The 71678-nt window shown below is 45.5% G+C and overlaps 1 protein-coding gene and 2 non-coding genes across 3 annotated transcripts; 1 reads left to right on the top strand and 2 right to left on the bottom strand.

The window, feature by feature from the left end:
- Positions 1-29369: 29369 nt before the first annotated feature.
- On the top strand, positions 29370-48021 carry USPL1 (ubiquitin specific peptidase like 1). The gene is made up of 8 exons (XM_065408464.1): positions 29370-29533; positions 30070-30198; positions 31263-31914; positions 40220-40306; positions 41904-42033; positions 42946-43071; positions 43773-43933; positions 45909-48021. Exons 1-8 carry the CDS (start codon positions 29435-29437, stop codon positions 47870-47872), a joined length of 3348 nt encoding a protein of 1115 aa, XP_065264536.1. The 5' UTR covers positions 29370-29434; the 3' UTR covers positions 47873-48021.
- A 9600-nt stretch (positions 48022-57621) lies between these two features.
- Positions 57622-57694, bottom strand: TRNAV-AAC (transfer RNA valine (anticodon AAC)). The gene has a single exon. It is a non-coding gene; the product is annotated as a tRNA-Val (tRNA).
- A 666-nt stretch (positions 57695-58360) lies between these two features.
- Positions 58361-58434, bottom strand: TRNAN-GUU (transfer RNA asparagine (anticodon GUU)). The gene has a single exon. It is a non-coding gene; the product is annotated as a tRNA-Asn (tRNA).
- Positions 58435-71678: the final 13244 nt, after the last annotated feature.

Raw genomic sequence — 71678 nt, 5'->3', positions numbered from 1 at the left:
TTTTTCCTTGTTTTAAGATCCAAGGGGGTTGGAACTGTATTCACCAGGAGTTGGTGGAAAAAAGGAGGGGGGATGGTTAATTTCTCCTTGTTTTAAGATCCAAGGGGGTTGGAACTGTATTCACCAGGAGTTGGTGGAAAAAAGGAGGGGGGATGGTTAATTTCTCCTTGTTTTAAGATCCAAGGGGTTTGGATCTGTATTCACCAGGGAATTGGTGAAGGTCTCTCAAGGCTACCCAGGGAAGGGAATTAGCTTTGGGATGGTGGCAGCGGACCAGATCTAAGCTGGTAGTTAAGCTTAGAAGTTTTCATGCAGGCCCCCACATTTGTACCCTAAAGTTCAAAGTGGGGAAGCAGCCTTGACATATGTACTTATTTGAAAATGGCTGACATCTTACAGCCAATAATTTGTGGCTTTTTTCTCCTTTCAACTGTTAGTTAAAAGGAATAATTATCACTAGTAATATTAACAGAAAACAATTAAACATATATAGAAGGTATATATTCTCATCCAAATAGGGGAAGGAAATGCACAGAAATCTCTTACACACCTCGACAAGTATGGCCACACCATTGTTGCAGAAAATTTATCTTTAAAGGAATATTTTAAAATGTTTATTCATTTTCATATTCATTTGTTCATTAATCTGATCTGGTTGTGACAACATGTATGTGTACGCAGCCCATAAAGTGTAGTGTTCTAGAGATCTTATTTAACAGAAATTCTCTCTCCTGCACCCTGCGGTATTGTTTTGGGAAGTCTTTCTGGCTTCCTGTGTAAGTAACATTTTCCATTTTTCAAGCCATTCAGGAGTCTAAACTTGGGTTTTCTGATAAACCCCGGTAATTATGGTGCTCAGTCTATTGTTGACATCATCCAGGATTATCTCATTTAATAACTGAAATGTTCATCAAGGCAGAAAAGAGTTCTGGGATGGAAGAATACCAAGGACCGTCTAAATAACAGTACCATATGGTTAGTATTTCAAAGTATTCAACAGAATTAAAAACAGCTGATCTGTACAAGAAAAGTAAACATTTAAATTAGATTAAATTGAAGAAGGATTCTTTTGCATCTTCTTTATTTACTTTACCATACTGGGGATCACTAGAGTCACTACGCCTTAGAGTCAGGCACAAGCATATTACAAGGGTCTCTTAACTTTGCTCTATATATTTGCTTCATTGAGAAATATGTGACAAGGTCATAGCCTCGGATTTGGGGGGAGATTTTCCAATTTGATAACTGGTTCAGATATATCTAAATTTAGTAAAAAATAAGAAGTTTAGTCACATGACAGGCACATAGTTTTCTCTCATAACTAAAACGAGGCATTCATGTTTTTAAACAAAATTCTCTCACAGAGAAAAAGAGTCCTTGTAACTGGACAGTGGGTTAACTGAACACAAAGGCCACAGAAGGCAGCTGAAATTCTCAGTTTTAGTGCCTAAACCAGGGGTGGGCAAACTACGGCACGCAGGCTGGATCCAGCCCGTCAGGGCTTTGGATCCGGTCCGTGTGATTGCCAAACCCTGTGCTCCAAACATAAAGAGGGTCACACCGCAATAGGGTTGCCAACTTTCTACTCGCACAAAACCAAACATCATTGCCCCGCCCCTGCCCCTTGTCCTCCTGAGAACCCGCCCATGCCCCACCCCTTCTCCAAGGCCCCGCCCCCCACTCACTCCATCCCCTCTTCCCTCTGACGCTCGCTCTCCCCACCCTCACTCACTCATTTTCACTGGGCTGACTCAGGGGGTTAGGGTGCAGGAGGGGATGCAGGCTCTGGCTGGGGATGCAGGCTCTGGAGTGGGGCCAGAAATGAGGTGTTCAGAGTGCAGGAGGGGGCTCTGGACTGGGGCTGAGGGGTTAGGAATGCGGGAGGGAGCTCTGGGCTGGGGCATGGGAGTGTTTGAGGGCTGTGGCTTGGAGTGCTGGCTCCATAGGGCAGAAGCACCCACAGAGAAAAATTAGCAGGTGCTTAGCACCCACCGGCAGCCAAGCTCCCCTCTCCTACCTCCGCCCCCTAGTGTCTCTCACCTGCCGGCGGCCTCGCTGACCAACTCCTCCCCCTCCCTCCCAGTGCCTCCCACCCGCCACGAACAGCTGTTTGGCGGCATGTAGGAAGCTCCAGGAGGGAGTGGGAGGAGCGGGGACAGGGCGCACTCAGGGGAGGAGGCAGGAAAGAGGGGGGACGGGGGCAGATTGGGGGCGGGAAGAGGTAGGGTGGAGACTTGTGGGAAGGGGTGGAGTGGGGGCAGGGCCTGGGGCAGAGGGGATGGTCAAGCACCTCCCAGCTAGACAGGAAGTCGGCACCTATGGCAAGCTCTGATGTGGGGCCGGGGATGAGGGATTTGGGGCACAGGAGGGGGCTCCGGGCTGGGGCTGAGGAGTTTGGAGTGCAGGAGGGGGCTCTGGGCTGGGGCAGGAAGTTGGGGCCCTGGGGAGGAGGGCCTCCATCTGGGGGTGCAGGCTCTGGGCTGGGGATGAGGGGCTTGGGGTGTAGGAGGGTGCTCCGGGCTGGGACTGAGGGGTTCAGAGGGTGGGAGGGTGGTCAGGGCTGGGGCAGGGTGGGGAAGTGAGGGCTCCAGCTAGGGGTGCAGGCTCTGAGGTGGGGCTGGGGATGAGGGGTTTGGGGTGTAGGAGGGTGCTCCGGGCTAGGATCGAGGGGCTCAGAGGGCATTTGTTACCAGCTTTGCCCGTTACTTTGGAGCGTGCTCATTTATTAGGGTTACTCTTCGGGAGGGTGGGGGTTTCTGTACTTCTATCAATGTACTGCTTGTGTCACTTGTATTCTCATATGGAGCTCTACTTCTCCCTTCTGCAAGTTCCCTCCCAATGGAGCTATCTTGCAGGACCTAGGTTCCCCACAGCTGGGTTCTTCCAGCCCCAGAATCAGACAAACATGGGTTCAGTCACAGAGACCCCCTTGGGACTGTCACCTGATGTGCTGAAATTACCTCTGAGCCTGTTTTCCCTGCCAACTTGGGACTCCAGAACCCTGCCTTGTTGAGCCAGACACACTAGCGTGCTGCAACACAGACCCAGGTCTGGTCCATGCCCCCAGAGCTGCAGACTTTAACCAAAAACTGCTCAGCAGGTCACCTCTCTCCAGCATCCAGACACCCAGCTACCAATGGGATCCAAACCCCAAATAAATCTGTTTTACTCTGTATAAAGCTTATACAGGGTAAACTCATAAATTGTTCGCTGACTGGGAAAAACCTGAAATACTCCTGTGCACATTATATCTGTATGTAACTGAAAAATAAACTTGGAACTTCAAAATAACATTTTTAGTCACTTAAGATGTCATTTTTAACATACAGTTTGGGTTACTGCAAAATAATGTATTTCATTTACTATCATGTTTTCTAAATAACTAATTTTGCTAAATCTTTCTAGAGTTCTCCACAGCCCCCTACTGTTGACTAATCTAACATTTTTGTATGCCATTGATCACATCTTCCAGTTCATTAAAACACCAAACACACTGACCAGCACTAGTCTTAGTGCCAATTTCAGAAGTATCCCATTATTAGTCTGTTCCAACAGTGAGATTAGCCAGTTATTCCACTCTGTTTCCTATCTCTGAGCCAGTTTTATTCTACAGGACATGAATGAACTCAATTTAGTATTATAAAAGCTAAATATTTCCCAGTCATTTCTCTGTTTCTCTTATAGGGGGCATGCAGATTTAAACAATAAGTCTGAGCATCTCCATACTACAAAATGATACAACAGGTTACAAAGTTACAAGTTATGTCAAAAATATCGAAGAGCTCCAGTGCTACGACAGGATACTAAACTAATATGTATTTTCAAAACTCTCTAATTATCTACTTGTATGACAGAATAGTATGCAATTAGCAGACAATTATTAATGCTTGAATGCTCAGTAATGATACAGACCATGAAACTAAACCTGCAAACCAATATTTACATGTAATCCTTACTCGAACAAGAAGTTCAATTGACCTCAATGGACTACTCATGTGAGTAAGGGTTTGTGAGATCATGCCTCTGATGACTTCAAAGAAATTCTTAGATCCAGATCCTTCAAAAGCTTAGTCAGGGGACTACTCACATGTGTAAAGATAAGCATGTGCCCAAGGGTTTACAGGATTAGGGCGTTACTTTGCTTTTTCAACTCTGTTTCCACAAGGGGGTTTTGTATTTTGGATCTTCAAAGAACTTCCTCCCTTCTTTTTAAACATAAGAAAAGTCCATTTTAACATAATATAGCATTACTAGAAGAAAAATCATTGTAACATAAAAATATAGAAAAGGAAGAAAAAAATGTGAAAGTCTGTTGTAAGGCTCTGATTTAACCCAATAATACAAACACAATTATAAATTAAACTCTGTCCTTAATTCTCTCAGTAATGGCTATATATTATGTGGCACAGAGTGGAGCAAATGATTACATATCCCAGGATCAGTTAAGGAAATCAACTGGAAAAATCACATTTCCATCCAAACATTTTATATGTATTATTGTTACAAGTCACTTCAAATGTTAATGTAATTGAAAGATTAAAGAAAAGCATTTAGCGTGCTTAGTGCATTTGGCAGCAGCACTTTGTTTATACCCCATAACTGTTTTGCTGGGCTTGCCCAGGCTCTGGAAAAGGTTGTTTAACAATAACAGTAGCAGCAAAACTGAAACAGCAACAAACTAGAGTGTGCACAGAAAGAAAAGGGAGATCTGAGCATGTTTGATGGAGTTGCTCTTTTGAGCCTATCCAAAAGACACTTTTAAACAACAGATTTTTTAAGATTAGAAGACATTCTACTTTACAGGGTGTCTTCTCAGAAAATTGATTTAAAAGAAAGGTACATTGAACTTAATTATTTACAGTGCCTCTTCAATAGCAAAATTTCAAGCTTAAACCTAGATTTCTTTCTTTTATAATTGCATCAGTTTTCTCTACCTGATTTCTGATGACCAAAACTGGATGGACTCTCCTACTAAATATTTTAGTTACTTTTTAATATCCAACTGGATTGTTCTATCATTTTAGAAACTGATAATCTACTAAATCGTATCTACGGGAGCTCCTGTTTACAGCACAGCTAGAAAGTGACAGGCCCTATCCAGGATTACCCACAGGCTTCAAAATTTCTCGCACACTGAAATGCATGCTAGTTGAAAATGAAGGCCAATAAATGAAACCAGAGCAAGAATCACAGAAATCAGTTACTGCCCTTTCACGCAAAAAAACAATAGTTCTGAGTAACAAAATATACAGCACTGTATACAGAGGATAGGACAGTAGTGCACTTCAGTACATTTTCCTTAAAACACTGCAGGTTATATAGAACTATGGAAAAATTACTGACTTAAGAGGACAATTATAGCTGTTCCCTTCTGTTATAAAGACAAAGGTAGAAATTTATATTTAATGTAGCACAATTACTAGAAATAATCACAGCTTCAGAACATATTGTTTCCAGTTTTAAATTACAGAGAAAGATTGAGATTGACAGTGAAGAGGACAGACAATTAGAGGCAGTGAACAGGCCAAAATATTGCAATAGCCAGGGAGAGAATAATGGCTAGTCTACATAAAACGTGCGACAGAGGCGCAGCTGCGCCACCGTAGCGCATTTGGTGAGGACACTCTATGCTGACGGGAGACATTGGCATAATAAAACCAGCTCCACGAGAGCGGTTGCTATGTTGGTGGGAGTGCTTCAGCGCTTAGGTCGGTGTAACTTACATCGCTCAGGGGGGTGGCTTGTTCACACCCCTGAGTGACAAAAGTTATACAGATATAACCAGTAGTATGTACAAGTCCTTAGATGTGTGACCAGTTTATGTTAGCAACTGGGATAGGGGATAAAAAAGGGAGTTGAAATTTTGCTGCAATTAAAAGCTGAACAATTGATACTATGGGCTCCAAGATCTTATATCTTAAAATGGTAAAAATATTTCTCTGTCTCCAAATGGAGACATAAATTTTTTTCCCCAATCTTTATCTAAAAAATTCCTTGGTTCTATTCAATCTATATTGAGACCCCAGACATACCATTAGATTTTTTTTAAGTGTGGGAATTCTTGGTAAAATACCGGTAAATAAATGGGTAAACCCAGAAGTAACCCTGAAAAAGTTATGCCATCTTTTACATTGAAAGAGAAATCAAACAGCCCAATAGCTAAACGAAGGTTAATGTGCCAAACTATAAGTAAGTGGCCAACTATGAAATCTTATTATGGGAAAAATCTGGAGAAGCAGCTCAGTTTACCAAATGAATAAAAATTATGAATGAGATGTTAACATGAAAACCACGCATTTGTTTTTGCTCAGTTCAAGCCAGAACAAGGAGTAATGGTCTCAAGTGGCAGTGGGGGAGGTTTAGGTTGGATATTAGGAAAAACATTTTCACTAGGAGGGTGGTGAAGCACTGGAATGGGTTACCTAGGGAGGTGGTGGAATCTCCTTCCTTAGAGGTTTTTAAGGTCAGGCTTGACAAAGCCCTGGCTGGGATGATTTAGTTGGGGATTGGTCCTGCTTTGAGCAGGGGGTTGGACTAGATGACCTCCTGAGGTCCCTTCCACCCTGATATTCTATGATTCAGTTGAACAGTTATAAATAAAAAGTTAGCAACTGTCCAGTCAATATATGAATGATTAGAATTAAACAAGATACTTCTGATTTGTACCATTAAACATACTAACACAAGCTCTAAAACATAATTCCATAATATTTTGATACTCTAAATTTATCATTTGTATGTAATATTACCATAAGTGACCTTCATATAGCTCTTTATAAATAGAGTATAACTTAGCACTTAATTATTTACCTTCTTTAAAATCTGTAAGATTTTCAGCAATTGCACATGCATTCACAAGTCAAGTTCACTGGCCAGAAAAAGCACTGTATATTGAAATTAAAGCATTTTATTTTACAATAATTAAACATTCAAATAAATTAAAGAGATAATAGTATGTGAATGTTGCACACAAGTTACGGTACAGTTCTGCTAAAAAAAAAGAAAATGTTTCTCATCAAATTCTAGATTAGCAAAAGGCTGGTAGGTTAGTTTTTGGTCTGCCAGCCCTGCAAGCATCATGGAATTGAGAGTCAAATTGGGCTCTCTCCTGTTTGTGTGTATAGGCCCCTGAGTTTGGATATCCTGATTTGTTTCTTAAATTTCCTTAAAGAAAAACTCTGATCATTAGTTGAATATACACCTCTACCCCGATATAATGCAGTCCTCAGGAGCCAAAAAATCTTACCGCGTTATAGGTAAAACCGCGTTATATCGAACTTGCTTTGATCCGCCAGAGTGCGCAGCCCCGCCCCCCCGGAGCACCGCTTTACCGCGTTATATCCGAATTCGTGTTATATCGGGTCGCGTTATATCCGGGTAGAGGTGTATGTTAGGGATACATTGTATTATATATATACACAAAGAAGTTTTCAAACCTTTTAAAGATACCTGTCACCATTTTAGTATCTTCATTATTCACTATCATTGCTGCCCTCTCTGTATGTCTGCCATTTTAACAATGCAACATTTTATCTACTCACAGAAGTTCCCTTCTCTTTGAAAGTACTGGAAACTAGAACATCTGAAATCCTAGAACATTATAAAGCAAGTTCTAGGATTTAAAAAGAAAGTGATTTGTCAGTTGGCTAGTAAATTGTTTAACATTCTGGGCACTGATAATATCTGAATTTGGTTCTATCGACAAAATATTTAGAAGCTCTTTGCAAGAGTCACAAAAGTTCTGCATTTATTTACATATTTGACAGGTGGTCTTCAAAATATCTCCTAAAACACCATAGAACAGTGGCTCTCAAACTTTTTTACTGGTGACCCTTTCACATAGCAAGGCTCTGAGTGCGACCCCCCTTATAAATTAAAAACACTTTTTTATATATTTAACACCATTATAAATGCTTGAGGCAAAGCGGGGTTTGGTGTGGAAGCTGACAGCTCGCAACCCCCCATGTAATAACCCCGCGATCCCCTGAGGGGTCCCGACTACCAGTTTGAGAACCCCTGCCATAGAACAAGTAGCTGTTTTTTAAGAGTCACATGTTATGTCAGACATTGCACTTGCCCAGACATGTCATTTTAGGTTGATTTCATGTATTTAAAAACACATACAGACATAGATGGAGCGCTAATCTCTTATAGGCCTTATTTCCCTAAGTGCTTAAAACCACTGACTTTAGCTGGTATAGTGCAGGCTTACTACCCCCAAAAAAACAAGCTTTGTGACCATCTTCATTTGAATTCTGCAAAAGGCTAGTATCTTTAATCACATCTCAGGGAAGGCCTCCGGAAAGTCTTAGACGTTTATAGACAACAACAGAAATTCAGTTGGAAGGTCAGATGTGGGGGGGAAATTAAATCAAAATATGGACTAGCTTGCAGTTTAAGTAGCAACACTGGCAACTGTCTTTTGTTTTCTGCTAAGGCCTGGTCCCCACTAAGCCCCCACTTCGGACTAAGGTACGCAAATTCAGCTACATTAATAACGTAGCTGAATTCGAAGTACATTAGTCCGAACTTACCGCGGGTCCAGACGCGGCAGGCAGGCTCCCCCGTCGATGCCGCGTACTCCTCTCGCCGAGCTGGAGTACCGGCGTCGACGGCGAGCACTTCCGGGATCGATCCCAGAACATCGATTGCCTGCCGCCGGACTCTCCGGTAAGTGTAGACGTACCCTAAGACTGCAGCATCCTGACATGCAGCACTAAATATGTGAGGGGCCACTTGTAATCCGTTAAATTCTGACAGGATTTACTATAGCAAGTGAAAATTTTGAGGTGCTGTTTGGGTGGTGGAGTTGCTAATTAAAGGAAAGTCTGTGAGCACAGAAGTATATTATTGAAGAATTTGAAAAGTGGAGTGGGAAAGTTTGTGGGCAATTTAACCTGTAAATTAGATTTCGATGGGGAAACAACCTTCATAAAAGTGCTAGTTTAATCTAGATTCCCTATTGAACAAGCTACAGACATTAAAGTAGAGTCAGGGCTGGAAACTCCAGGCATTTCAAGAAATAATATTGGTTGTTTAGGACCTGATACAAAGCCTATTGAAACCAAAGGAAAGACTCCCATTGACTTCAATAAGCTTTGAAGCATGTCCTTAGAAGACCACCATCTTCCCTCTGAATCAGTATTGACTCAAGTGCACAGCATTGCATTATACTGCAATGTGCTATTCACAGGGTATCTTGAGAGCCTGCCCACTTGTAGACAACAAATATCCCACATCAGTTCCCCCAAAAGTAGGAGTGTTAGACTTCGACCAGGATGTAGTTATACTGTTAACCTACAATTATCTCTGCAGTTCAATTTTTTAGTACAAATAATTTATATGATGAACTTTGCATATATTTTATGTCAAGAAAAGTGTCAAACACACTTTTCAGTATTTCACCAGCTCTACAATGGGTAAAATAAAAGCTGAATAATATATTCAACCTTTCTTCCTTCCACTACTGAATAAATTATTATTGAATAATATTTTTCATTATTCAATCAGGTCCACATTTATTTGGATGGTTACAAACTATAAACTTCCATCTAGTGCTCTGGGTGCCCTTGACAATCTTTTCGATGTACACCAAATACATGGACATGATTATACCACACGTAAGAGCAGATATGTTAGACTGGGTTAATATAATGCAAGAGGACATGGTGTGACCAAAATAAAGGTTAATAAAAGCAGTGTGCGCCCTCGTGACAAAAACATCTGCCAGTCACCTGCTGAAGCAGTAAAAAGATTTCCCTTCCATACTATAGGAGCAATGCGAGTGACAAGATTATAGAAACATTTAAAAATATGTAAGTTGGGAGAAAAGTAACAATTTATTTTTCTAAGTGAGGAAAATAGGTCTGCCAAGCTGCTCAGCAATACAATGGGGGAGATTTAAAGATATCCTAAATAAAGTTCTAAATGTCTCATTGAAAAGACAACAAAATCAATCCCCTATCCGCAGAAGAAAAAGTTTAGACGCAGTATTTCACCAGGTAAGGAAAATAAATCTGACATGAACTGTTGTGTTATCACACTTTTTAGCTAGTGATTTTTGCTTCTGTTTGGTGTAACGTCTCAAATTTATGACAGATTCTCCTTTTCTTTGGACGTGATATTTTATACCAGGGGTCGGCAACCTACGGCACGTGTGCCAAACACGGCACGCAAGCTGATTTTGAGTGGCACGCTGCTGCCCGCCGCAGTCCCGGCCCCCAACCGCCCTCAGCCCCCCCGCCCACTGCTCTCCCCTGCGGGGGCAGGGGGCAGAAGCTTGGCCCTGCGGCAGCCAAGCTTCCCCCCTCCCCTGCTTCCTCCCCCAGCGTGGTGCTTTCCTGCCCCTCCTCCTCTCCTTCCCTGCACCGATCAGATGATGGCCTTGCGAGGGGGAGGGGGACGAGTGGCAGCATGCTCGCTGCTCCGTAGAGGAGGCAGAGAAAAGGTAGGGACGGGACCTTGGGGAAGGGGGTGGAACAGGGCATATCCCTTCCAGCCCCCTGCCATGAGCCACTCAGGGCAGGGGGCTGGGAGCACCCCCATGAGCCGAGAACCCCAGCCCTCTGCCCTGACCCCTGAACCCCCCCCCACACCCAGCCTTCTGCCCTGCACCCCCACACACCCCCAGTCCTCTGCCCTGACCCCTGAACCCCCCCCACAAACCCCCAGCCCTCTGCCCTGCACCCCCAGCCCTCTGCCCTGACCCCTGAACCACTACCCCCGGGTCTGGGGTCCCGGCTGCCGGCCCCTTGCCAGCTGGCATCCCGGCCGCAGGCCCCGCTCAGCCCGCTGCCGGCCTAGGTGAACAGAACCCCAGGCTGGCAGCGGGCTGAGCAGGCTGGCGGCATAAGATCAGCATTTTAATTTAATTTTAAATGAAGCTTCTTACACTTTTTGAAAACCTTGTTTACTTTACATACAACAATAGTTTAGTTATATAATATAGACTTATAGAGAGAGACATTCTAAAAAACGTTAAAATGTATTACCGGCATGCGAAACCTTAAATTAAAGTGAATAAATGAAGACTCGGCACACCACTTCTGAAAGGTTGCCTACCCCTGGGCTAGATTATGCTTTCTGATGTGTGTATGTTGCCTACCCCTGCTTTATACAAAAGACATTGCGTACACAAATTAAATGCAAAAAACCCTCAGTGTTCATGCAACACTCAAAGTTGTACAGTTAAAATTACAGTCAAGAAATGCAATAAAGAATGCACCCCCAGCAGTATAGACTCAGGTATATTTTATGGGATATATTTAACAACATAAGTCATAGATACATCACTGACTTTATGCAGCACATAACTTAGTAATTGGAATCCTGTTTGTGCATTTCCGGCTAGACTTTCTGTGATTTTAACTTTGGACCCCAGGCACTGTCTGAATGGAGTATTTTAAAAAATTAAGGCTTTTTAAGAGAAAAAAATAACAATGGTACAAAAAGTGTCCCCTGAGAGATGAAACATTAAGAGTTAGGCTTGTCAGATGGTGCCTGCTCTTCATATTCAACCTGTCAGAGCACAGCGTGCAATGGCCATCTAGCTCAGCGTTTCTCAAATGTGGCCACCAGGGGCTTTTCTTGCAGCCACAGCCTCCTGGACTGTTATGGGCGGGAGGAGAGCAAAGCAGCGCCCCCTTCCCCTCCCTAGTGCTCCTGGATGTACCGCCTTGGTGTTGGTTGCAGGGGCCACCAGCAGGAGTCCCCTTCCTTCCACCCTCCCCCGACCCCTCCCCACTCCCGAGACACTTGGGACACAACGCTGGAGAAGCAGGCAGCCAGTGAGTTCTCCACCTTCCCAGGAGCAGTTTGGACTTCAGCCCTGAGGTTGCAGGGGGGCAGGCTCTGGTTGCGGGGCTTCGGGCTCCAGCTCTCGGCTCCTGGCTGTGCAGCTTCAGACTCGGTCCTCCAGCCACAGGGCTTCAGGCTGCAGCCTCTTGCTGCCTCCCTCAGTCCTCCTCCCCACCATCCAGGGCTTAATTTGTCCCCAGGCTTGCCGGGGCTGAGTAAGTCTGCTGTGAAAAGTGATACTTGCATGTTTGTTAATATCACTTTTCACAACATGCTTATTAGCTAGCAATAAATATTACAATGATTTGGACGTGTATATGTGCATATTTATTTTTTTCCTAAAGCTAATTTAGTATTTTAGGGAAAAGTGTGAGAGCGGCCACCAGCAAGAGTTGGTGGCCGCACTCTGAGGCCACCAAAAATTTTGTCCTGAGAACCCCTGAGTCTAGGTAGGAGGCACCAGCCAATGGCTATTTAACTTGCATTGATGGGTGCATACTTGTGAAAGGCACAAATGAACAGAGCATAATCTCAGTTTGCGTGAAATTTTTTTTAAACTCCATTCCCAGTATGCTATTTCCAAACATTTCTTACTGTTTTCAAGCCAATTCTTTTCCAACTTGGTCGTGAACATGCTTCTCGCCAAGGACTATTTACAAACCAAGCTTCAAGGTCCAGTCATTTTAAAGTTCTCTGTATGTTTTAAAAAAAAAAAGTGTGACAATGTTTTCCCCATACTTGCAAATAAAAGAAAAGGATGAAAGAGATTTTTCTCAAATATCTTACATGCACAAAATGTTCACCTTTGTTTATACTTCAGGAATGGAAAGTTTTGGCCCAAAAAGAAATGTATGAGGATGTGGAAATAGATTTTTACTGAATCTGAACTATAGTTGTAATTATTGAGTGACTAAAGCATACTTTAAAAGAAGGTGGAATAGAGGCCTGTGTCCTGAAATTAAATTAAATTAGATACGTAAAAATTAGCCTGAAATGAATATATTTCACAATCACATCAGAAAACCTCCTCTCTTCTCTTCCTGTGTGCATGCGTACATGTAGGGGGGAATAATGGAAAATAATATCTCAAGCTTTGTGTCTATTTAATAAAATTGTTTTTTAAAAGTTACCAATGCAAGCTAAACCAACATGGCCAGTTGTAGACCCCATTGGGAGTTGGGCATCTGAGTGCTAAAGACAAGCACACTCCTGTGAGCTGGTTTTCAGGTAAACTTGCAGCTTTGGGACAAGTGATCCAGACCCTGAGTCTTTGTTAGAGCAGACTGGAGTGTCTGGCTCAGCAAGACAGGGTGCTGGAATCCTGAGCTGGCAGGGAAAACAGAAGCAGGGGTAGTCTTTGCACATCGGGTGGCAGCTCCCAAGGGGGTTTCTGTGATCCAACCCGTCACAGTGGCGTAGTCGAGCAGGATCTGTGCACAGCTGATTGCTTTGAGATACTGGTAGTGATTTTAAGTGAGTTTTAAGTGTGGTGGCTGGAGAACAGACAAAGTGGTTACTGGTTTGTTATTTTCTGTTTGCTTATTTCGGGAAAGGGAAGTAGGGACAGAAAAGGAAGCAAAATAAGTAAGAATGAAGATCAAAAGAAGCTAAAACTACACAAGGTGGAAATTGCCCAGAAAGACTGAACAATGGGCGCTGGGAATGTCTCTGTTAACTAAGAAGCCCCTAAGCTAAGCGCATCTCAGTTTCAATGAACTGCAGATGGGTGTGGCCCAACCTCTGTCTGTGCTGAAGCTGACTGGAGTGTCTAACCTAGCAAGACAGGAGGGGAGGGGTGCCTGTTCTGGCAGGAGGGTGTTCTCTGTGGTATCCCAGCTCATCGAGTGATGGTCTCAAGGGAAGACAAATGGAAATTGATATACAATTTGCCTGGGAAAAGGCTGACCTGGAAAAAGAAAAGGCTGCCCACCAACCTGGACTTAAGAGACAAAGCAATTAAGATCCAGAAGCATGACCTGGCTGTAATGGAGTGGAAGAGGCGCACAGAGACATGTATCCTGGAGCTGGAAGTTGGGGTCCTGGTGACTGCTGCGGTGGGAACAAACCCCAAGGACTCTAGCTGGAAGCAAACCCAACCTGAGTGAAAGGGGGGGGATTTTGCTGGCCAGCGAAAGGTCCCTCATAGCTGGTAGCTGTGAGCCTACAGCTGGGTCAGGGTCTCTTTCCCTTTTGGGGGACACAGGAGTGTCTGCCCCATAGGGGAGCCCAAAAACGAATTTTAGGTATACTGCCTCCGCCATGGTCAGTGTCCAAGTCTCTGGCAGTAAGTTCAGGAGGAGGGTGTGACGTTGTGCAGTCTACATGGTTTTATAAAAACATGATAATAAGTGAATATAATGTAACTGGGATAGTTTTATAAAAAATTTGATAAGTGACTATAATGCAAATGGGATATGCTTTGTGCAAAAGGTCTCTTGTAAGGTATCATTACAAAGCTCATAATCTACTGAGTGTGATCATCCTATTTGTAGAAATGTACCACTCTTGTATCTAAAACTAGAAATATAAAATGTAACTCTGAGGGCGTATTGTAATTATGTAAAGTGTGGGCCATTAATGATGGTTTGGAATCTTGATGACTCCCATTGTCTGCAGATGGCTGTTTACCTGTGAGTCTCCCTGTATATGTGTGTGCTGGCAAGTGAGTAATGAAGTCTTGCAGTGACATGTGATCATGTCACCTGAACTGGAATCCATCTTTAACCTGGTGCTTTTCCAGTGAGGGGAGGGGGTGGAAACCCAGAGAGACAAAGGCTTCCCGCCTTATGCAAAAGATATATAAAGGGGTGGAAGAGAACAGAGGGAGAGAGGAGCCATCATGGAGAAACCCCTAGCTAACACCTAAGCTGGAACAAGAGCTGTACCAGGGGAAAGAATTGTGCCCAGGCCTGGAAGGTGTCCAGTCTGAGAAAAACTTACTGAAGCATCTCTGAGGGTGAGATTATCTGTATTTAGTTTGATTAGGCATAGATTTGCGCATTTTATTTTATTTTGCTTGTGACTTACTTTGTTCTGTCTGTTACTACTTTGAACCACTTAAATCCTACTGTCTGTATTTAATAAAATCACTTTTTATTTAGTAATTTACTCAGAGTATGTATTAATATCTGGGGGAGCAAACAACTGTGCATATCTCTCTATCAGTGTTATAGAGGGCGAACAATTTGAGTTTGCCCTGCATAAACTTTATGCAGGGTAAAACGGATTTATCTGGGTTTAGACCCCATTGGGAGTTGGGCATCTGAGTGCTAAAGACAAGCACACTCCTGTGAGCTGGTTTTCAGGTAAACTTGCAGCTTTGGGACAAGTGATTCGGACCCTGAGTCTTTGTTAGAGCAGACTGGAGTGTCTGGCTCAGCAAGACAGGGTGCTGGAATCCTGAGCTGGCAGGGAAAACAGAAGCAGGGGTAGTCTTTGCACATTGGGTGGCAGCTCCCAAGGGGGTTTCTGTGATCCAACCCGTACATGTATGGGGGTTGCACTGTTTAACTAAACCAAACTGGTTAAATCAATTTTAGTTAAACTGGCACAACTTCTGTGTGTCACCTCCAACCCAGTCGCAATGCCACTCACTCAGATTTGGCCTGGAGACAGGAGCCCTCACAACGGAAGAGTGACTGGCCTATATTAGAGTGGTGCTGCAACCTCATGCACTAGGCATGGGGTCACAATGCCACACACACTCAAATTTGACCCAGCAACTCCTCCATCATGCCAGCAGGGAAGGAACGTTGCCTGTACACCGGACATCTCTGGTCAGGGGCCTGTTTAAAAAAAGGGGGGGAAGGGCAATGGCCCTTTGCCCCCATCTCTGGACTGTGCTCCCACCATGCATATAGAATGGTCTACCTTTCACATCAACTTTTCCACTGGAAGGCAGGGAAAGAGTTTGCTCTCCATATATGTATGTGCAATGTGAAGTCTCCCTCCTTCTAACCCAAACTTTCGCTTATCTCCCACCTATGTGTTTGGGAGGAGGGGAAAGAATTTCTTCCCAAACATTCCCCTCTCTCCCAACTCTTGTTTTCCCTCCTCTTCTGATATACCTACGTGGGGAGGGAGTGTCTCTAGTCACACACTATTTACTTTAATGCACAAAAGTTAACATTTTTTCAAGCCAAACACAGACATCTGTGTAAGAACATCTGCAAATTATCCAGTGACATCTCCAATAAAAGAATGCGACAGATACCTGAGCACAACACAAAGACAGATTGGATTCCTCCCTGAGAAACAAGTTGCTGACTGCATCATCAACAAACAGAAGACCATAAACCTACAAGTAAAAAACTGAGAGTAGAGGGATATTTACCTGCTTTATAGACTTTAAAATAGCACCCAGCCATGAGCTGTAAATGGTTACAAAATAGAAATGATGGGAAAAGATGAGACAATCAAATCCATGTACATTAAAAAAACAACAACTTGCAAACAGGCTTTCAGACAAGAAAGAAGGCTAAAAAAGGATGCAACCTTAATCCTACTTTTTGTCATCATAAATATCAATGACCTATGAAACGCCTCTACTAAATTATTTATTAAACAAAGCCACAATAACTGAAAAAAAATGCCTATCCTATCTATGTTATGTCCTAGAAAAATGGCCCATAATGTCTACTGTATGACTTCTCACTCAGAAAGTCCCTGAAAAAGAGTTTACACTTGCTAGAAACTTAAAGCAAAAACATGGGCTCCATTGGTCACTCTGGAAAAGATTAAAAGCTCAAACCATAATCATAACTAAAATTTTATTACAGAGATAAAGAAACTGAATACACCTTAAATTGTACATATCTAAACCTCATAATAAAGCTACAAGGCAGCATCACACATAGGCTATAAAAGCATTAAAATAATGTAATAGCGCTTCATAAATACTATTGTGAAACTATTCAACAAAGTTATTCAAATCATTCTACATATGGGCCCAAACTTTAACATCCAACTACACCAACTGAGACAAAACACAGATACAAACCTCGTATCTAAAGCTCTGCAAACAAATCCTCTATGCACACTGAAACTCAAACGTCAATAGCTTCAGAGTAGAACTGAGTCATTTCCCTCTCCTAATCTATTTATAGGAACATGCATTGAGTTCTGGTGCCAACATATTGTCCATCCCTCCACCACAAAGCACTAAAGCTCAAAAACCAAATCCAAATAAAAAGCTAATGCTATATAACATTACTACCAAGCCTCAACACTACCCTTCTGACAAATGAAGCATACAACCTCCTTTGAAACAGAACACAGCTTAGGACACTGGACCAAACTTTAAAACACTAATATGAGTTATTGAGAGGAACAAATACAAACTTAAAAGAAAAAACAATCCACAACCTATAAATCCACACCCAGAATCATCACAGTAGCAAATTATCTCAACACAGTAGGCAAAGCTAAAGCAGACTTATCAAAAACTGAAGTAGTGCCCATAAACTACAGATGGAAACTGAGAGAAAAAATTCTGTGCACAGTGATATTGGGACAGCTTTCCAACCAATTCCAAACACCAATTCCAGAGGCCAGATTGAGACTGAGCAGCATTTTCTCCTGCAGTCTCCAAAATTTGAAGTGTGTGAGAGAGATTTCCTTAAAATATCTGATATGATGCACACTTTCAGTTAAACAGAGATGAAGAAAAATTGCAGAAGTCTGGGAGAGGGAGGATTGGCAGAAGCAGCCTGTCAGCTGCCACTAAATCAGTAATGGGAAGGAATGACAAAGAATACAAGGTATTAAAACCAGGGCCGGCTCTAGGCACCAGCCCTCCAAGCACGTGCTTGGGGCGGCACTTTCTAAGAAGCGGCACTCCGGCCCCCCTTTTTTATTTTTATTTTTTATTTTTTTGCTTGGGGCGGCATTGCTGGGAGCCGGCCCTGGCCCAGCCACTCGCCCTGCCAGCGCGAGCTGGGATCCGCGCCCCCTGCCCAGCCCGGCGGCGCCCTGTACAGCGCTGCCCTGGGGAGACTCGGCGCGGCAGCAGGACCCCATCTCCCTCCCTGCATCCCGGGCGCCGCTCCCCCCCCCCCCCCCCGGGAGCCCCTCTCGCGGCCGCTGCAGCCCGGGCTGCAGCAGTGGCTAGAGGGGCTCCCGGAGTGTGTGAGGAGCGGGGGGAGGGGGGGGAGGGAAGCAGCGCCCGGGATGCAGGGAGGGAGGTGGGGTCCTGCTGCCGCTGCCGTGCCTTCCCTTCCCTTCCCCCCCCCCACTCCATACACACTCCGGGAGCCCCTCTAGCCACCGCCGCAGCCCGGGCTTCAGCGGCCGCGAGAGGGGCTCCCGGAGTGTGTGAGGAGCACGGAGGGAGACAAGCGGCGCCCCCTGGAGCCGAGCCCGGGCTGCGGTGGAGGCGAGAGGGGCTCCCAGAGTCAGGGCCACCGGGGAGGGGGGGGCAAGTGGGACAATTTGCCCCAGGCCCCGGGTATGTCCAAGGCTCACCCCGCCTCCGTCTTCCCCCATCCCCCGGCATCTCAGCCGGTAAGGGGGCGGGGCTGCAAGCTGCGGCCGAGCGGCGGGAACTCAGGCCCCGCTGGAGACACCAGGCGGCTGCAGCGATGTTTGGGAGAGGGGTAAGCGGCATGGTAAGGGGCCGGGGCACCCCCGACCCCATCCCCCACAACCCTGACCCCCAGCTCCGAGCCCAGCCCCTCTGAGCCGGGCACCCCCGACCCCATCCCCCACAGCCCTGACCCCCAGCTCCAAGCCTAGCCCCTCTGAGCCAGGCACCCCCCGAGCCCATCCTCCCCACAGCCCTGACCCCCAGCTCTGAGCCCAGCCCCTCTAAGCCGGGCACCCCCCGACCCCATCCCCCACAACCCTGACCCCCAGCTCCGAGCCCAGCCCCTCTGAGCCGGACACCCCCCGACCCCATCTCCCCACAGCCCTGAGCCCAGCCCCTGTGAGCCAGGTACCCCCCAACCCAGAGCCCAGCTCCCCACCCAGCCCTGGGCAACAGCAGCACCACCCCCAGGCAGCGACAGCCCATTGGCACCAACCATCACCATCACCCAGCAACAGCCCATTATGTAATTGCAAATGTATACATACCATTAAAGCATTTAATGTTTTTAAATAATGTATTTAGTGTATTTTCAAATTATTACAAATTAATTTTTGAATCTATTTCACTAGTTATTTTTTACATTTCCAAATACATCTTACTATAGTATTGCAACTTTTTTTTATGGAAGGGGCCCCCAAAATTGCTTTACCCCAGGCCCCCTGAATTCTCTGGGCAGCCCTGCCCAGAGTGTGTGAGGAGCCGGGGAGGGAGGGAAGTGGCGTCCCCTGGAGCCAAGCCCGGGCTGCGGCGGCGGCGAGAGGGTCTCCCGGAGTGTGTGAAGAGGTGAGCGGCCGGCTGGGCTCGTCAGTGCTGAGCAGGTAGCCCCGCAGCCGGAGATCCTCGCCTTCCCGCCCGCCGGGGCTGGGCCAGGGCGCGGTGAGGCTGAAGAGCAGCAGGTCCAGGGGGCTCTCCAGGTCCTCGGCTGCCAGCATGTCAGGGGTGAGGGCGGTAAGCACAAACTGATCCACCTTGGCCACCAGCAGCGCCGCGAAGCCCAGGGAGGGGGCCGTGTTCTCCGCGCTGCCCCGCAGCCGCACTGCCACCTGGAAGTACTCCCACTCCGCGCCGCCCAGCAGCTCCACCCGCATGGGAACAGAGTCTTGGCCGCCGTGTGCTGGTAGCAGATCCCATGTTTGGGGGGGAGCCCAGTGCTGGGGTGGCAAGGGGTGCAGGGGGGGGAGGAGAGAGCCCAGTGCTGGGGCAGCAGGGGGGGGGGGCGGCACTGGTGGGCTGGGGGGGGGGGCAGCCAAAATCTTTTTTTGCTTGTGGCGGCAAAAAACCTAGAGCCGGCCCTGATTAAAACCAAGAGGGAAGTCCTGTCCCGGGGGCTGTCCCACGCCGATGTTCAATGGGTCGGGGGTTAAACCCAAAACACAGGGTCCCCGGGGCAAATGCTGATGTATTCCCTCCGCCCCCCCCGCCAGCAGAGACCAGAGCTTTCCAGCCTCTTTCAATCAGTATAGTATCAGAGGGGTAGCCGTGTTTGTTAGTCTGAATCTGTAAAAAGCAACAGAGGGTCCTGTGGCACCTTTAAGACTAACAAAGAGAAACTGCTGAGCTCCAGTTCATTTGCAAATTTGACACCATCAGATCAGGATTAAACAAAGACTGTGAATGGCTATCCAACTACAGAAGCAGTTTCTCCTCCCTTGGTGTTCACACCTCTACTGCTAGCAGAGCACCTCACCCTCCCTGATTGAACTAACCTCGTTATCTCCATACTGATTTATACCTGCCTCTGGAGATTTCCATTACTTGCATCTGAAGAAGTGAGGTTCTTACCCACGAAAGCTTATGCTCCCAATACTTCTGTTAGTCTTAAAGGTGCCACAGAACCCTATGCATCCGAAGAAGTGGGTTGTAGCCCACGAAAGCTTATGCTCTAATATGCATCCGAAGAAGTGGGTTGTAGCCCACGAAAGCTTATGCTCTAATAAATTTGTTAGTCTCTAAGGTGCCACAAGTACTCCTGTTATTTCAATCAGTATAGTTTGCCAAGCCAATAACGCGCCATTGACTGAACTGTGCAGCGGGGAGGAGGGGAGCTGTTCGCTCCCTGCTCCAGGCGCGGGTGGGGGAGGAAGGCGATTTTCCCCATGTCCTCCCCGCCCAGCTGTGCTCAGGGGGGAGCAGGATCTCTGTCCCCCGTGGGTGGGTGTCGGTCTGTCCCTTCCCGCGGCGAGGGGGGGAGCGGGGATCGGTCCGTGTCTCGGTCGCTCCACGAAAGGGGGGGGATCTCCCGGAGGAGGAGCAGAGACCTCCGGTCACTTCCCTGCAGCGGCGGGGCTGGGCGTATGACCCATGGAGAGGCGTGGTTTGTGACGTCACGCACTCGGAGCTGCACGTGACCATGCCCCCCGCATACCTCGGCTTAACTGCGCCTGACCTTGCCCACTCGCTCCCCAAGGGCCTCTGCTTCCCACGTGCCGGAGGCGGGCGGAAGCTGACGCGCCGGAAGCTGCGCAGTCGCACAGGCCGGCCTAGGCCGGGGACGCGACTGGACGTTGCAGGGGGCGGGGCTACCGGGGCCTCGCTCTACAGCGGCCGGTAAGTGAGGGGCGCGAGCAACCCCCCTACGGAGCCGCTTGGGTCCCACGTGCGCCTGGTGCCGGGGCGGGGGGCGTGGCTGAGGGGCCGGGCCCGCGCGGCCTGTGGTGAGCCGGCCCCGCGCCCGCGCCGGGGTGGGGCCCTGCCTCTCAGCCGCTCAGGGCAAGGCTTGTCTTTGGTTGCAGACACCATGGGCGCCTGCGGCCACGCGGAGTGCGGGGCGGGCCGCGCCCGCTGAAGGGGAAAAGCCGAGACCCGCTGTGCTGGCGTGAGCAGGTGAGCTGGAGCCGCTGCCGGGCCTCCCCGTGTTCACAGCCCCCTGTGGTGGGGAGGGCGCGGGGAGATCGGCTGCTAGGTTGGGACCTGCCGCAAATACCGATCGTGTCTAGTGCGTCTCATCTGGGAAAGCTTCCAAGCCAGGCTGGGGCTTGCTGAACGCGTGGGAACTCTGCCTTGGGTTACAGCATCTATCCTGGTGCCAGTATAAACTCATTTCGGCTCATTACCAGCCCTAGCTCCAGGAGACCAATGCTATATAGGGTAGTGCTGAAATGTGACTATTTACTTCTGTGTGTTTTCAAATGCCGACTGCATATTTCTTGTCAATAGCCATGTCACATTCAAGGTCTTCTTTTACTGTTCAAACTGTCAACTAAAACAGTGTTTAATCCTGGTGCTAGTAGTTTCTGTCATTAATGTGTAAAGTCTCGGTTATGTTCTCATCAGTTTATAACATTATGCTTCTCCCCTAGAATCCTTCCCATGTCTCTGGACAAGTCTACACTGGGCTAGAAGTCAAGTCAGGGAACTTGTTCAACATAATCCCATCTAAATCAGTTTCTAAGGACTTGTCTGCACTTAAAAGCTAGGCCAACCTAGCTATGTTGCTCAAGGGTGTGAAAAATTCACATTCCCTGAAAGACAGTTAAGTTGACCCCAGCCAGAGTATAAACACCACTACGTTGACAGAAGAATTCTTCCATCAATCTAACTACTACCTCTCAAGGGGGTGGATTTACAACAGCAACAGAATAACCCCTTCTGGTGCTGTAGCAAGTATCTGTGCTATAGCGGTGCTGCTGTAGTGCTTGCAGTGTAGACACAGCCTAACACACTCTCACTGGCTGTTGTAGATGGGGTAGAGTCTAGAATACCTTGACCGTAACAGTTTTGCCATAAAATGTATTTGATACCCCACTAGCTAGAATTGTCCAGATGCTCTTTGTTAACCTCATGGATTGGGGTCCTAAAATATGGGGGTGCCTGCACTAAACTCTTTTCCAAAATCACCCACCTTTGTTCTCTCCAGCTGCAGTTGAGTACACTAGTATAGACTGGGCTGTTTTTACCACTGTGAACTAATCCTGCTTGGAACAGGTCTAGATCATATGGCAATAAAAGGCTCAATCCCTGCCTGTCCTAACAATCCCATAATTTCCCATGTTACAAGCAATTTTAGCAGTGTAGATGGAGCTTCTGGGCACACTTAGGGCTTGTCTACACTACCAAGTTTTGTTGACAAAACTTATGTTGACACCCAAAAGTTGACAAAACAAAAATCTCCCAGGGGTGTTCACACTTGCTCCCTCTGTCGACAGATCATGTCCACATTGGGGACACCATCATCGACGGGTGAGCAATGCACCGTGGGTATGTATCCCACAGTGCAGTGTTGTGGGAAGGAAGAGCTGATTGCTGCTCATATTGGGATTCTCTCCCACAGCCCCCTCAGCTGCTGAGAGCACCATCATTAGTAGCTCTGTGAGCTCTCCGTGCTGAGGAATGGCAAAGCAGCACAGCAGTCTGTCCCCCTCCCCTTGCAGCAGCAGTCTGCCTGCTGCTCTGTTCCTAGTGCAGGGAAGAACAGGAGCATTCCCATGATTTGCTCTTTGTTCGCTCCCTAAAGGGAGCAGCACAGGGATACTTCCTGGAGCTTTGAAAGGGGAGGGGCGCATGCCTGCAGGGCAGCAGAGATCAAAACACTGAGCAGAGCCATCAGGGCAGGCATTGTGGGATACTGGCAGAAGCCAGTTCTTTCGACAAAACAATCAGCAGTGTCTGCACTGGCTCTTTGTCGACAGTAAAGGGAGGGGAAAAGACAAAAGTCTCTCCTAGGGGTGGAAGTTTTTTGTCGCCAAAGCTGGATGTTTTTTGCAACAAAAGTCCCATTGTAGTGTGTGTGCTCTTGCTGTTTTGTTGCCAAAAGGCAGTTTTTGGCAACAAAACTTGCCAGTGTAGACAAGCCCTTAGACTATTGCATGGTGTTGTGAACCACCTCCTCATCTGTTATTGGGAGTGGACTACATCCACCCTGATTGAATTGGCCCTGTCAACACTGGTTCTCCACTTGCGAAGTAACTCCCTGCTCTCCATGTGTCAGTATATAATGCCTGCATCTGTAACTTTCACTCTATGCATCCGAAGAAGTGAGGTTTTTACCCACGAAAGCTTATGCCCAAATAAATCTGTTAGTCTTTAAGGTGCCACCAGACTCCTTGTTGTTTTTATACTGCAGTTCATTACAGTTCCCTACCCCCTGCCACCCCAAATCTGTGTGAATCTACAAAATAGCTTGCAGGATCAAGGCCTGTGTTTGCCTTTTCTTAGAAGCAATCTCGATTGTGGCAGGCTATTTGAACTGTAGCCTATACAGGATAGGACAAGTCCTGTGTTATACCTTATGCAATATCAACAATAACAGTCTCATTCGTTTCGCACTTAAAGTAAATTGTGGTTATGTTCCTGAAGTGACCATGTTTTAAAATATTGTTTGTTCAAATCATAATATGTTAGTTGATGAATGATTTCTTGTGTGTTCCAAGCAAAGGGGGAAAAATTGAATTATCCAGTTTCCTTTTGCATAAAAAATGAATATATAACTAATAAAATGGTCAGTATCAGGGGGTAGCCGTGTTAGTCTGTATCCACAAAAACAACAAGGAGTCCGGTTGCATCTGAAGTGAGGTTTTTTTACCCACGAAAGCTTATGCCCAAATATATCCGTTAGTCTTTAAGGTGCCACCGGACTCCTTGTTGTTAATATGGTCAGTATAAGTGTTGAATTTTTTCCACTGGGGCTTTAATTGTAGTTTTACTTTTCTTTCTGTACCTCTCCTTTCACCCATACCTTCCGATTGAGATTACTTTAAAAGTAAAGTGTGGGAGGGGGCAGGAAGAATAACAAGATCATTTGCAGGAAATTTATTCTTGGTATTCTTTTAACCTTGAGACAGTAGAGAGGAGAATGTCAGCTGTGAGCTGCCCCCATGCAGACAGCTGAAACTGAGACAGCACTGGGTTCCCTTTCACAGCAGGGAGCCTACAGCGGTGAAATTGACATTTTTATCAGTTTCACGGCTGTTATTACACATTTGGGCTCTGGCTCCAGCTGTCAGCCTGTGAGGGGCTCACAAAAGGAGGCCCCCTCCACCCCAGGGCTGACATCCCGAGCTGTTAGACCCATGTGCGGCTGACAGCTGGAGCGTGCTCCTCCTTCCCCCAGGGTATGTCTACACTACAGGATTAATCCGAATTTATATAATTTGAATTTAGGAAACCGATTTTATAAATTCGAATGTATTCGGCCACACTAGGCACCATTAATTCGGTGGTGTGCGTCCAAGCTACCGTAGTAGCATCGATTTCCAGAGCGTTGCATTGTGGGTAGCCAATAACATCTAATTGCCAATAACATCGAATTGCGGCCACACTAACCTTAATTCGGATTAACAATACCGATTTTGACGCTACTCCTCTCGTCGAGGAGGAGTACAGAAATCGAATTAAAGGGCTCTTTAATTCGAATTAAATGGCTTCGTTGTGTGGACGGGTCAAGCGTTAATTCGAATTAAAGCAGCTAAATCCGAATTAAAGTCGTAGTGTAGACCAGGCCCCAGACTCCAGGACTGACAGCCAGAACCAAAATGTGAAATAATAGCAGCCATGAAACTAACAAGAATGTCAGTTTCACAGCTGGTAGGCTCCCTGCTGTGAAATGGAGCTGCAGCCAGGACCCCTGCTGCTGCCTCCCAGTGTGGGATGGGGGGGGGGGGAAGGGGGAGGGAGAGAAGAGCCCAGATGGTGGCCAGGTTTGGGCTCTCCTCCCCCCAATCCGTCACTGGGAGATGGCAGCGGGGCTTCAGACGGTCATTGCTGAGGCTCGGGGGAGAGCTCCCACTGCTGGGACTGACATCAGGAGCCCTGCTGCCACCTCCCAGTCAAGGGATTGCCTGGGGGGGGGGATCCCAAGACTGACACCTCCTGGTGAGGGATTGGTGTGGAGGAGAGCCTAGGTGGTGATAGGGCTCAGGTTGTCATCCTCCCCCTGCCCCCATCCCTCACCAGGAGTCAGCAGTGGGCAGGGGCTCACAGCTGTGAGCCCCTGTCCCACTGACAGCTCAGGCTGTCAGCACCAGGGCTGGGGGGGGCCTCCAGCTGTCAGCCTACTTGGGACTGACAGCCACCAGCCGATGTAAGCAATGCGTTGTTTACACAGACATTGCATCACCCTAACTACATCGACTTAAGCGCTACTCCTCTTGTGGAGGTGGAGTTATTTCGGTGTAATGGGTTACTTCGGTGGAAGCAGCATTTTAGTGTAGACACTGACATTATTAGGTAGACATAGACTGACCTAAGGCAGCTTAACTCTGTAGTATAGACTAAGCTTCAGTATCCTACATTGCTGAATAAACTTGTCTTGCTTCTAAAGCAAAGAAACCGGGGTAATAGTTTTAAAATGCAAACAGTATATTTGTGTTAAATTTTTATTTCAGTTTACAATGGTTGTATTACTATTTGCAGATATATTTGATATATATTGAGATGTAAACTATGATTTATGAATTACTGTTTTTAAAAAAAAAAAAAGTCTTTAAAGTGTGTCCCTCTCCTTATTGGTGTCCTGTTTTTTTTTTTTTTTAATGCAGGGTCTGCTTATATCAGTGTAGGAAGAGCTAGGTATAGCTCTAGTATCATGTTTGGCAAGTGGTGTGTGCCAGTGCTGAGCAGGAAAGAAAAGAGAACAGGTGATTAAAAATTAGGCCTCATGAGTCTGAAAATACATCATGTAGGTGCCCTCTAGTTATGTCTTTGCGATATTGAGGTGATGGTGAGACTAGGACAACATTAAGTGTAACTATTTCCAAGTATTCTTTTCCACTGTGCATCATGTCAGCGGCAGCCAATCTTTATCCAGTACACCAACCTCTCACATGGAATTGCCAGTATCTTATGAGGAGGCCACTCCAATATCATTGCTGATGTTACACTGTTTTGTTTTGCACACTTTGAAGAGAAAAAAAATTGCAGAGCCCACTCTTAGTTCTGCCTGCCCCATCCTAAAAGGATATTTGTAGTTAAAATATATTGTACCCACTCTTAAGTGTGTGTGCCCATGTTGTTTACTGCACATTTTAGTATATCATTGCTGGAGATGGGTTGTTGTGATGTGATGTACGTTACAAAACAGCATTTCAGTGGGTTTTTTTAAAGGGGGTGATGGTACTGGATGAGGAGGTACACAGGAAGCTTTTGAACCTGAAGTTGCTTTTTCAGGAAAGTGGAACACTGATTAGATCAGGACTTCCACTGAGGTAGACTTCAACATTTATTAAGCTAAGGGTAAATATTGATGAAAACCAAACCAAAATAGGTGGTAATACATATTTTGAACTTTAATCAGAAATATCTAGATGTCTGTCAGTCTGGTCAAGAATTTCATAAGAATTACAAGGTTTGGAGGGTTTTTTAAGATGAAGTTCTAGAAAGATGATAATGCTATCGGTCGGGAGTGTGACTAAATAATTATAGATCTCTGAGCCAGTCAGGAAGCTTTTCTTGGTGTACATGCTCTGCTTAACATTTTTCCAGGCTTTGATATTGATCTTGGGAGGTAAACAGTTGAAAATTACTGACATGACTTTTTTTCCCCTGTATGTAGCAATGATAAATCCGTGAAAGCATGTACTTTGGTAATATTATGCCATTGGATGGAGAGTTTGAGAGCTTGGCTTGCTTTGTAGTCCAGCAGAGCTGCTCTCTTGTTGATTCCTTAAGATATTACCTTGAGTGAGTCCAGCAATGCGTTATTTCTTATACTTTTCTGATCATAGTTTATTTTTAATCCCAACATTCTTCACAACATGCATATGCTTTAATTTCATATAACTGATGGTGGTGGTGTTCAGAACTGCTGTTGTGGAGTTGAAATAGAGAATAAATTCTTTTATGGCCTGTAGTTGTACTTTTTTTAAGTGATGGTCCTCACAGCTCTCACCTCACAAGCTAAATGATTTGGGGCTGGATTGGTATTTGGATGAAACTCCAAAGAACCCTTAAGTGCTGCAGGAAGTGGAGTTGGTGATTTAGTAGGTAGGACCTTTTCCTCGGAGTCAGAAATAAATGAGTGCCCCAGCATGGTAGCTGTGGGGGGCACTGTGCTGCTGGAGTGTCATGTTTCAGATGTGACATTAAAAAAGAAAAATAGCCCTGGAATGAGAGAGGGTGTTAACCTCATTGACCTGGACAAAATCCAAAGTAGGTAGTTATATTTCACCTACCTGAAGTTTTAGGGAAAGTTTAAAGGGATATGATATTTTGTTTACATTTGGTCTAGTCCTGCACCTACTGAACTCAGGGAATTTTAGTTAACTTTTGTGGGTGCAGTACTGGGACCTTGTTGTCTAAACTGATGTGTTCTGCTACCTTTCATCATAGATATGGATGAATTTCACTGCTGGATGAAGTGATTTCTGCATAAATGTGTCAGCGTAAGGGCTAGATCAGGGGTCGGCAACCTATGGCACGCGTGCCAAACACGGCACGCAAGCCGATTTTGAGTGGCACGCTGCTGTCTGCCGCGGTCCCGGCCCCCAGTCCCACTCAGCCCCCCCGCCCACTGCTCTCCCCTGCGGGGGCAGGAGGCAGAAGCTTGGTCCTGTGCAGCCAAGCTTCCCCCTCCCCCACTTCTTCCCCCAGTGTGGTGCTTTCCTGCCCCTCCTTCTCTCCTTGCCTGCTGATGGCCCTTGCAGGGGGAGGGGGACGAGTGGCAACGTGCTCGCTGCTCCGTAGAGGAGGCAGAGAAGAGGTAGGGACGGGACCTTGGGGAAGGGTGGAACAGGGCATTTCCCTTCCAGCCCCCTGCCATGAGCTGCTCAGGGCAGGGGGCTGGGAGCACCCCCCATGAGCCGAGAACCCCAGCCCTCTGCCCAGACCCCTGAACCACATCCCCAGCCCTCTGCCCTGACCCCTGGAAAAAAAAAACCCTCCAGGTCTAGGGTCCTGGCTGCTGGCCCCTTGCCAGCCAGCGTCCCGGCCACAGGACCCGCTCAGCCCGCTGCCGGCCTAGGTGAACAGAACCCCAGGCTGGCAGCAGGCTGAGCAGGCTGGCGGCATAAGATCAGCATTTTAATTTAATTTTAAATGAAGTTTCTTAAACATTTTGAAAACCTTGTTTACTTTACAGACAATAGTTTAGTTATATAATATAGACTTATAGAGAGAGACCTTCTAAAAACGTTTAAAATGTATTACCGGCACGCGAAACCTTAAATTAAAGTGAATAAATGAAGACTCGGCACACCACTTCTGAAAGGTTGCCTACCCCTGGGCTAGATTATGCTTTCTGATGTGTGTATGTGGCTTATACTGAACTCTGCCCATAGAAACATATTTTAATTACTTCTGTGGGAGATTGCCTACATTTATGAAAAAGGCAAAAATTGACTCTAAGGTTTGTAAAGTTATTTGAGATGAAAGATGCTATATCAATAGAAAATGTTACTCCCTGTTGTAAGATGTGAGAGAGTATTATTGTAGCGTTGTTGAATTACTAGTGAAAGTGTAAGAAAAATCCAGATTTTGGCAACATTCAGAGTTGCTTTCTGCAGTTAGGAGGCAAACAGTCACATTTGGAGGAGCAACTTCTTAGTTTATTATGGACACAAATTAAATTTAGCATTTGGAAAGCCCGTAGCAGATCTTTGATGCTCCTCGCTTGATGAGCGACAGCAATGTGAATTCTTTACATCTGCTAATTCTGATGTCAGTCTGCACCTTTAGAAAATAGTCCTTCTTTCCCACTTAGGACCTGATCCTGCAAATTGCTCTCCACAGTCAGACCCTTATGTTTGGGCAGAGCACTGTACTTCTGAAGTAAGTAGGGCACTGCATGGGTCTCAGGGTTAGCCACATGGAGAAGCTTGCAGGAGCACGGCCTAAAATTATTCATCTATTTTGCAATGAATGTGAACATCACAATTAGGTGCTGTTCTATTTTCCAGTTTCAGTTATAAACCCACAACAGTTCATCTTAATCAGGAAAAGCACCATGATTTCTCAAAGAAAATATAAAATATGCTTTAATCTTAGTTCAGATTTTAAATCCAAATTAATACAATTTTCATTTAACTGTTTGTATTCGCTTCTTATTTTTCAGAGTTCTTTGAAAAATCCTTAGTGGTCTTGACAATGTTACAAGTGACATAAATTAGCCAATGGCACAGCATGATGGATTCCCAGAAGACTGGAAATGGTTTGCAAGTGATTGGACAAGGGACTGGTATAGGGATATCTGCACTCCACATGGTGGGGTATTCGGGAAAAGTCAGTTGAAACTTATTTTTCATGTGTGCAAAGTTCATTTTTCTCTTTTTTTGAGAGATTTTTAAATTGGTCTTAATTTTACAAATTTACAAAAAAAAAATTTCCACGGAAATCTTATAGCAATGGCGAAAGATTGTTCTGTTTTAAATACTTATCTCATTGAATTTGTTTACTGGCATTATTTTCAAAAGCATTTGATCTGTGATTTGTCTGAGAGTTCAGAGTTTATATTCACTGGCAGTGAATAACTTTTTGTTCAGTGCAAATAAAATGAGCACCATTTCAATACATAAGCTTTTAACACAAAATGCCTTATGAAAACTCTTACTTAAAATGATAGCCAGGAGACAAATTAATTTAGAACTGTCCATCTCCTCTGTATATTTTATTTGCTATGATAAAATCCTAAACCGTCAAGTTTAACTTTTAAATACATAGCTACTGCATTATGAAAAAAAACAATTGTTTTTCAGTGCTGTCATTTATACCTTACTCTTTAGGAACAGCATATTATTGTATGCACTTTATTTTTTTAGAACTGTAATTCTGCTGAAGTAACGTCAGATGAGTGCTGCCCAGCCTGTAAAGAGAAGGGCCAGATACAAGCTTTACGGACTTACCGCATTAGTTTTCAAGAGTCTATTTTCCTTTGTGAAAATCCACAGGTATTATATCATTTTTCTATGTCGTTGGATTGTATATAGACCTTTATCTTTTAGCAACCCCATCCTCTAAATCTGAGCACTTGCCATCTTTCAAATGATGCCCACAGCCCAATACATCTCAAAATCAGGCCCCTATGAGTTCATATGCTAGACAGTTATCCACGTGTGATTAGACAGAGCTAGCGTGTCTTTATGTACTAACTGTCTAGGCACAGTTCTTGAAACTACAGGAATTACATGAAAAGAGCAAAGGGTACTTTGTGAGACAAGGCATCCTATTTAATACTAAAGATGTATGTATGAAACAAATTACAAAGCTGTTGTTTTGTGTTCCACATTTCCAGTATTCCAACAAACAGGAGGGAAGATGGGAGGCTTGTATCTGCTGGGGGTGGATAGCAAATAATTTGGAAACAACTGTAGATGTCCATTCTTCCAAGTATTTTTGTTTTAAGTTTAGCTGAATTCTCGTTTTTTAATAGTTGGGTATGGTTGGAGTTGTGGGGGCGGGGGTTGTTTTTGTTTCTTCACAAGCTACAGTGATCTTGTGAGAATTGTTACCCATAAGTTAATTGAATGTACACTCAAATATAATTTCACATTAAAGTTGTAAATTCTGGTTTTCTTTTTAAATACCCGTAAGATGGGACTGGAAGAACAAAGGGCTTGAGAGTAATTTTTCAGCTTCTGAAGGTCTGCAGGAATAGAGTTCTTCTCCTTACGAATTAGCTGGGATATAGGAGATGGGATCCTTTCCTGGGAATATTATGAGGTCTGTGGGGAAGAGGGTGAAATGAAGAGAACTAGGGATATAGAGAGTCTTATATTGGTTATTGCCATTAATCAAGTTACCTTCTGTTAGTACGCAATCACTTTATAAGAGCGCTGTCAGACAAAATGCACTTCTAGTCCTTAATGCATATGTTGGATTTCTGATTTTTAATAATGTGTCAATATACAAATATTCTGTGTTCTAGTTGAACTGCACTGTTTGTATTAACTGCCAAATTTTTCACCCAGAAATACTTTATAGACATCACTGTAATCTTCTTTCTTCCCTTCAGTGCATCTACCCTCTGGGCTATAAACCATTAAACAGCATAATAATTCCTGCTGATTCAGAAAATCATCAAACTCCGTGTACTCAGAGGAAAAGGAAGATTTTTGAAATCAGTCCTACAGCTTCCCTCATTGAATCATGTTCAAAACAAGCTAGGACTAACAACAATTTGATAGATGCTGAGCACACTTTAAATACTGATCTTCTCAAGTGTAATGGATATAATTTATGTGTGACCCAGCCATGCCTACCTGATTTATCACAGGATGATCAGCAGAAACATAATAGGACGACTGAGTCTCTGGAGCATAATGTGGACTTGGCAACTGCTATTACTGTTGGTGGTGCACAAGAAAGTCCTGACTCTAATTCCAAAACAGAACTTTTGCCAAATTCTGAACTTTGTTCAATAAAATCTGAAATCTTGCATGCAGAAAATAAACCTTCATTGTTCATGGGGCATTTGTGTCTTCAGTGGAGGAACATATATGCTCTATGTTGGTTAGACTGTATTCTGTCAGCACTGGTACACTTAAAAACTTTAAGGATTGCTGTGACTGAAGCTTGCACTGAAGAAGCTGTAATCCAGAGGCTGTTTACAAAATATAACCAAGCGACTGCACTCTTGAATGCCTGCCAAACAAATAAGCTAAAAGGTGAGTAACTTTGTCGCTATTTCTTTTTATTTCAAAATAGTTTGAATGTACAGGAATATTGATACAAGTATGCAGAGGAATTTAATAGTGTATGCAGAAGTTTTCATTCCTTTCTATTTCAAGATTGCCACGGGTGAGCTGCAATTGTTATAGAATTCAAGATAAAGATGTAATTTTCTTGGTCCTCAATAACTAGTGAAACTATGCAATGGCATCTCTGCACATTATGTAAGGGTGAATATGCACCCTCTCTAAAAGCAGATATTTGAGGCCTGGTCTGCACCTCAAAGTTAGGTCATCTTGGCTACATTGCTCAGGGCTGTGAATAATTTCATGCTCTGTGTGATTTAGTTAGGTCCATCTCTCGCTCGCTCTCTCTCTCTCTCTCTGTGTCAAAAAGAACAGGAGTACTTGTGGCACCTTAGAGACTAACAAATTTATTAGAGCATAAGCTTTCGTGGGCTACAGCCCACTTCTTCGGCTGCATATAGAGTGAAACATATATTGAGGAGATATATATACACACATACAGAGAGCATGAACAGGTGGGAGTTGTCTTACCAACTCTGAGAGGCCAATTAAGTAAGAGAAAAAAAACTTTTGAAGTGATAATCAAGATAGCTCAGTACAGACAGTTTGATAAGAAGCAAGTGTGAAAATACTTACAAGGGGAGATAGATTAAATGTTTGTAATGGCTCAGCCATTCCCAGTCCTTATTCAGTCCTGAGTTGATCGTATCTAGTTTGCATATCAATTCCAGCTCAGCAGTCTCTCGTTGGAGTCTGTTTTTGAAGTTTTTCTGTTGTAAGATAGCCACCCGCAGGTCTGTCATTGAATGGCCAGACAGGTTAAAGTGTTCTCCCACTGGTTTTTGAGTATTATGATTCCTGATGTCAGATTTGTGTCCATTAATTCTTTTGTGTAGAGACTGTCCGGTTTGGCCAATGTACATGGCAGAGGGGCATTGCTGGCACATGATGGCATATATCACATTGGTAGATGTGCAGGTGAACAAGCCCCTGATGGTATGGCTGATGTGATTAGGCCCTGTGATGATGTCACTTGAATAGATATGTGGACAGAGTTGGCATCGGGCTTTGTTATAAGGATAGGTTCCTGGGTCAGTGTTTTTGTTCAGTGATGTGTGGTTGCTGGTGAGTATTTGCTTTAGGTTGGGGGGGTTGTCTGTAAGCGAGGACAGGTCTGTCTCCCAAGATCTGTGAGAGTAAAGGATCATCTTTCAGGATAGGTTGTAGATCTCTGATGATGCGCTGGAGAGGTTTTAGTTGGGGGCTGAAGGTGACAGCTAGTGGTGTTCTGTTATTTTCTTTGTTGGGCCTGTCTTGTAGGAGGTGACTTCTGGGTACTCGTCTAGCTCTGTCAATCTGTTTTTTCACTTCAGCAGGTGGGTATTGTAGTTTTAAGAATGCTTGATAGAGATCTTGTAGGTGCTTGTCTCTATCTGAGGGATTGGAGCAAATGCGGTTATATCTTAGAGCAGTGGCTGTAGACAATGGATCGTGTGGTGTGTCCTGGATGGAAGCTGGAGGCATGTAGGTAAGTGTAGCGGTCAGTAGGTTTCCGGTATAGGGTGGTATTTATGTGACCATCGCTTAATAGCACAGTAGTGTCCAGGAAATGGACCGCTTGTGTGGCTTGATCTAGGCTGAGGTTGATGGTGGGATGGAAATTATTGAAATCATGGTGGAATTCCTCAAGGGCTTCTTTTCCATGGGTCCAGATGATGAAGATGTCATCAATATAGCGCAAGTAGAGTAGGGGCGTTAGGGGACGAGAGCTAAGGAAGCGTTGTTCTAAGTCAGCCATAAAAATGTTGTCATACTGTGGGGCCATGCGGGTACCCATAGCAGTGCCGCTGACTTGAAGGTATATATTGTCCCCAAATGTGAAATAGTTGTGGGTGAGGACAAAGTCACAAAGTTCAGCCACCATGCAGCTATGTTGATGGAGGAGTTCTTCCATCAACCTCGCTGTGGCGCTGTATGAAATCTGGGGACACTTTAGGATATTATGAATACCAATATTGAAAAATTGTAATGAGTTATGCCAGATATGCCATGTAAGATCTGAAAAAAGTTATAATTTGCCATATATGATCTTGTTAATGTTTGTATCACCTTTTGTATTATGAATTATAGATATGTATGTATTTTAAATTTGTGCTATGTTTCTGGGTGACACCCCCAGACAGTTTGGCATCAGCATTGCCTAGCCTGCTTAATGGCCCATTAAGGACCATCAGCTATACAATTGACCCATTGAGAGAAGGCAAGGGATACACCTCATGACTTAGCAAGGCATGCATAGGCATTCCTATGGACAGAAAAGGCTTCCAAGCCATGTGCTGGGCAGCTTGTGTTTGAAACAAAGGAAGCACAAGCTGCATGGCAGAAGACTATCAAAGGCAGCTGCATCTTCTCCATTTTGTCTTCAATCCTACTTCTTATCTCTGGAGGAACTTTGCTGCAAACTGAAGCTCTGAACAAAGGACTGAATGACCAATCCAAGCTGAGGATGTATTCCAGAGTGACTTTCAAACTCACCAATACTGCTAGGAACCTGATATAAGGACTTTGAAGTCTTTGTATGTGACTGCTTTACCATTTAACATCTCTTGTCTTATTTCTTTTTTCTTTATAATAAACCTTTAGTTTTAGACACTAAAGGATTGGCTGGCAGTGTGGTATTTTGGGTAAGATCCAAACCTATACTGACCTGGTAATGTGGCTGACCCTTTGGGGTCAGAAGAACATTTTTGTATATGTGAGCAGTTTAAAATAACTTCTCACTATACTAGACCTAGGTGCTGATTGGGAGCCAGAGAACTGGAATGCAGTAAGAGGGCTATGTGATTTCTTTTCTTGATAACCAGTGTGGGGGATCAGAAGCACAGTTTGTGACTGGTTGGGGAGTTTAACTTCAGTGGTACCCACCAGTCTTAGGAGTATCCACTCTCCCTTTTGCAGCCTACCCTGACCGTGGCATTTCCAGTGAGGGGTGCCCCAGGCATCATCGGGTCATGTTGGCTTAGTCTGGCCAGGATCCACAGAACCAGATCATTTGTGTTTTGGATCAGAACCCCACACTATTCCAAAATTGGAATTTAAAACTCAGAGTGTTAAAGGTTAAAGTTAGTCACAATGAGTGATCCACAATCAAAACTGCAAGCTGTGAGAGCTAGCATCTTCAGCATGAGAGAGAAATGGTAGATAGAACTTCAGGTACAAGAGAAGCAAGCCTTGGCCCAGCTGAGGAGAGAGCCAGGCGAGCTGGGGGGAGAGAGAATCTCAAGGGAGGTGAATGGAGCTGCTGCAAGCTGAGACTGAAGTTGCTAGACTTAAACTCCAAATTGAAGTGATAAAAGAACAGCAGAAACTGTAACATTCTGAAAGTCCAGTTTCTAATGATGTTGGTATATTTAATAATGATGTGGTAACTGTTTAATCAGGGTAATGTCATAACGCAGTCCCAGGAAAAGTATGAAGGTAAATCCACTATCATCTGTAACTAACAGGGAGATTTGTGAAGAGGGGGTATATGACTCTAAGCGGTTGTATTTAACTAGGTATGCTATAACAAGGAAGAGAGTCTCTCTAGCCTTGGGGATTGTGGAAAATAGAAGTTTGTCCAGTCAGAAAAGCAGTTTATATGGTGAAGAAATTTCTGAATATCTGTCTAATATCTCAGAAGTGAGTCTGGGATTAGACAAAGCACAGAAAGAAGCTCAGGAAAACGTTTCTTTAGAGCAGATTAATGTTGATGGTCAGTTTGAAACCCTGATTGAGGAAGGTACGGGTAGATTTTTGGTGGTTGATGGATTGCTGGCAACTGACGTTTGTAGAAGTAAGCCTGAACCAAGTAGAAGTGTTTTGCTTAAAGTAGCTTAGTATGATGAGCCACTGCTTGTGGAAAACAGCGGTTTATCTGTTAAGGGAGAAACTGTCTCCAATTGTCTGTCCATTGGGAGTGGCAACCAGCCTGTTAAGGAAGCGCCCCACTCTCCCAGTATTTGTCTGCAAACAGCCATGGGTGCTGGGATAAGGGAGAGAAAGGCAAAGAAAGTTTAGATGAGCATAGGCAGCCTTGTGAGCTGATGGCTTTGTCTAATCAGCAGTTTGGGAAGGCAAGGTTAGTGGAACATGAGTATCCCTATACGTTACCTGTTACCAGTGTGGAGAATAGTGACATTGCAAATAGCAGTGTACCTAATGAAGAAGAATGTACCTCCAGTCCTTCGTTTGTGGAGCAGACAGAAGGTGCCTCTCAGCCTATGATGGCTGAGGATATTTCAGTTGTCCCAGAGGTGGTTCTAGATTTAACTGAAACCCAAAAAGGAAGTGTTCCTAAGCTTGTGTGGGATAACCTGCATATTGTTGGTGAGGAAAGCTGCAGAGGGAAAGAGTCTCTCCAACCTTGGAGTTTAGCAACTTGTCTGAAAGGGAGTTGTGAAAATCCTCTAATGTGCCAGAGTTGATTCTGGGTGTAAGCAAAACTCAGAAGGAGTTTGTTGTGGCTCCACAGAGCAATGCTTTTGTAGAGCAGATAAAAGATGGATTGTTGCTGAGGGCTTGTCTACACTGGCAATTAACAGCACTGCAACTTTCTGGCTCAGGGGTGTGAAACCCCACCCCACCCCCCACCCCGCCTGAGTGCAGTGTAAACGGTGCCCCAGTGCTGGGACCCTTGTTTAGATGGGGGGGGGGGGAGTTTGTTTTTGTTTTTTAAGAGCGCAGGAAGCGCTGTGCCGTGATCACACAGCCACGGCAGCGCTTTAGCGTTGTCAGTGTAGACTAGCCCTTAGAAAGATTACTGAAGAGAGAAATCTTTGCAAGCAGTTTTCTGTAACTGATGGGTGTGGAAGTGATTTGATTGAGTAACTCAAGGTGAATCACTGTATAGAGAAAGCAACAGTTTCTTTGGGAGACTTGTTTCAGTTCCTAACTGCCAGTCTTTCTGAGGGGTATAAATCCACTGACCTTACTTTAGAAAGATCCAGTGTGGATAGCCTAGAGAAGGTTTCAGATGGGGAAAAAATTGTTAGAAAAATGGCTGGGCTTGGCCAGTGTGTTCTCCATGCTGATTCTTTGAGTTAGTCTGTAACTCAGGGTCTGAGGAGATTGGTTACTGGTTTTTCAGAGCAGAACAGCTTTATGGCTGAACCCAAAAGGATGCAGGGGACCGCAGGCAAACTCTCACCCTTAGACACTTGGGATTTGTTTATCTCTTTAAAACAGAGTCCAGTCTCTAAGCTGGTGGTGGATCCACAAGCAAGCATGCAGGAGAGTGTCTGTGTAGATGTTCCTAGCACAGAGAGGCTGCAGTTGGTGAACACACCTGCTTACAGGAATCCTTTGCTGGCTAGGGAGGTTCCGTTTTCAACCCCCTAGGAGAAAGGCAGGACCCAGTCATGCTGAGGGGAAGAATGAGTGTCCAGCCTTGAAATTGGTAGCAGGTGAGAATTTGAAAGTTAGTGTCTGGGTTGATACAATCTACCTGGATGACAAGGGAGGGGTAAGATTTGCCCGATAGCTGTTAACACAGAGAACACACCTGGCCAACCAAGGGATTCACTGAAAAAAGAGGCATGGTATGACCAGGATACTTGTAAACATTCACTTACAGCAAATTTGGTGTTAATGTTGAACCTTCTGATGTATTTGATTTTGATGTCAACCCTGGTAATAAAGGAACAGTGTTCATGTGAAAAGCCTGTAAACATATTGGAAATGAAACTTGAAAACACACTGTATGCTAAAAAGCCTTATAAAATAGTAAAATGGTATGACTGATCCATGTAAGCATTCTTGAAACTTGGCACAACAGATAAACCTTAACAAATCTCCCCCTTCCTCCCTGTGCCTCCCGCCCGCCACGATCAGCTATTTCGCAGCATGTAGGCAGCTCTGGGGGTGGGGGGGGGGGGGGAGAAATGAGGACGCGGCGCACTCGGGGGAGGGGGCGGAATGGGGTGGGAAGTGGTGGGGTGGGGCCTGGTCCCTGGGGCAGAGCCAGGGGTTGAGCACCTCCCAGTGCATTGGAAAGTCGGCACCTGTGGTCACTGGAGTAAGTGTCTACAGTGGCATAGCTGCTGCTGTAGTACTTGTAGTGTAGACATATCCTCGGGGCAGGTCTACACTACAGGGCTAAATTGACCTAAGTTATGCAGCTCCAGCTACGTGAATAACATAGCTGGAGTCGACGTACCTTAGGTCGACTATTGCGGTGTCTACACCACGCTGGGCCGATGGGAGAGCGATTGGCGGTTGATTTTAGCGGGTCTTCACTAGACCTGCTAAATTGACCCCCAGTGGATTGATCGCCACGCCTTGATCTCCTGATAAGTGGAGACAAGCCCTTAGTGTTAGTGTTAGGATTACTTCATCATAGTAAGAGCAGAAAGTGAACTGTGCATCGTTGATATAAATCTGAGTCTTGTTTTTTCCTGGTTAGCATATTGAGATCAGGTACTAGCTCTTCACCTCCAAAAAGTTGGATTCTAACATGGCTTATATTGCAGTATAAATGAACAGTTGGCCCGTCATGCAATACTAGTAGTATGGCCTTAAGCATTTTGTGAGTTCTTGATTCAGCTTAAGAAGTTGTAAATTAGCAGGGACTTTCTTTCCTATCCCTGGTGAGCAACTAATGAAAAAGTCATCAGCTAGTGGGAAACAATCAAGGGCAGTCTGCACCAAAGAAAAAGATGTTCCTGCAGGGAACTAATGCAGAGCTGGAACTGGCCAAAATCTGCTTTTTGGTAGGTGGTCCTGAGAAAGATTGTAATTTCTGATTATTTCTAATCAGGCCAGAAATAACTTAGAGCCTGTCAACCCTTTCATGGACCCTGTAGTTAAAATGGACAACAGTTATTGACACACAGTCTTTGTCAAAAAGACAACCCAGGAAAAACTTAGTACTGTAGTTTTGAGAGAAATTGCTTGAAAGAATGAAACAACATTAATGATGATTTTGTATTAACACCTGTTTATCTGAGATGAAAAATCAGCACTGAAATCACCAGGATTACATTGATTGCTTATTGGTTTCTGGGTGGACATCTTAAGTGTTGGTTGGTGTTAACCTATAAAGTCTGATAACATGAGAGGCCTGCCTACTTGAGATACTCTCTACATATGTGATACTACTTCATTTGCAGGGAAGTATTAGAGTAGGAGCCCCCTTGGTTTAAAAGAAGGAATGTCCAGCCAACATCTTCTCCTCCTCTTCCCCCTAGGAGGGGTCCCCTTGGCTCTGAATTTACTGTCTCCCCTGCTCCCATGTCTGTAATAACTTGAACCTGTTGGTTTCTGGGAAACACTGCAAAACCCATCAATTTACTTTGGCTTTGGCGAAGAAGGGAAGCTATATCTATTACTTTTTATTGATTGTTTTTAAAGATCTGTCAGAAGTGCCTGGAGCATGAGGCGGGGGGGGGGGGGGAGGGGGAGGATTTTAGCTATATTTCAGTTTAGCTATATATTTATGTATATAAAGATTTTAATGAAGAAATAGTTTCTAAGACGGTTTGAAGTCCTCACTTTAATTATGGAGGCTCTGGTCTTGACTCCAAAGTACAGATTGAGTTCTGTTTTGCACTTAAAGCAGCATTTGTTCTATATAACAAATATAGCATGCCCTTCTCAAATTTGAAGCAGTTGGAGTACAGAATTAATTTTATGAGAACCTACAAAAAAATCTGTTTTTGAGTTTCCAAAAAAAAAAATTTGAAAACCATGTTCTTCAAGAAATCTACCACTTAATCTGAGGCCACGAGCATTAAAATGTCTTCATTGTTTTATAGTAAACTGAGCATCTCCTGCTGACGTAGCGCTGTCCACACGGCGCTTCTGCTGGTGTAACTTACGTTGCTCAGAGGGGTGTGTGTTTGTTTTTTTCACACCCCAAGTGATGTAAATTATACCGACAAAAGTGCTAGTGTAGACATAGTCTTAATCTTGACATTGTTTTTTGCTTGATTGTTTATTTAGATTACACATGAATTTATATATTTACACGTTATAGACCAGATTCATTTAAAATATTCCATTGAGTAGATCATAGTAGAAATTTGGTTCCTTTAAGTCGTTAGTTTTACATATTCTGATGTAAATTTTGCAAATCACCTAAGTGAAAGAACTTTAACTGTTAAATGTCATTCAAATGTTGTGGGTAAACAAATGTTAATAGAAAATGCCTTGGTTTGCAGAGAATTGATTTGCGTATTTGGTATATAATATGAATTAGATTTTTTTTTTATTTTTTGCTGATTTTTTTTTCTTTTAGATGTTCTTCCAAAAGCTGAGTCACATCTAAATGAAATCAGAAATACGATATTTGCTCAACTTCAACCCCAGCTTAAGTGTGAATTGGGTAAGTAATTACTAAGCGATTTAGTCTTTATTTTCCAGTTCTATAAATGCAAAGATTGCTGTTGTCAATACTTAAAATGCATTCTTTAAGAAAGTCAATACAACCAACTTGTTGATGTAGTTAATTGTTGGTATCTTTCTCACACCATCACTTAGTGAGCAGCTGTTTGATAGCTTGTCTCTGTTCCCTTCTTTCCTATAGTGCCTATACCTACAGGCCCACAGGAATCGTTCTGCAAAGTGCATGCAGAGATGAAAAACACTTGTGGTTGTGCAAAGGGCAGCAGAAATTTAATTTGCAAAAGGCAAAAGCCTGTTTCTTATATGACTAGAACACTTATGCATCTTTGGGGAGTGGGGGAGATCTTTGTGTAGACACTTCTTAAGTTCCTACAAATGTTATTTTTAGGCAGTGGGGAAAAAGTGAGAATAGTATATAACATTCATACTTGTATATATGTAGGAGAAGATTATAACTTCAAGATCTTAAGAGTGCTTTTTCATTGGGAGCGGGCGGTTGTCATTCTGCAATGTACTCTGCTTAAGTGGGATGGCCTCCAGGGACTTTCTGTAGGGTTAATTATACTTAATGACAATGACTGCCACTGATTGGGAATGGTAATTCTATTAGTGCTTGAGACAAAGTGCAGCAGACTATCAAAAAAGCACTGAAACTGACTATACATAGTACTGACAAATTCACGAAGTAACCACGCTGAGAAGCAGCGAAATCTTTTCCTCTGATATTTTAGTTACAGTAATTTTAGAGCTTTTGACTGGAAAAAACACTGGAAAGAAATGGAGTGGGGAAGAAGTGTGATGAGGATGACAAATACAGGGACGTGATACAAGACGGGCACATAAATTTAAACAAGCAGATTAAAATATGAGAACAGATACTTGGATAACCTAGGGTCCCTGGGAGATCTGGTGGTAGCGCATGGAACTCTCTGTAAGACACGGAAACATAGTAAAAGTAATTTACTGCAAAAAATAGAGCTGCAGTAGTTTTATGAAAGCTTATGTTTCATGAGATCCACAGCTACAGCAGAACAGCATGTGCATAGAGTCTGCTAGATCCTTTCCCCTGACTCTCCAGTTGTACAGAACTGTTGATGAATGCTCTTTAGGATGCTCTGCAGCAGAAAGGAGGCAGAGCAGCAAAGTTCTCCCCATTCTAGGCTTTGTGTGGCTTGACAGCCTCCTATTCTCCGGAAAGTGCTTGCAGCAACTTGGCTTAAATTAGCAAATGGTCAACAATTGTATATGTTCATTATTTTTTTCATAATATTGGAAATAAAATTCAGAGTTAAGGCTGCATGTCGCATGTGAAGAGCATAATTCAGACTTGTGCAGATTCTCATTTTTCTCCATTCAGCTGATCTCCATTTTCTTCAGAGTTTAAAGTTTAAGGGGGTGTATTATTCTTTTGGTAACCATAGCTGTACCCATGAAGTTATTCCAGTCATATCTCATTTACTGTGGGGATGAGATTATAGCCTTGCAAGTTGACATAGCATTCTGAGGTATAATCCTGTCTTCCCTCTTCTTTTTGTGTAGTTGCAAACATTCTCTTTATTTTTTATTTTTCTTTGAAGGGAAGAAGGAAAGTCCAGTATTTGCGTTCCCTCTGCTTTTACGAAAGGATCCCCAAGTCGAGACACTTTTCCTGCATTCTTTTTCATGGATGTTTGAATGTCTACATTGTGGCTACAGCCACCAAGACAGGTTAGGTTTTTACATTTATTTACATGTATTATTGTACTTTCAGTCTTCACTTAATATTTTTCTTCAAACCACCGTTGTGCACGAAGTGTGTACATTTGGTAGGCGAGGAAGAGTTGTGATGGTGGAGTTATCTGGTCACCATTTTAAAAAGCCAGCATTTGTCAACAGTTTCCAGGTGGTGTATGCTATAATGGCTAATGACACAATAGTATCCTATGTGTAAAAAAGAGAAATAACTGGTGATTCTGTTGTCAAAGGCTGACTTTTTGGTGTTGACCACTGTAAGTCACACACATTGCTGCTGCTCTAATGAATAGCATGCCAGACATGACCAATAAATAGGTATGTCTTTCAGGGTTAAATAGAATAAATTCATCTAAATTGCATAAAGTCAGAAATGTAAATCTGATCCTTATTCACATAATTGGAAAATGTGAAAGTGTGCTCTACTCCTTGGTGTTTTAAAATGTTAGAAGGCAGGTGTGGTGAGGTTCCTCCAGGTCATCTAAATGGCAGTTGTATTCAGTGTTACACGACAGAGTGTCCTGAATGGCACTGTAAAAACACGTTCAGGAATTTCTTTAAAGCCATGTTTCATTTGAGTATAAAAAATTGACATTCAAAGTGGCGAACAGATGAATGGCAGAAAATACATTGTTCCATTTTATTATAGTCTGTATAAAAGATGACTGATTTGATATGGATTAGCAGATAGAGGCAAATTCAGTTTATATTAAGCCACTGCAGTGCCAGGGATGTCAATGGGATTGTGCCAGGTGTAAGTGGACACTGCATGTAGCCTGTTAATTTGTGACCTCTTTCTGGTAAATGCTAGTACTGTACTTTTTTTTTTTTTTTTTTTTTATTATCTCAGGTAGACAACTGATCGAATTTTATTTTTCTTCCTTCCAGGTGTAGGAAGACACTAACAACATTTACAAATATAATCCCTGACTGGCACCCGCTTAATGCTATTCACATTGCTCCATGTAATAATTGTAATGATAAATCTCAAAGAAGAAAAATGATTTTGGAAAAGTAAGTTTGAACCACTTGAGATCTTGAATCTAAAATAGAGCATTAGTGTTTAAATCTACACATGATAAACTTAATGTCAACGTTCTGTCACCTTTTTGACGTGTTCAGCAAGTTTCCACTAAATGTTTAAGTACCCAGCTTTGAGATCATTCTGAAAATTCTCAGGGATGTTGTTGTTAGAAATCTTTAATATATGTGGAGTATTTTTGTTCAGCTTAACACATTAAGCAGACATTTCATTTGAGCCAAGTTGTAAAGCCCAACACTGAATATCAGTCTTTCCAGAGCATCTGGTATTGAGGGGTGATAAAACTACCACCTTATAATGTTCAATGTTTTAGTCTGAATTGTGGCTGTCAGCCTTCCAGGTTTGGCAGAATTGTCTTATTATTCTGTCTTTGTCCCAAAACAACATTTTCGTTATAGGTTTTCTCCCCATAGCAAATTAAGCTATAAGATGACATCTCTATTTCACTAAAAGCTTATTTCAAAGTGGAATTATGTATTAAAATTGGAGTGCCCTGTTCCTGTGAGCTCCCAGCCATTGTGTATAATTTGTAAAGCAATCTTAGATTAATAAACAGCAGTAGAACAGTAATGCACTGAGATAACTACCATTCTCAAAATGCATTGCTTGTGATTTCATTAATACCTTGAGCCACTGTTTTATTCCAATAAGATGCTTTATATCTTTATCATAGAGTACCTTCAATATTTATGATACATTTCGTAGAAGGTTTACCACATAATGAGCTGAAGAACTATTCGTTTCAATTTGAAGGAGATTTCTACCAAATAACAGCCGTTATTCAGTATCAACAAGATCCAAAACACTTCAAAACCTGGGTTTTGAATCCTGATGGTAACTATTACAACTTTATTATCATCCTAGATAAAGCTGCCTCTGTTACTAATTTTGGGGTTATAATGATCACTGTACTATCTAAAGGTTTTCTTTTGTGTATAATCTAAATTAGGTATTAAATGTTTGCAAATACGTTTACACTTTGGTCTTTTTTAAAAAAAACCTCTGATTTGACTAACTCAGTAATTTGCTGCCATGCTTACTGATAACTTCATTGGAAAAAGGCAATTGGACATGATCGATTTTTCTCATCAAACTTTGGTAAAATTACAAGAAACATAATCTGGGCACACTGTTAGTTCTTTTGGGCATTCAGATTACATGGGTATTGTAGTAGGGTCGGCTGCCTCCTGAACACCCCCTTCTGACAAGAGTTTGCTGTGCAGGTGCCCTGCCTTAATGTCTCTCATTGGTTCCTCAAACTCAAAACACAACCCAAACACTTCCCTTCTGGAGGTTAAATTTATTCAGTCCTCTGGGTACACACTGGTCCTCCAGGCCCACCCCAGTTGAGTGTCTGTCTCTTTCCCCCCGTCTTAGGTAGGGAGTCCCCAGCTCTCCTTCCCAGAGGTGGGTCCTCAGTCAGCAGTTATTCCCAGGCTTTTCCTGGCTCTGACTTCTCAACTTCCCCGGTGTCAGGGTCTTCAATGCCAAAGCCTTTCGCTTGCTATAGTCTGATGCAGCTTCCTGAGCTTCCCCCTTCTGCTTTTTATAGGGCAGTCACATGATCTCTCCCAGGTGTGGCTCCTTCCGTAATCAAGGTTGGCTGCCCTAGGCCTCCAGCCCTTAAGGGGCAAGCTACCCTGTAACAGATACCAGATGTCTCTTCATGGGAAAAGCAAGTTCCCATGGGACTCGCAGTGCTGTCAATGCTCAGTTTCTTCCTCCTCCTGAATTTTGCAATTCTTTTAAGAGTAACTAGTAAGTTGCTGTTTTGATTTGTTGAACTATAGAGTACAACCGAGAAGGAACTCCCAAAATTCAAAGAGAAAAAATAGTTGAGATTATTTTGGTCTTCATGGAAACCTGCTTCCACGGAGGGAGGAGAGAGAAGCGATCACCATTTTAATCAAAACATCCTGGTCAGCTGAAAAGTTGTCTACTTAAATTGAACTGCCAGAGTTGCATGAAGAAAAGAGAGGATGAGAAACCTCCCGCTAACCGTCAATAAATGTAGGATATGTCTACACAACAAAAGCTGTCCACAGGCTAGCCTACCTAAGCTAGCTTGAATCCAGCTAGTGTGGGTAACCGTAACGATGAAGGCAGCTCAGCGTGCACTTCAGTGCAGGTTGTACAAGTCTGGCATAGCCCCTGGGTACGTACTCTGCTCACTAGCCCACTCTGAAGCTCATGTTGTGCGGTCTCCAGTGCTGCTGTTATCCACGCTGGCTGGATTCAAACCAGCTAGCCAGTGCACAGCTTTTGCTGTGTACACTATGCAACACATCACACCTAGGGTGTATCTTTTTAGAATCCTTACTAAAAACAACATTGTAATAGTTTTGTAACTGTTGGGATGGTTGGGAGGGAATTATCTATATGATCAGTTTCTCCCTTAAGCCCCTTCCCCACAGCTTTATGAAAAATAATTCCCCAAATTAACTCTTAATGAGAGAGGTCTGTATGTCAGGTCTGTCCAGATATTCTCAAACAGGATGTCAGTATCACTATCTAGGCCAAGAGCATCAGTGTGGCTAAGGAAAATGAGTTACTTTCCATCTTGGTCATGTTACTAGGACCTAATAGTGAATTCTGTTGCTGCAAGTGGCCTAGTTACAGAGTGAAAGACCGCTATCTTTTCTTTGGGGAAAGTGACGGAACAAAGAAATCAACTTTGTTCACCAGGGTGTATGTAGCATTGTCACATAAGTCACATAAAATGGGTGTTTTGAGACCCAAAAAGAATGATCTGAGTTTCAATGGCCATTGTGCATCTTTGAGCCTCTAAACTTCATTCTTTATTTTTCAGAAACTTGGCTTGAATGCGATGACATCAAAGGTCCATATTGTGAAAGACGTGAGAGATTTGAAGTTCCTGTTTCAGAGATTCACATTGTCATCTGGGAAAGGAAAGCATCCCAAATGCCAGATAAAACTTGCTCACAGGTCCAAAGTGTAAAATCTGAAAATCTTCCTCTTAATGATGTACAGTCAAGTTCTTCTCTAGTGTTACATTGTGATAGTGATAATGCCGTAGACAAAATAACTACAGTATGTTACGAAAAGGAGATTGTGGGCATTCCTGCTAATGAACAACAAAAAGTGACCAGAGAGAATGAAAATAGCTTGCTTTCTGGCTTAGAAAATTTGGCAGATGATGATATTATAACTCTGACACTGGTAGAAATTCAAGTTGATTCTGAAGGTAAACCACTGGACAATGGACAGATAGTGGGAAATAACCTAAGTGCTGACACAGGCTTGCTGAAAGAGCAGGGGTCAGCTTGTTCAGATCAAACTCCATATACAGAAGATGTTTGTAGTCAGACTACCTCCAGCAACATGTGCACACAGTCTGAAAATGCCTGTATTTCCTTACATCTCGGACCGTTGAACCTAGCGCATACTACATCTGCTGTTCCCACAAACCACTGTAATGACTCGTCCACGCCATCACACGCTCAAGAGGCAGAGGCCAAAGCTAGCCCAGTCAACACTGAGAATATCCTGTTAAATCCAGAACTCTTGCAGAATAAGAAATTACCATTAATGGAGAATGTTATGCAGAAATCCTCTAATACCAGAAACACAAGCAAAACTAGAGCAGACTCTCAGGCTGCAACTTTGTCTGCTACAAATAATTCCTCCCAGTCTTTGCATAAAGATCAAAAGAGAGGATTTGTAGGAAGTTGGGTAAAGGGGTTATTAAGCAAGCATAATACCTTCATGCCTTCAAGTGCCTCCACCCATCATAAGAAAAGTTACAAAAATCCTTCTTTACTAAGAGCTACTGACTTGCATCTCCCTACTAAGGGGGCAGCTAATTTTGGTGGCTTTCAAGCCAAAGGTACAAGCAAAACTACAACTACTGAGGGGGCACCTAAATCAGCTGTTTGTCAAGGTGGAAATCTTCCTCCTTTGTTAACAAACATCACTGGTCCTTCTGTACATGCTCATCTACCTGCAGTAAACCCTGTAGTTGATGGTCCAACTTTGAATAAGTCTGGAAGCTCATTGGGCACCTGGAGTAAAGTAATTCAGCCCAACACCCCCATCTTTAATTCCAAACCTAGCCATGGGGAAAATGGAAATCACAAATCTGATGTGAAAGATAAAGAATCAAATGCCCAAACTCACAAACTTCGTTTAAAACTGCTTAAAAAACTGAAGGCTAAAAAGAACAAGTTGGCTTCACTTGATAGGCTGGCAAAAACTCAGATGTGTAATGGAAGCTCTCCAAATAGAGATGTAGAAGATCTCTTACAATTTGGATCTCATCATGAAAGTGAATCAGTACAGAACTTATTGAAGGAACTGCAGTATCAGATTGATGTTGCAGATAGTGAATCTGTATATAGTACAAACTCCAATATGTCACTATGCAGTAGCCAGAGTAATGCAGAGTTTTTAGCAGACTTATTGTCTCCTACTTCGATTGTTGCTTCGTTGGAGCTTCCAAAAGATGAAGATGAGTGTAGATATTTGGAAATGGTGGATAGCAATACTGCAGCACCAGTGCATAGTGAGAGAACCAACCTCACATGCGTCACTGTGGCAAGCGAAGACCATAATTATTACAGTCCTGTAAAAGAAAGCAAGTATGAAGGTCATACAGACTCACTAATGAACAAATCCTGCTTGAAAAGACTTTCCTTTGAAAGTCCCACAAAGGAAGATATTCTTGAAGACCTGTTCTCCTCTGCAGTGTTGAACTCAATAGCAGGTGACATAGATTTACCTCATTTTGATGAAACTCTCTTTGAAACTTGTTGAATTGTTGTAATATTTGTTTTTAACATTTGAGAATTTTGTATATCAGCTTTCATAGAAAGTACTATTAAATTATATTTTCAAACTAGTTTATTTGCACACTGGCTGTACTTGAACATTGAAAATCTGAAGTATTTGTCTTACATTTCATTGTGGCTGTTGAATAAGATTTTTAGTCTTGTTTAACTTTCTCAATCAGTTATTTAATTGGAAGAGTTGATCTTTCACAGAATCTTTTAATGAACGTTAATCTTATTTCCCCCCCCCCCCCCCCTGCTTCAATGTGCATTTTTGTGTTAATTTAGAAAGGTGAAATAAAATACCTTCAGTTTTCTGGACCACAGGAGTAATACCTATAAATTACTGGATTATTTGTCAAACTATCCAGATTCCTGATGTCTGTTTTAAATAGTAGGCAAAATAATGTAACATTTCAAGGGTGTTCTGCAGAGTTCCTTTACCATTTTCACAGCTGCTGTTTTACAAGATCTACCTATGTAAATGCTACTCAAATTTAACTTGAAAGGGGGATTTGAAAGCAGAGACTTCCCCTTATAAGGTGATAGTGCATCCTAGGGCTTACCTTCTGGGTAAACAAGAGCATAATAGTGCACACCTTATTTAGGGCAGTTAAGGTAGATAGGGTTTGGCCATGAATTTGCAGCACCAAATAAGATTTAACATATGGTATCTCATTTTAATGGTTGTATATAACACTTAAAATATCCTTGTGAGTTAATATTAAAAAAAGCTTCACTTCTGCAGATAATTATGCTTTCTAAGGAATTATCTTTTAAATGAGGAATCACTTCTCTCATCACTGACTTTTCCTGGCTGGATCTGTATGCTTCTGCCATACAGGAGAGAAAACAGGATGAGGGAGAGAGGAGGTTAGTTGGGAGAGAGAATGGAGGAAGGTGGAGAGAATCAGTAAGAAGGAAGAAAATAAGTTGCATCTTGATTTGTTTGATTCTTATTGCCACTAATGGGAGTCCTACAGTCTCTCACATTGAACTGAGGCTATTCCATTCCCTAATTTGGTCAGCTGTATGTTTTTCAGACATGAAAAATAAAAAATATTTAACAATTTTTTAGTAGTCCCCTAAATACTACATTCATTGTATTCCTGAACACAGATTCATAGCATTTAAGGGAAGAAGGGACCATTTTATATACAGGAGCTCAGACTAGAATGTCTCAGGCCCTTAAATTTTACCCAGTTACCCCTGTACTGAGCCCAATAACTTGTTTGACTAAAGAATAACCTGTTTGGCTAAAGCATGTTTTCTAGAAAGGTATCCAGTTTCCAGCGAGAGAGGGAATCTATCCCTACTTCCCATGGCATGTTGTTCCAATGATAATCACTCTCACTGTTATATTGTGTCTAATATGAATTTGTCTGACTTCAGCTTTCAGCCATTGGTTCTTGTTTTGCCTTTCTCCACTAGATTAAGGAGCCCGTTAGTACCTTTTATATCCCTACAATTCCACTGTAAAAAGGAAGAGGAATGAACACAGTACACTAAAATTACAAAAACCAATGTCTGGGCTGTACACTTTTTATAGAGGTGTAACTTCTTTTAAAAAAATAATCACATCCCTCACCAAAATAATTACATTGTGGACAGTTATACTGATATAAAGTTGCCTTATACTAATGTGACATACCAGGGTACAATCCAGACCAATGAGTAGCCGGGTCACCTCTGCCATGTAACTTGGGGTGCCCTTTACAATGCCTTGCTGCTACAGCCTCCAAACTGGACTGCTCACAAACAGCCTCCAGCATGTAAGTCACCCTCAGCTATGTCTGTGTGCTGCAGCCAGCCAGACACACCTTGCCTCTTACCAGCCTTAAAGACTCCCACAGCTTACACCAACATGCTCCTATCCCAAATTTCCCCCCATAAACCTACATCCTGCATTATCCAGCCCTCACCTGGACAGCACAAATAGATTGAGTCTGTTACTCGTTTCAGGGAATAATATGCACACAATTTGTTACTCCAAATGGAGTTACCCACACACTTCAACTTGAACATACTGGATTAGATACAGTTAATAAACTAGTTTTATTGTTTTGAGAGAGACTTTAAGTGAATACAAGCAATGCAGCATAAAAATTAGAAATGGTCACAAGAAAAATAAAGATGAAAATGCTTACTGGTGCCTAACTCAGCAATATTAGATTCAAAGTAAAGTTTTCTCACCACGTGCTTTCAGCAGTCTTCCTGACCAAACTCTTCAGGCCAGGACTCATTCCCCAGAGTCCAAGAGCTGCTTCCTTTGTCTCTTCAGGTGCAGAGAATGAGGTGGGCAGGGGTAGAGAGAGAGGGGTACTGTGGGGTGTTTGTCCCTCCTTTTTATAGTTCTAGTTTTATAGCCCCCTCTTGAAAACACATTTCCAGCTGAGATCCAGGAGACAGTCTATGTGGAAAGATATTCCATGCTGGGTTGTTGTTTTTTTCCCCTCACCTGTTTGAACTTCCTTTGTTTTATCTCCCTGCGTAATAACTCTGTTTACTGCTTACATGCAAATTAAGGCAAGCACACATTGCTTCCATTGTTTAGGACAAGACTGGATTTCTGCCTGGGCTGGGCTATGGGGCTTGGAATGTGTGTTAACATCATATGAGGGAATCTTAAATGCCACATATAATGTTGCCACACATACTTTACCAGGACAGTACTGACCAGCAAATTGAGTTTTCACATGTTAACATATAAGGTATACCTTGTACAAAGATTATTACAATAGTGTGTAAGGTGTGAACATGGGTGTGTTTTGTCACCAGTATAACATTTCCTTTCCCTTCCTTTTTAGAATAGGCTATACTGCTCTTGTGGTTTGGGAATTTGGAGCAAATGTGGTTCTCCCCCAGTATGCCACCAGTGAGAACCCATGAACCCACATTTTCTGTCTGTGATTTGTCAGGCCCAGATCCACAAAGGGACCTAGGCTGTGCTAGGGTGAGCATTGCATTGCTTAAAAGTTAGGCTCCTAGAAACTCACAGGAACAACACTGCAGTCCCCACAGCCTGAAGGGGGGGAGAGAGGTGCTTTAGAATGCAATGCACAAAAGCCAACAGGCTACGGGGGGAGCCACCTAACCTACCCATGGGAAATGGTGCTGAGAGGGGGTGTATTTTAAGCCCTGCCTCTGTCATGGGCTTTGGGAGGGAGTTTGGTGCAGGAGGGGGCTCTGAGCTGGGGCAGGGGATTGGGGTGCAGGATATAGGAGGGAGTTTGGCTGCAGGATTGGGTTCTGACCTGGGGCAGGGAGTTGGGGTGCGAGGTGCAGGCTCTGGTTGGGAGGCGCTTACCACAGGCGGCTCCTGGGCAGCAGTGCAGCAGGGCTCAGGCAGGCTGCCTGTAAGCTGTGGCCCCACGCTGCTCCCAGAAGCGGCCGACTACTGCTGGCACGTCTCTGTGCACCCCTTGGCAGGAGGGGGGGCAGCGGGTCTCCCTGTGCTGCCTGTACCTGCAAGCACCGCTGGTTTCCGGCCACTGGGAGCTGTGAGGATGGTGCTGTGGGTGAGGGCAGCGCGTGGACACGTGGCCTCCCCCTCCCGCCAGGGGTGCGCAGAGACATGCCAGCAGCAGCCAGCCGCTTTGGGAAAAGTGTGTCCATGGCAGTGCCCCGCTGCGCAGCAGGACTTTTAGCAGCCCAGAGCTCGTGAGGGGGCAGCCAAAAAGCCTGGTGGGCTGGACAGAAATGGTAGACAGCCTGGCTCTGGCCCGCGGGCTGTATTTTGCCCACCTCTGGCCTAAGCCCAGGCTACTTGTGATCCATAGATGGCAATCTCTTTCAAGGAGTCAGGTGGTTTAGGCACTCTTGTTTCTTGTGAGACTTAGGAAAGCACCTACCTCATTCCAGACAAAACCACTAATAACCGTTCTGACTTTATGCTTTTAGCCCAAGGGCTCAAGCACTCACCTGGGATGTGGGAGACCTCAGTTCAGTTCCACCCTCTGCTGGGGGAGGAGTTGAACAGGGGTTTCCCCACTCTCAGGAGAGTGCTCTAACCACTGGGATATTGTGATGTGGGGCTGTCTCAATCTCTTCCGGTGAAGTTGCTCAACTGGGTATTAATAATTAAATATGGGAGAAGGGGGACTGAATCTTGGGTCCTCCACTTCCCAGTTATGTACCCTAACCCACAGACTATAAAGTCACTCTCTCTCTGGCCCTATTCTCTTAGCCACTGTTCCCACAGGAAATCAGTTGTGCCAAAAGGGCACAGCGGATTACCTTCCAAGCAGATTATTACGTATGCAGTTCCATAAATTCTACAGTGCTTAATTTTTGCCAGGGCTGAGCCCCGGCACCTCTAGGCTTGGCAGTTCATAGCCCCAGCACCTCTGGGCTTGCTGTATGTTATGAATGTAAAAAAAATTGCTTGAGACCCAGCACCTATTTCATTACAAATTAAGCACTGCAAAAGTATACAGGGTGTTTTAAGGTCAATTAAGACTCAGTCCCTGCTCTGAAGAGCTTACAAGTTATGTTTAAACACGAGAGACAACACACTCAGAGACGGAAGGGAGGACATGTTTAACAAGATCATAAGGCTGCTTTAGTCTGCAGTGTGTGTAACAAGCTCATTCTATGATTTTTCATACAAATTTAACTTTTTTAAACTATCCAGTGTGGGGTATGGAGACTAGTCAATACATGTGCATATAGCAGGTTCCAAGGGGTGGTCATGAGGAAGAGAAGTGATAGGGAGGGAACATAAAAGAGCAGGCGTTTTACTCACTGGCTTTCACAGAATCATAGAATATCAGGGTTGGAAGGGACCTCAGGAGGTCATCTAGTCCAACCCCCTGCTCAAAGCAGGACCAATTCCCAACTAAATCATCCCAGCCAGGGCTTTGTCAAGCTGGGCCTTAAAAACCTCCAAGGAAGGAGACTCCACCACCTCCCTAGGTAACGCATTCCAGTACTTCACCACCCTCCTAGTGAAATAGTGTTTCCTAATATCCAACCTAGACCTCCCCCACTGCAACTTGAGACCATTACTCCTTGTTCTGTCATCTGCCACCACTGAGAACAGCCGAGCTCCATCCTCTTTGGAACCCCCCCTCAGGTAGTTGAAAGCAGCTATCAAATCCCCCCTCATTCTTCTCTTCTGGAGACTAAACAATCCCAGTTCCCGCAGCCTCTCCTCATAAGTCATGTGCTCCAGACCCCTAATCATTTTTGTTGCCCTCCGCTGGACTCTTTCAAATTTTCCACATCCTTCTGGTAGTGTGGGGCCCAAAACTGGACACAGTACTCCAGATGAGGCCTCACCAATACTATTGATGGAGGCAGGTGACCCTCAATTTACCCCCTTGGCTTGATGGCTTGAGATAGGCTGGATGTTATTCCAAGTGCACTGAGGCCTTTTAAGGGTTATATCCAGAAGGCTAGTGCAAGTGGGGCTGCTTTGAATAAATGCGCCTAGTGTAATTCCCTTCCTTCTCTAGTGAGAGGCTCAGGATGAGTTTACTAATCCCACTTCTCTTTAGGGAATGGCTTAATGGTTGTGAAAACTCAGAGGAACTAGGCCTTGCAGGGTGCCCCAGGGTAGGGTGAGAAGAGGGATAGTATCCTGCCCCCATCTTAGTAGTGTAAGAAGAATGGGAGAGGGGAACAAAACATAAATGTAAAAATATATAGGTACATACAACATGGTGCCATGTCTTGCAGTTTTATTGAGAGTTGGTGTTTTTCTTAAAGCACTGGTTTGTGGAAGCATGGGGTTTGGGGAGACTATCAGTTTTCATCTTTTAAGAAAGTGCCTTTCCAGTGCTCATGCTTTCAGAGAAAGCTGTAAAACAGGACCCAAATGTAACCTAAAGGCTCAAATGTCAGAAGAATAAAAGAACCCAACATTTAAAATATCTACTTAAGCCAATCTCATGATGTTGGGGGACCCACCTGACTCATAATTGTAGAATCTGTGTGGCTGTCAATACTGTATGTATCAATTCTTCCTACTACTCTACTTTTCTCCTCCCCTAGCCAGTACAGCAGCCCTTTGTGTGTGTTTTTGTATTAAATTCAACTTATTTTTTTTTATCTCCAAATTTTCAATTATTCAGTTCTCTGTTCAGGTAGCCAGTACTGTGGGTTTTGAGGGGAGGGAGGGAGAACAATTGGGGTTCTCAGTACCCAAAATAAGTGGAAGTAAACTGTGGATTTTGGCACCCTGGAAACAGCTAATGTTTTTGGTTGTCTGTCTCTTCCTCCTGCAGCGATGACTTTAAATTTAAGGAAAAGTTGTTTTCGTTTTTCATATCCCCCCCCCCAGCAGGAGTGGCGCCAGGGTTTTTGCCACCCTAGGCGGCAGCGCTCCTCCTCTGAGCATTCGGCGGCGGGGGTCCTTCCGCTCCGCGTCTTCGGGGCACTTCGGCAGCGGTTCCCGGAGCGAGTGAAGGACACGCCACCGAATTTCTGCCGAAGACCCAGAGCGGAAGGACCCCCCGCTTCCAAATTTCCACTAAGGACGGCAAAAAGCCGCCCCCCAAACCCTACCGCCCTAGGCAACCACCTAGGGTGTTACCAGATTTGCCCATTACTTTGGCGTATGCTCATTTATTCGGGTTACTCTTCTGGGGAAGGGGATTCTGTAATCCTATCAATGTACTGCTTGTGTCACTTGTGTTTTTCATATGGAGTGCTACTTCTCCTTTGTGCAAGTCCCCTCCCAATGGAGCTATACTGCAGGACCTAGTTTCCCTAGGGCTGGGTTTCTCCAGCCCCAAAACCGTATGAACACACCCACACATACATTAACAGAACAAGTCTGAACGGACCGGGTCAATCAGCACTGTCAAGCTGACCCCTTATATGTCTCTGGACTCATGGATGAAGCAGAACTTTCAAGCTGCCTCTCCTTATATGCCCCTGGGCTCCATGGACTGGGTCAAGCAGCACTCTCAAGCTGTTACCCTTATGCGTCCCAGATTCAGCATGTCCCTATCCCCACTCTCACATCACAATGATACTGGCAATAACCTACTTGATGAGCAAACCCCACAGTATTTTGGGCGCTGAAGGGATCTTTAGCTTAGGTAAAAGAAGCGTTGCTGTAGAGTGAATGGGGGAAGCTAAAACACAAACGAGTAAAGTTCAGCAAGAGAGAGAGGAGCAACCAAGTTAACCATAAAAGTTATTTATTGAATAATAGTGATATCTACACAAGGAGGACTAAACCAACATAACATACATGATTAAAGGTTAATACCTAAGGTAGAAAGGAAAACAGAGAGAGAGAAAAAGGGGGGATCTCACCCACTCCATGAGGCTTGAACTGGTCAGGGTTCCCAGATGATGGTGGTAGCGAAGGGTCCTGAATGCTGGAGACAGGCAGAGCCCCCAGCACGATCAGTCAGGAGAAGATGGAGTTCCAGTGGAACTGATGCATAGTTTGGATCTAAGCATCAGAACCCTGACTAGAGGGTGAGTAGGGATTTTGTAGAGAAAATACAATTGTTCAAGGAAGAACATTAGATTTGTTTATAGGTAAGCTGATGACTCAAGGGTTTTCTTTAGGCTAGACAATAGGAGCTGATCACTCTTGGCTATGGGTGGTGTTTTCTTCCAGGGAGCTCACAATGCAACTAGGCTGCTTCAGTATTTGGATATCAATTAAGGATTCGTTACTAGAATTGGTCTGATAACTGCTGAGCTGGGTGTGTGCAGGTGTAGGTTCATTAGCATCTGGAGCAGAGATTCCCAGGATGCAGTGCTTCCCTGCTTTTTCTGGTCCCAGAGTTCAGTGCGGTTCTCTGTTCTCCATGCTGTATGTAAATTGAGATGTCTCCCTGTCCCATCTTTCATGCATATGAGGCTACAGGAGTTGTCTTTGCTCTCCATTCTGTATGCTAGAGGGGTCTAGGTGTGTCTCCCAACGCCCTTCACTGCTCTCTGCAAGTTTTCCCCCCCTCTAATGGGTTTTGGTTTAAGCAGAGGCTGGGGGGAGGAGGGGTGTCTTTCATGAGTCAGGCTGGATACTGCACTCTGGTTCCCGAAGAACACAGAGGTTTCTGGTATCAAGGGTCGCCTAGTGGACGCGCCGGCCCTGCCCCCCAGTAAACTGTTATACAGAACGTAAGAACATAAGCAAGGCCGTACTGGGTCAGACCAAAGGTCCATCTAGCCCAGTATCCTGTCTACCGACAGTGGCCAATGCCAGGTGCCCCAGAGGGAGTGAACCTAACAGGCAATGATTAAGTGATCTCTCTCCTGCCATCCATTAGCAACAATCTTTCCCTTTGTCCTCAGTTCCAGTATCTTCCACTACACCCAGCCGGAATTAAGTTAATTGGCTGGGAATCTGCTGAAATAATTGCCATAAAATGGTCAATGCTGACATTAGGCTTCAGAGTAAAAACACAATTGCTGCTAGGGAGACAGTTTCTCTCTCTGAAGGCTATTATTCCAAAATGTCTGCTGAGTCAGGCGGACATCGCTACTTAAGTTTACACTAATTTCTCCTTGTGCGTGTTATCTTCCTAATGATAAGAGCAGAGATTTAATTTTTTAAGTGAAAGTTCATAGCCTGGAGGTAGGCAAATTCAAAATATACAAGAGCAATTATCTGGTCAGGTAATTCCATTATACTGGGCTCCTGGGGTGTAGCTGAACAGCATTTCCTCCACTGCAGAGATTAATCAACTGGAGAAAATTATGCCAAGCACCATCGTCTGACTGTAGAGCTGGTATTTGCTTTTGTCTTTTTAAAGAGGACACCCGTACTAGAGCCATTTCAATCGCAGCTCTTTTTAAAATGACTTTTAACAAAGTAATTAAAAAGAACAGTTTTTTGTCCTAGCTTAACAATGGTCGTATATGGGGAAAGTTACATGTTTTGGATTCCAGCAAAGCTAGTTGTGCAACTGATATATAACACACTTTGCTGCATTTCAACATTTTGCTTAAATGAAATCAGTGATTGTCCAAGTAACAACAAAGAAACCCGATGCTTATAAACGGTGAGTGGCCTATGCCACTGTTATGGGCTGATCCTCTACCAGACTGGGCCCTGGGCAATGGGAAAACTTGGTGCACGTCCGGTCAGTTTTGTGCTAAAGTCTCTTTGCTGTTTGATGCCATTTGGAAAAACCCTACAATTTCTACTAAATAACTCAACTTCATTCTTTTTAAAATCGGGTTAACACCGCCTGGTTTTTGTGTGACAGCTTGTGGAATGACAAATCCAGAACGAAGGATTGCACTCTATAGGCCACGTTAAGATTATTTCAGAGTAGTAGATAGAATTTAGTCCCTATTAAAGGCTTCAAGAAACACCCCCCCCCCCCGCCCCTAACAAAAATGTTAATTTATCATAGCAGCTGAAAGGGTAAGGAACCCAGGACTATAATTTAGAGAGAGCTTCCATGTTATTTAGCTCATCATTGATCAGGGCCGGCTCCAGCATTTCTGCCGCCCCAAGCGCAAAAAAAAAAAGCAAGCCGCGATTGCAATCACGACCAGCGGCGGCAATTGGGGGGGGAAAAAAAAAAAAAAGCTGCGATTGGTGGCGGCAGTTCAGCGGCAGGTCCTTCGCTCCTAGAGGGAGTGAGGGACCTGCTGCCCCCGCATTGCCGCACATGCCGCCCCTCTGCCATGGCTGCCCTAAGCACCTGCTTGTTAAGGTGGTGCCTGGAGCCGGCCCTGTCATTGATACAATTCAAAGTAGAACTTCAATGTTCTAAGACTAAAAATGCAGGAGAGGAGTCAGAAAAAGGGACAGTGACTTGTTTCCACCCGGTTTCGAACCGGGGACCTTTCGCGTGTTAGGCGAACATGATAACCACTACACTACGGAAACCCAACTTAGTTATAACCCTTCCATGGTCTCTGTTATACTTTATATAGACGCGTGGTTGTGTATTATCAATACTTTGGTGTGTAGGTTTGTTCACTGCCAGATGCAGAAACTACTTGGTGTCACGGGGCTTCTATTTTTTTGCCACAACGTTTGTCGAAGGCACAGGAATATGGTCTCCAGCTACAGACGCTACCTAATGCAGTGTCTATATCTGTGGCCTTCCTGCTCACAAAGCGACCACCCCCGCCCCAGACTGGCACAGCGCGGCACGCACAGGACACAGCGACCCGGCTCGGGCAGGATCGCTAGCGACAGGACACTTCTTCCCCACCCCGTCAGTGCGCGCGCGAAGGAAAAGCTGGGGGCAGAGGGCGCTCTGCGGGTGCCAGCTCCGGGTGCGCATTGCTCGCCCCCCCCCCCCCGCGCTAGCTCCGTGCGGGGAGCGCAGCGCAGCGCCCCTCGGGCCAGCAGGAGACAGGCGCCGGCAGCGGGGCAATGTCTGGTCTGCGCTCCCAGCCCGTCCCCCGCCCGGCTCCAATCCCGGCCCAGCCTCTATAATAAAAAGTGCCAGGCCGGGAGCAGAGCGAGCCTCCCCCAGTGCAATCATCAGCACCTCATTCCCTGTTCACGTGCAGCCCCCCCCCGAGAATAAAACACTCCCACGCCCGTCCCTGGGTGGGCTCGAACCACCAACCTTTCGGTTAACAGCCGAACGCGCTAACCGATTGCGCCACAGAGACCGAGGCGGAAAAACATGTTGCGTGATGGGTACTGAGGGGCGCCCCCGGCTGGGTGGTGAGCGCGAGGCCCGGGCCCTGAGCGCTGGCGGGGCTGGAGCCGGCTGGGAGCAGGGAGCCGGAGGGCTGCTGTGCGGTTGCACGGGACTGGGGTGAGGGGGGTGCCCCAGGGATGGGAGAAGCAGGCGGCGCCATGGCAACAGGGGTCCATGAGGGGAGAACGGGGCCCGGCAAGAAAATGGTGGCGCAGGACGAGGAGCGCGCACTGGTCTGGGGGGAAGTGGAGCAGCGGGGGGGGGGTGTGGGGGGTGTGACTCTAAGTGACACTCTGCTGCCGGTGCCTAGAGCCCCAGGTGGTGCGGGACGCCGCTGAGCCGACCCCAGTCTAGAAACTCCGCTGCTCCGAGAGCTGATCGCACAGGACGGGCTCCACCGCAGAGTCCTTACCGGCAGGCGAGGAAATACCAAGCCATGCGGGGTATGTTTATTCCAGCCAGCCACCCCCTGGAGATTAGCGCCTTCAGTGCAGCTTTCCAGCAGCGCTAGTCACTTGCAGGGAAAGTCAGGAAATTCCCTCCTCTCTCCACGGTATCACACCGCCCCAGGGCCCTTAGTGATCCGTATTGTTCTTTGCTCACTCCAAGGCAATTACACACTTTTCACCTTGGTCTCGGTGTCTATGACCATGCTGAGGCTTTGTCTCTCTCTCTCACACACACACCCCCGGTCAGGAATTTAAGAAATGAATTACTGCTTCCTTAGGCAAGGTATTTGTCCTTTATAGATTTAAAGCACTTAACACGCCTTCTCTCCAATCTGATTTATCCATACTGCAATACTACACATTTCAGAATCATGGAGACATGCTGAATAAGGAGAGAGAGGGGCTGTATGGAGACTGAGGACTGTCCCATCCTACAGGAAGTGTTTAGCAAGCAATGGCAATACAGTAATAATGCTTTGCATTTATGTAGTATTTTTCATCCAGAGGTGTCAGCATGCTTCAAAAAAGTGCTTATGAATCAGTATCTTATTTCACAGGTGGGTAAACTGAGGCAGAGAGTAACTCAGTGACATGATCCGAAACAGAGACCAACTGTCCTGTCTCCTAATCCTGTGCTCTAATTCCTCATGTTGCCAGTCTTCAATCTGAGTGTTTTTCTTTCAGCCTGCAAACACAAGTTCTAAAGATGTCCATGAGATTTGCATATTCAGTACAGATCTGCATTGCTGTTTGGAAGAGAAAATTGTTGCCCTCGGTTTTACCTTTTGTGAATGCCCTAACCCTAACCCTGTCCTTTCCCTCACATGAGGCACACAGCAACATGAGGCACACAGCAACTGTGACTTGGGTTGAGGGAATGGATGGTTTTAGGGATAGCAGAATGCTTTACAACTCTTTAGAAATGTAAAAATGGAGATGTTTTAAAAAATATATACATACTGGTCCAGAAAATAGTGAGGTGGGTGTTCATTCAGATGAAATGATTAGTGAGTGAGTCACAATACTCCAGAAGGACAGTGAGGGAGGATGGGCAGCAGGTATATGGATTGTGGCACAGCTGTGGTTACAAGTGCGGCTCTGAAGAGGCAACCAGTATATAAGGTCTTAGCATCATGTGGCTACACTGGAACTCAGCTTGTGCAGAATCGAAGCTTTCTTATGAAAAAGAAAAGTACCTTTCTAGGCCCCTAGGGCTGCAGGATGACTCTTCCAAGCATGGAGAACATGCACACTAATGTCATGGTGTCTGCTTGAGTCCAGACCACCTGAAACTGATTCAGAGGGGTGAACCACCCTTACCCTGTTGATCTCAATCCCGAGGCAACTCTAAAGTGCAGTGAGGACACTTCATTGTCACCATTACCAGTATCATTGCTGATCATTTTGGGGAATGGAACAGGAACAGGGGTGGGAACTGGAAGTTGCTGCAGGGAAGCAAATATAAAGAGAAGGACTGAAGAGATTCACAAAGATCGAAAAAAGGGAGAGAAAGGAAGAGAAACAAAGGGCAGAAGTTTACACAGAGTATTAAGCATGACAGTAAGAGACTGAATAAATAATAAAAGAGTAGTCACTACATAATGGCTGTATTCACCTATTAATCCCTGTGCAAACCTCTCAGTGACATGACTGGGAAATCTGGTAAGGATTGAGGTGAGTATGAAGTCCTGAATTTATATCCCATCCCACAGAGCATACTAAGGGATGGTCTACACTGGCGGGGGGGGGGGGGGAGTTTGATCTAAGATACGCAACTTCAGATATGCTATTCGCGTAGCTAGGGTTACCATATCTATTAAATAAAAAAAGAGGACCCTCCACGGGCCCTGGCCCCGCCCATTTCCCAGCCCCAGCCCCGCCCCAACTCCGCCCCTTCCCCGCCCTAACTCCGCCCCCTCCTCCCTCCCACTCCCAGCCACGGGGAAAGGGCTGCCCGAGCGCTACCGGCTTCACGGTTTGCCGGGCAGCCCCCAGACCCTGCGCCCCCGGCCGGCGCTTGCCCAGCGCAGCTGGAGCCCGGGAGGGGAAGCGCCCAGCCGGGGGCGCAGGGTCTGGAGACTGCCCGGCAAACCGTGAAGCCGGTAGCGCTCGAGCTTCGGGCAGCCCCCTTGCCTCCGGACCCTGCGCCCCCAGCCGGGCACTTCCCCTCCCGGGCTCCGGCGGCGCAGGGTCCAGAGGCACGGGGGCTGCCCGAAGCCGGTAGCGCTCGGGCAGCCCGGCTCTGTTTAAGAGCCGGGCTGCCCGAGCGCTACCAGCTTCGGGCAGCCCCCATGCCCGGCTCTTAAACAGAGCCGAAGAGTCAGGAGAGGAGCAGAGCCGCCGCGGCCCGGAGGCTCTGCTCCTCTGCTGACTCTTCGGCTCTGTTTAAGAGCCGGGCTGCCCGAGCGCTACCGGCTTCGGGCAGCCCCCGTGCCTCTGGACCCTGCGCCGCCGGAGCCCGGGCGGGGAAGTGCCCGCCCGGCGGCTGGGGTCCGGAGGCAAGGGGGCTGCCTGAAGCCCATAGCGCTCGGGCAGCTCGGCTCTTAAACAGAGCCGAAGAGTCGGAGAGGAGCAGAGCAGCCGCGGCTGGAGGCTCTGCTCCTCCCCTGACTCTTCGGCTCTGTTTAAGAGCCGGGCTGCCCGAGCGCTACCAGCTTCGGGCAGCCCCCGTGCCTCCGGATCCTGCGCCCCCAGCCGGGCACTTCCCCTCCCGGGCTCCAGCGGCGCAGGGTCCGGAGGTATGGGGGCTGCCCAAAGCCCGTAGCGCTCGGCTCTTAAACAGAGCCGAAGAGTCAGGGGAGGAGCAGAGCCGCCATTTTCCCGGACATGTTCGGCTTTTTGGCAGTTCCCCCCAGACGAAAAGCCGGACATGTCCAGGAAAAAGAGGACGTATGGTAACCCTAGCGTAGCTGAAGTCAAAGTATCTTAATTCGACTTACCTGGCCGTCCTCACAGCGGCAAGTCGACCACCGCGGCTCCCCTGTCGACTCCACTTACTCCTCCTGCCGAGGTGGAGTACAGGGATCAATTACCCGATCCGGCGGGTAGTGTAGACGTGGCCTTAAACATGGTCTTCAGATCTCTCCTCTGAATGAGTTAGATGTAAAATGCATCACAAAAACCCTGAAAAGAAAGGTAACAACTGAAAGGAGGGAAATTCCTTAAAGTCTTTTTAGAATGATTACTTTAAATATTTTATGCTTGTCTCATTAGTTTGGCCAAGAAAACATTCTGTGAACAATCTGCTTGGTAAAAGTAAATGCAGGGGAAGGCTTTGTAACACTGTGATTAGTGGAAAGGGACATAATCAACTTGAAATCTAGTCCATAAAAAACAATTAGTTTAAAGTAATTTCAGTTACCTGACTATGAGCAACCCTACCAATTGTTGTGGTTTTGGAACCACATTTTTCTATTTTTTAACCTGTTTTTCTCTCCCTGTTGCGGTTTGAAAAGCCACACAAACAGCAGGAGAAACTAAGGCCTCAATCTTGCAAATATTTTACAGTTTGGGGTATTGGAACAATTCCAGTGAGTAAATAGTTGAAGTCAATAAGACTACTCTGGTGATGAGTAAAGCTACATATTGCTTAAGTGTTTGCTGGAGCAGGGCCTAACAGAATATATAGAGGAAACAATGAAACTGACTATACACAAAGCTCTGTCAAATACACAACTGAAATAAAGAGAGGGACTATTTTTCTCTAATGTCCTTCCTTTAGTTCAGGGGTCGGCAACCTGTGGCATGCATGCCAAAGGCAGATTTTTAGTGGCACACTGCTGCCATCTGGGGTCCCGGCTGCTGGCCACGCTCAGCCCGCTGCTGGCCTGGATTACGGAAGCCCAGACCAGCAGCACGATGAGCCGCTCAGCCTGCTGCCGGTCTGGGGTTCTGGCCGCCGGCCCCTTGCCAGCCGGGGTTCCGGCTGCCGGCCCCGCTCAGCCCACTGCCGGCCTGGATGGACAGAACCCGGGCCAGCAGCGGGCTGAGTGGGGCCGGCAGCTGGGACCCTGGCTGGCAGGGGCCAGCAGACAGAACCCCAGTCTGGCACGCGAAACTTAAATTAATGAAGACTTGCCACACCACTTCTCAAAGGTTGCCGACCCCTGCTTTAGTTATAGGAATCTTAGGTGTCAGTTGTAACAATGGTAGGTTAAAAAATAAAATCCAATCAGAAAGCAGTGTAATTTTTTAGGCTCAGACAACACCAGCCACATCTTCCCTTGTTGCTGCTTTGTGGATGGTTTAAATTACATCCACGGCTTCCTAGGAACCCCACTGGGAAAAGCTGCTATGGGGATGGGCTGAATCAGTGCATCTTGGCTGGCCTCTATGACCCGTCCCTGTCCAGCACCACTCACTGGGGGAAGTGGAGCTGCTTTATCAAAAAACTGCCCCTTAGAGGATTCTTTGCTGGTGGAGCCCCTGAATGAATTTAGCCCTGTAGTTTCACCTCTTCTCCTACACCTCTTTTTGTACCCAGATATTAATTCTTTCCTTCTTTTTCCTGGGGTGACCCTCCCATGGCTGGCTGTATGACAGGAGCATGGAATGTGGCCCCAGATTTACTTAGTAAGAAGGTGCCATTTTTACATAGTATACGTTCCGACTATAACCACAGTTTCCAAGCATCTATTTTTGGCATTGCTACATTTTAACCACAGCTTTGGGTACTTTTTGGAAGGGAGGTAGGGCCATTCCCCACAGCTATTCCCCAATTTAACAGGTCACTCTCATGTTAGACCCAGATTTCCTGCTATGCCACACAAGACCTCGTTTTCAATACTGTGCAACATAGTGACATAGAGAATCCTGAGCCTGGATATTGCAGCCACTAAAGACCTTACGTTTAAAGAAATAGCACCACCTATTATTTCATGTTATACTGCAGCCGTTTTTCTCATGTTCCTCATTCTGGGTGTGTATCATACATTGTAAAGGCCTACGTTATTATTGCTGATTTGGGTAGTGTCAGGCTAGGCTATAAGGGGAGAGTGTGTTTATGTACTTGGCCCTTACGTGTTGATTTATGTTTTCAAAGCACTATGCAAACATAAACAAATTAGTCAGGGGTCCATTGCATTATATTTGCGACATAACATGATGCCTACAAACCATTTGAAATTATAATAAATTCAACTGAGCATATTTTAATATCATACACAAGCATCTTACCTGAGTCCTTGAAGCTAATTATCAAGTAGTAGCACATGAAAGCAGAGAGGGGATGAATACTACCAGTAGGCATTTTAGGTCTGTGTGTCCATATTCAGTGTTACTATTACATTAAAGGATTATTTTGAATCGCTCTTAAAGATGTCCAAAGAGGGGGATTAATGTGTTGGAAATCCTACAGCACAACCGGAAAAGCTTTCCAGAATTATACATTTCCATGGGCTCTACTCCTACACTGCCAGATTTATTGCCCTCAAACAGGAAAAAGTGAATTTCAAATAGAAGCTGAGGCATCCGTAGGGGCTGGGTTCTAGTTGTAATGAACAAAGTGTCAAACTACCTTAGAGTGATTCTGCAACAGTAGGAGCAAGGGCTATTGATTGGCATGAGTAGCACAGAGGCAGATTAGGGGTTTGTGGGCCAGAGCAAGTGGCCCCAACTCCACTCCCCAGCAGGAGTGCCAGGTGGGGGGAGCGGGTTGGGGCACCCATTTTTCCAGGGGCCCCCCAATTGGCTGGGGCCCTTGGGCAGAGGCCCAGTGGCTAATCTGCCACTGCATAAAGCAGCTCTTTCTGGTAGATAGAAGTTGGTTCCTAACCCTGATTTTGCTAGTAGGTGCTCTGGTATATAATGAGCTAAAAAGAGGAGAAACAAGAGATTTCATTGGGCTGGCATGCTTATTGCTGAAATGAAGACAGTTTTATATGCAGCTGTGGTGGAAGCCATTTTCAGAGAGCTTTAAGCTTCAGTTAAATCCTTTGTAGCCTAGAACTTTGCCATCCCCAAATTGCAACAGAGATCCTGCATCCTATCAGCCACTACAACACCCACAGGCTTCAAAAGGTAAAATTACCTAGGCCTAGGATTCCCAAAAAGAGGACACTGCTGGGGAGTGGGAGGGAGAGCTGGTGGGAGTATTGGGGGGGGGGATGCTGGAGGGGTGTGTGTGTACTGGGAGGAGGTACCTGGGACCTCACTCTTGAGGTGGGGGGCAGTGTTGCTCCCTGTTACAGTGGCAGCGCGGCTGGCACAAGCCCAGGACACAGCGCCAACCTTCAGTTAGCGCCTCCCTGCGGGAATCCCCACCCCAGGGCTGAGAGCCAGGGATGTGGGTGTGCGGGATCTGGCAGCTGAGGCTGCAGGGGAATGAACCAATCAGCTGCGGATGCAGGGAGGGACCAATCGGGAAGCAGACCAATCAGGGGTCTTTCTGAGCTACAGCATCCACTCTGCAAAACTCCTGTTATTTGAAAAATCCTCCAAGACAGAGGACGGAGGCTCAAAAAAGAGGCAATGTCCTGGAAAACCAGGACGTATGGTAATCCTACCTGGGCCTGACTCTCCATTCCATTACACCCAGGGGTGAAAGTAAGATAAAAGACTTACCAATAGGGGGGGGCCTGGCTCTGGGCCCCCAGAAGGGGTGGGGCCTCAGGCAGAAGGGGCGGAGCTGGGGATCAGCCTCCCACAGCCAGCCCTTCCAGGCTGCCTGGCCCACGTTGCCTCGGGCTCCAGCAGCAATTTAAAGGGCCCGGGGCAGCAGCGGCAGCCAGAAGCCCTTTTAAATCACCAGGCCCCAGTGCAGCTGTCCCTTTTGCGCCCCCCATGTCGGCGGCCCTGGGGGGGCAAAAGGGGCAGTGATGTTAAAGCACTGCTGCAACAGCGCTTTAAGGAGGGTCCTTAAAGTGCTGCCGCAGCAGTGCTTTAATATGGGCTGTGTAGGGGCCGGTACCGGTGGCCACTTCTTACCGGTACGCCATACTGTCCCGTACCAGCCCACTTTCACCTCCGATTACACCACTTTTATGCCAGCATAACTCCACTGAGGTAATGGTGTGGAGAATTAGAACCCTTCTCTGGCCCTGTTGCATCTCACCATCTTGTGGGGATCAGTGTAAGCAGAACCTCCACCAATAGAGGGTGCTGTATCATTACCTTAGTGTTAAACTGGCTTGTACATTAGTATGTCATTGTACCTGATCTGGGTGACAGGGTGATGGTAGGAGGTTTGAGTTGTGCCTGTGTGTGCTGGAGTTGTTGTTTGCAGCATCCCAATAAATCTTTGAGTTCTCTAAGTCAGTATTACAGTCTTTCACACCATCTTGTTTTTTTTTCTATTGTGTGAGTGTCTTTGGAAATTGTCAGTTTATTGTTAAGCTCCTTTAATGCAGAATTAGGGCAAAACTCTGCTCTCAAATCTCTGTGGCTGATCCTGACTTTAATGTTTTGCTGTCTCTTGGTGCAGGCAAGCCCCCATCCACACAGGGAATGAATCTTAGCCATTCTCCCTGTATGCACAGGAGTCCATTCAGGAAGTTCCAGAATAGGAACTGTGTTTTCTCTAGGTCCGTTGGCTTTCATCTTGTGTTTGAGTGTCAGCATTTTTAATGTTTTCTTTGGACCTAACCCTGCTATCATCGAATAGAGTCAGAGGATATTTGCCATTGACTTAAATGGAAACAGGATCCAAGGCCTGCTGTGTGGAAAGGGGGTGTTGCAAGATCTTCCACATCCATGGAGCAGCATGTTCCTCTGGGTCTGAAAGAATGGCTGTGGTGTTCTATCTAGAGCCCATCAGCGCTGCTCCTGGAACGGCTCGAGAGCAATGCTAGGCGCGGCAACCTCTCTCAAGACTTGTTGGCAAATCTAGACCCACTTCCTGGTTGCATAGCCCCCCCATTTTGTTTTTCTTCATTATAGAAGTCCCTTCTGAAGGCACAACATACCCACTTCTGAATCAAACCCAGCGAGTGTCACTGCTGAGAATCCATTTGCAGCAGAGCCTTCATTAGGTACCAGGCTTCTCTAGAGAAGCAGCAAGGCTCAGTGCCTGGTTCTAAAATGGAAAATCATATAGCTGCAAGGGGGGAAGAATTAGTATTTCCATGGCTCCCCGCTGGTTTAGCTTCCTAGGTAAATATTTCTGGCATTAACAGCACAGTCTCTTTCTGTCACACCAATAAGTGTCAGCCACGGAATGTATGTAGCTCTGCTTCCTGTCCTAGTGCTGAACAGGCAGTTTGGAAAGCCCCATTTCCGTTGTGTGTACGTGACTAATGATTTCAAGTGAAACCTCAAGAAGAGGAAGTGAGTGGTCTGGTTTCCAAGCTGGGAGAAAAAGGAAGAGCAACTATATCACAGCGGCTGCTCCTTGTTAAGGGTCCAATCCTGCAAGGTGCTGACATCTTCCTCCTGTCACATTGATCTTGCAGGAAGAGCTGGGGTGTTCACTAGTTTGCAGGAGGTACTAAGCACCTTGACAGATCAGACCCTTAAAGTAAACCAAGGGAATAAGAGGAGGAAGGAAGAAAACAGGGAAAGAGTGAAAAGGGAAAAAAAGAAAGTAGGAGAAAGTGATGGGAAAGGGCGTGAAATGAGCAGACAGGGAGCAGTGAGAGAAAGAAGAAAATACATAGAGATCTGGACATGTAGATATTGGCTCCATCCTTCGCCATGCATAAAACCTAGTTCAGCCCCTTTGGTAAATTAGAGCAGCCTTGAGCCCAAATCCCTGACAGTTTAACAGGCCGACTCCCCTTTAATGTGAATGTCCTGCCAAAAATTAAGCCCCCTGCAACTCTTTGAAAGCAGCAGGGGGGGTGAGTTTCTAGTGCATGAGGTTTACAGTCCCTAAATCAGTCTGATCCTACTTTCATTTACACCTGTGTAAATCAGGAGTAACTGCACTGAAATCAGTGGCGCTAGTATCAAACTGGCAGAAGTGAGAGGAGAGTCAGGCGCTATGGCGGTAGGAAGGACTGCCTCAAGGTCACACCCACCTCCAGACTGTGAAAGCTATACCTGCCTCAAGCTTCGCTCTCAGCGCCTGACGATAAAGCTGCTTGGCAGGTTGTAACTTGGGGTATGTCTATACTTTGAGCTGGCAGTGTAATGTCCAGCTCGAGTAGACACACCCTACTTCTGGTCAAGCTAGCATGCTAAAAATAGAAGTGCAGTCAGGGCTGTGGGAGGGGCTAGCTGCCTCAGCACTTAACTAAAGTCTCAGACAGGATCATACCCGGCTGGCTAGCCCCTGCTGCAGGTTGTGATGCCAGAGCTGCGCTTCTCTTATTAGGGTGCTAGCTCCATTCAAGCTAGCGCAGGTATGGTTATTCATGCTGGAAATTACACCTCCAGCTCAATGTGTGGAATTCCTCTGGTTAGCCCATGAAGTGAAATCATAGGGAGCACAGAAAGGGGCCGGAGGGCTGCTGGGGATGGTGAAAGAGCACTGCCAATGCTGAGCTCTGTGATCTGAAGTAAAGACAGGCTGAGCTGCTGTCTGTTACAAAGGCAACATTTGACTTGATTCTGGTGAACGGGCCCCCCCCCTTTGCCAGACACTGTCCATGCCTCTGAGAATCATCCATAATATTGATAAAGAAGCTCATGCCCTTCACTGCAAATACTGGGGACTAAGAATCTACTTGATGCCAATCCCACACACCAAACACTTCTTGAATTTCAGAAAGGGCTTGTTAAGTCCTCTTCCCAGCACCACATTTACCATAGCCCAAAGTCTTTGCAGGGAGCAGCTAACTGGCCCACTCCCTCATCTCCTGGAAAATGCACTAGGTCTCCACAGCATGGGAACCCTCATCTGAAGGAGCTTCTTGGTTGTGGAGGCAGCTGCTTCTCTCTCCCCTTCCCCCCCCCCCCCCATCCCAATATTCTATACTGTTCAATGTAGCTTCTTATGCCAAGCTCATCACTATAGTATCTGAGCACCTTCCAGTAGGGCATAAAGACACACCTGCCACATGTTGGTTGTTCTCTCAGCCTCTTGTTTGATAGGGTTTTAGGGTTGTTGTTTTTTTAATACGCATGTTGCTATGTGCAAGTTCAAAGGAATGTGGCCGGTACTTAGAGCAGAAGGTGGTGAGGTTTGTGATGGTCCTTAGTTCCCAGGAGAGTTTATTCTGTAGTCTCAGACCAGCCCCTGAGAAAGTTCTGTCTCCCACACACGTGCTTTACCCTTATTGTTGACAGTTCTCTTGTGCCAGAGGAGGGACATTGTTGAACACGGTCTTAATCTCAGAGCTTCAGTCCATCTTTTAGATGCCCCGGGCCCTGGCCATAGAGCACCTTGAAGATAAGAACCACAACCTTAAACTTGATTTGTAATTCTATGGGAAGCCAGTGGCAGAATGTGGAGCAGTGAGACACAGAAACCCTCTCTCAGGTCCCATAACTGACTCCATTAAATCTTTCCTGCACTCTGGGACTTCTCTTTTCTTTGCATTCCAAGGCCCATCCTGCTCACATCAGCTGATCTTAAAGTCCACGTATGGTAAAAACAGATGAGTTTCTTGTTCTGCTCACTGAATAACTAAATGCATTCAAATGAATGTTTGCTGTATGTCATGGAATGTGTTCCATAACTATTGTAACTCTATTTGCTTCCTCCCCTGTTAAGGATATGTAGCTACTTCCTACAGTATTAAATTAACAATACTGAGGAATCTCCATATACACTTCCTGCCTCCTGTTCATTGCACTGGTTTCCTCTTAGGCAATATATTGGTTACAAAACTATCCTTTTGACTTAATCTCATACCCATTTTAAGCAATGGGTTTGTCTGTTCACTCTAAGATTAAAGGTTGCTTAACAACCTTGTTCCATCCCCAAATACCATCTGCAGTCTGGGAGTCTATAGGCTTGTAAAGGGTTCGTGCCCGGGCTCGACCCTCCAGGACAGGAGGGGAGCCACACCGACTCCCTACTCACGGAATAAACAGTCAGTTATCTCAGGGCTCAGGCCCTCTGGTGCAGGGGCTGAGTAAACCACAGTCAAAGAGCCCAGGCCCTCCGGTGCAGGGCTGGGCAAGCAAGCAGTTCAGGAGCCCAGGCCCTCTGGAGCAGGGCTGGGCAGGCAAACAGTTAAGTAGCTCCGGCCCTGGTTCGGGGCGGAGCACAGTCAATTAGCTCAGGCCCTCCGATGCAGGGGCTGAGCAGATAAGCAGTTCAGTAGCTCTGGCCCTGGGTCAGGGCGGAGCACAACAGTAAATTAGCTCAGGCCCTCCGATGCAGGGGCTGAGCAGACAACAGTTAAGTAGCTCAGGCCCTCTGGAGCAGGGGCTGAGCAGGTAAGCAGTTTAGCAGCTCTGGCCCTGGGTCAGGGCGGAGCACAAACAGCCAGTTGGCCCAGGCAGGTGAGGGGCTCAGGTTCCTACCTGAACCTTGGGTGCGGGTGGCAGGGGGGGACACAGGCCCACCCGCTCCACTGTGTCCCAGCCCGGGGCCCTAGCAGCGGTTACTGCCGCTGCCGGTCAGTGGGGTATCCTGACCGAAACACACTGACATGGGTTCACATGCGTCTACAGCCTGACCAGGGTCGGCTACCCCCGGGCTACTTCCAGTATCCCCCTCAGGGCCTACCTCGTCCGTGGCACCGGGCTCGGTCCAGTCCATCAGCGTGGGCCCTTCTCGGCCAGGGCTTGGTGGCAGGTCCGGCAGCTCCGTAGGGAAATCCGGCCAATGGCACTCGGGCGGCTCCTCCGGATAACAGCAGGGCCGCAGGGGTTCTGGTGGGGCCTCCCCTTCGGGGTTGTTGAGGGGGAGTTCCAAGGGCCCCTCCGAACGACAGGAGCGGACAGGCTCCGGCGGCTCCTCCTCGTAGTGAGCTTGGGGCAGCTCCGGCCAGCTAGGGTGTCCGCCTTGGGCCTCAGAGGTATCCCGGCGGGGAGCTCCCAGCCTCACGTCTGCTCCCTGCGGTGGCCGGGGCCTGACTGAGCTCGGGCGGCCGGCCTTTATACTTCCTGTCCCGCCCCGTGACTTCCGGGGGGCGGGGACAGGCGGCGGTGGCTCCGCCCACTCGGGTGTCTGCACTGGTGCTCCCTCTTCAGGACAGGAGGGGAGCCACACCGACTCACTACAAGGCTACAAACTATAACTCCTGAGACCTAATCTAGCTGATATTTCCTGGGGAAAATAAAGAATTTTAGCCTGAAAAAACCCTCTCAAATTGCTATTGTGTTATTTCACCTGATTTTTTTTAAAACCCAAATTTAACAAGAGAAAACCTGGAAAAAAACAAAACAGATGGCCAGTTAGATATAAAATACTTTTATGCACCAGCTGCTTACACTAGCACACATATCTAGACTTAGCTCCCTGTCTGCATTGAAGGCCATCCAAAAAATATCATCCCATGGTAAATTTGTTCTGGGCCACAACATTATGCATAGACCAACATCAAGGCTGATTCTAGGGTCCATTATTAAGGGGAAGTGGGTATTTTGGGGGCTCTGAATGTTACTATTTAAAAAAACAACCTTCCAGAAGTCCAAGGGCTAGTTAGACCCTTAAAAATCTTGGATTTTTAGGCATTTAAAAAAGTAAAATTTGGCTATTGTCTATTTTTCTGTGATTTATCATTTATAATAAGGATGAAGACTCTCCAATCTGCTGCTGTTTAATTTTCCTTGTCAGACTTGCCAAAAAAAATCCCAAATGAAAAATAGAATTAAATGAAATATTGACCGTGTTGTAACACTGCTTTCTATTATAGCGGTCACAGTAAACGGCAAGGGAGATACAGTTTATACATTGCGCCTAATCTTATTACTGTAATTATTTCTGCTGATA

The sequence above is a fragment of the Emys orbicularis genome, chromosome 1 (genome assembly GCF_028017835.1).
Source record: "Emys orbicularis isolate rEmyOrb1 chromosome 1, rEmyOrb1.hap1, whole genome shotgun sequence".
In the NCBI taxonomy this organism is placed as follows: domain Eukaryota; kingdom Metazoa; phylum Chordata; order Testudines; family Emydidae; genus Emys; species Emys orbicularis.
Note: the sequence above shows the minus strand (reverse complement) of the source record. Positions and strands in the feature narration are given on the sequence as shown.

Coding starts and splice junctions, on each gene's coding strand:
- USPL1 (XM_065408464.1), top strand. CDS start 29,435: ATGATGGATTCCCAGAAGACTGGAAATGGTTTGCAAGTGATTGGACAA. Junction 31,915..40,219: donor CCAAACAAATAAGCTAAAAG/GTGAGTAACTTT, acceptor TTTTTCTTTTAG/ATGTTCTTCCAAAAGCTGAG. Junction 42,034..42,945: donor GGCTACAGCCACCAAGACAG/GTTAGGTTTTTA, acceptor TCTTCCTTCCAG/GTGTAGGAAGACACTAACAA.